Source organism: Oryza brachyantha, chromosome 5 (genome assembly GCF_000231095.2).
Source record: "Oryza brachyantha chromosome 5, ObraRS2, whole genome shotgun sequence".
Classification (NCBI taxonomy): Eukaryota; Viridiplantae; Streptophyta; class Magnoliopsida; order Poales; family Poaceae; genus Oryza; species Oryza brachyantha.
In genome coordinates this window covers 8,584,798-8,650,771 of record NC_023167.2, presented here as the reverse complement: position 1 = coordinate 8,650,771, position 65,974 = coordinate 8,584,798, and the positions used below count along the sequence as shown (strand labels likewise).

At 38.0% G+C, this 65,974-nt stretch overlaps 4 protein-coding genes across 7 annotated transcripts; 1 reads left to right on the top strand and 3 right to left on the bottom strand.

Annotated features, from left to right (window-relative positions):
• Positions 1-12,107: 12,107 nt before the first annotated feature.
• On the bottom strand, positions 12,108-18,572 carry LOC102706192. Of its 2 annotated transcripts, XR_005811898.1 has the most exons (9): positions 18,470-18,572; positions 16,947-17,783; positions 16,088-16,143; positions 15,246-15,355; positions 14,713-14,872; positions 14,535-14,627; positions 13,558-13,689; positions 12,616-12,868; positions 12,108-12,486 (listed from the first exon to the last, which is right to left on the bottom strand). XR_005811898.1 is itself a non-coding variant. In XM_040524479.1 (8 exons), the coding sequence occupies exons 2-8, from the start codon at positions 17,686-17,688 to the stop codon at positions 12,851-12,853; spliced, it is 1,311 nt and encodes a 436-aa protein (XP_040380413.1). In that variant the 5' UTR covers positions 17,689-17,783; positions 18,470-18,572; the 3' UTR covers positions 12,113-12,850. The 2 variants fall into 2 exon arrangements, 1 of the variants encoding a protein (XP_040380413.1); XM_040524479.1 differs by having other exon boundaries at positions 12,113-12,868.
• A 7,314-nt stretch (positions 18,573-25,886) lies between these two features.
• LOC102705531 (WD repeat-containing protein 91 homolog) lies at positions 25,887-33,228 on the bottom strand. 2 transcript variants are annotated; one of them, XM_006654177.3, is made up of 17 exons: positions 32,804-33,228; positions 32,364-32,401; positions 31,500-31,913; positions 31,294-31,416; positions 30,904-31,045; positions 29,952-30,163; positions 29,609-29,667; positions 29,440-29,534; positions 29,255-29,357; positions 29,042-29,136; positions 28,909-28,971; positions 28,587-28,662; positions 28,382-28,490; positions 27,864-27,976; positions 27,157-27,215; positions 26,120-26,228; positions 25,887-26,043 (listed from the first exon to the last, which is right to left on the bottom strand). In XM_006654177.3, exons 3-17 carry the CDS (start codon positions 31,888-31,890, stop codon positions 25,909-25,911), a joined length of 1,884 nt encoding a protein of 627 aa, XP_006654240.1. In that variant the 5' UTR covers positions 31,891-31,913; positions 32,364-32,401; positions 32,804-33,228; the 3' UTR covers positions 25,887-25,908. The 2 variants fall into 2 exon arrangements, with proteins under 2 accessions (XP_006654240.1, XP_006654241.1); XM_006654178.3 differs by having other exon boundaries at positions 32,816-33,228.
• Positions 33,229-44,846: 11,618 nt separating this feature from the next.
• On the top strand, positions 44,847-50,460 carry LOC102714098 (solute carrier family 35 member F1-like). 2 transcript variants are annotated; one of them, XM_040524720.1, is made up of 12 exons: positions 44,855-45,123; positions 46,085-46,179; positions 46,779-46,836; positions 46,999-47,193; positions 47,544-47,620; positions 47,903-47,985; positions 48,746-48,797; positions 48,913-48,981; positions 49,229-49,315; positions 49,395-49,456; positions 49,838-49,974; positions 50,117-50,460. In XM_040524720.1, exons 1-12 carry the CDS (start codon positions 44,997-44,999, stop codon positions 50,158-50,160), a joined length of 1,086 nt encoding a protein of 361 aa, XP_040380654.1. In that variant the 5' UTR covers positions 44,855-44,996; the 3' UTR covers positions 50,161-50,460. The 2 variants fall into 2 exon arrangements, with proteins under 2 accessions (XP_015692757.1, XP_040380654.1); XM_015837271.2 differs by having other exon boundaries at positions 44,847-45,123; positions 49,838-50,460.
• Positions 50,461-50,665: 205 nt separating this feature from the next.
• Positions 50,666-53,225, bottom strand: LOC102705252 (zinc finger AN1 domain-containing stress-associated protein 15). Its single transcript, XM_040524049.1, has 2 exons — positions 51,809-53,225; positions 50,666-51,165 (listed from the first exon to the last, which is right to left on the bottom strand). The coding sequence occupies exon 1, from the start codon at positions 52,311-52,313 to the stop codon at positions 51,810-51,812; it is 504 nt and encodes a 167-aa protein (XP_040379983.1). The 5' UTR covers positions 52,314-53,225; the 3' UTR covers positions 50,666-51,165; position 51,809.
• Positions 53,226-65,974: the final 12,749 nt, after the last annotated feature.

The window sequence follows — 65,974 nt, the reverse complement described above, 5'->3', positions numbered from 1 at the left end:
TTAGAAGCCAAAATGAGAGAGTCGATACTCTAGCAAGATTAGCGACCAACATGGCACTAAATGACGACAAAATGCAGGTTGTCCATGTAGAGGAGCGTATAGTGTTGCCAATACAGGAAATGAAAACAAAATTGCATCCATGATAATGGTAACAAATGTCTACTACTCTGTCCCCAAAAAAAGATGATTTCTAGGTTTTTTAGATCGAGCGTTTGACCATCCGTCTTATTTAAAAAATTAATTAAAAAATTGAAAAAAATAGTCACACATAAAATACTATTTATGTTTTATCATGTAGTAACAATAAAAATATTAATCATAAAAAATTTCAAATAAGACGAAGAGTCAAAAATTCTAAATAAAAACACAGAAATTCGTTTATTTTGGGACGAAGGTTGTATGCAATAGAGATAGAGGATTGGAGGACCCCACTCGTAGATTATTCTTGCATGGGTATCTTTCTTTAGAAGCATGTGAAAGGTCTAGAATATCCAGAAAAGAGTAACCCGGTATACATGTATAAATGATGCTTTATACCAGCGTGCATACGATGGGATGCTACTATGTTGCATCACCGGTAATGAAATTATAGATGCATTAAATGAAGTGCATGCTAGAGTATGTGGCCCACGTTAGTCTGGGCCTAAACTATACTATCAATTAAGTCATTTAGGCTATTATTGGCCAACAATGTTTGATGATTCAATGAAATTCTTGAAAAGATGTCACGAATGTTAGATACATGCTGATTTCATCTATTAACCTCACGAGCCACTACGTCCCACCAACATGGCTTGGCTATTTGAAATGTGGGGTATGGATGTAGTAAGGGCCAATACAACCATCATCGTCTAAAGGGCATAAATTTATTCTCGCTGCAACTGACTATTTTTCTAAAAGGGCAAAAGGCATATCATTTAAAAAAGTTAAAGCCAAGAATGTAGAATATTTTATAAGGATGCACCTTATACACCGTTTTGGCGTTCCTACCCGGATTATGTCTGATAACGGTTCCTCGCTTAAAAATACGTTACTTGAGAGACTATGTAGGAAGTTTAAAATTAAACACTTTTTTGCCGTGTATAACGCTACAGCCAATGGGCAAGCGGAGGCATTCAATAAAACCCTTTGCAAAGTTTTAAAGAAAGTGGTATTAGAAAATAAATGATAATGGCATGATAAGTTGCTCGAAACTTTATGCGCATGTAGGATAGCAACACGTACGCCAACCCGAATGATGTCTTATTTGTTAGTATTTGGAGGAGAGGTAATATTACCTTTGGAAGTCCAAATATCATCGCTAAGATCTGCTATTCATGAAAACATAGCAGAAGTTGAGCCCGCAAAACAACGCTTTGATGAGCTAGAAAAATTGGAAGAAAAACAACTACGTTCTTTACAAAATTTGGAAGCTTATCAAGCTAGAGCATCATGAGCCTCGAAAGGAGATCATTCAAGGAGCGAGATTTAGTTCTCGCAGTTATCCGCCCAATGAATACTACACACCGAATGCAAGGAAAATTTGAATCAAAATAGGAAGGGTCTTATGTCGTCAAAGAAGTATACTCTAGAAGCATATATGAATAATCTCACTAGACAGGCAATATTACCTGGCTCCAATAAATGGAAAATTCTTGAAGCGTTATTACACATAAAAAAAATGCTCCATTACATCATGAGCTTAAACTGTAAGCAACAGAAAAAAAGATATACTCCCTCCGTTCCATATTATAAGACTTTCTGGGTTTGGCTAGATTCATCCATGTATCAATGTATATGTTTTGTATATGTGTCTAGATTTAACAGCATATGTATCAATCTAGACATGGTCAGAAAGTCTTATAACGTGGAACGGGGGGAATATGTTCCAAAACCGCATGAGCCCAAACTGTGTGCCTCAATTAAACAGAATGACGAGGATGCTCCTAGTCTCATGAGTTTAAAGTGTGGTGAGTGCATATACATATAAAGCAACAACATGATGCTTAATCATTTCATGGACTAAAAATATATTAAAAATAAAGACGCCCAAAGCCATTGTAAAAAATAATCCCAAGGAAACTGCGCACACAAGAAAATCTATCCTGCATAAGTTTAAACATGGGTCATTGCGTGTATGCATGGAAAATAATAATAATAAGTTGTGACACCTTAGGGTAAATAATTTGCATGTGTGCAAATAATAGTAAGCAATAATAAACTTCTCAAATTTGCCCAGTAGTCTAGCTAGGTAACACTGAAGAACATGCAAAGTGTTGGTTCACGAAATATACCTCAAAGTTGAGCGAATAAGAGTGGAATAAAAGTCTAAATATGCTTGAATATAAATGGTTTGGAGATAAACATCTAACAATTAAAAAATCAAATACATGTTCTAAGCTGAATTAAGCAAAGTCTGTAAATAAAATTTTCTCAAATAAACATGAAACTATCCCAAACAACAAGAACCCTTAGTTGGAGTCAGAGTGGCACTTGTCTAAAATTGCAAACAACTGCTCGGCTTCCTAGGCCAAATCTGTTGTCTTTTCCTAGAGATCAACGACTCTCTTGCTTGCCTTCCCTTCAGCATCACATACTTCACTGTCCAATTTCTTCACCTTCGTATCTTGAGCAGACCATGCCTACGAAAGTTGATCTTTCTTTTGCTCCACATCCTACAATACCATGTTAAGCTTAGCAATTTCAACCAGGTCTCGGGCCTCTTGCCCATAATTATCAGCAAATCCAGAATGCACTAGGTCTCATTGCTCAGAAATAAAGATCAACCTATCTAGCATGGTCTTGATCTTTGCAATACTAGAAAACTATCCAAGAATGCTAGATGAAGCCAGTCATAAAGTAGACAGTCGGCTTGTATCCCTCAACATGGTGACATCTAGTCTATTAAGGACCTCTGCCAACACTTTGTCGGTAGTCTCCAAGAAAGCATGCTCAATAATAGCGTCCATGCTCGAGGTTCCTTCTGAAACCAATATTGCTTCACTATGGGATGGGTTCTCATTACGCGGTCGGTAATCTAAATGAAGACAATAACAAACATGTTAAATTAGCGTGTAATAAATAAATGAGACATGGATGATGTGCATGGGAGGAAATTTCTTAATGATTTTTTTTAAAAAGGAAAACTACCATTAATAAAAGAATCTATATTGACTAACTCCATAGTAGGAATAAAATCCGGGTTAGGTCGTATGTTGACTCTGAAAATCCCCACTCAACTCTGTTGTACCAATATAATTATCAATGAATGGTAGGGGTTGCAAAGTTCCTTGCACTCATAGTATGCCAAAATCTACGGGGGTTGCATCAGCATCGTCTTCTACAAGTGGAATGTTGGTGAACGCTCGACTAAAGTCTTCATTATGCATTGCAGTGACAATGATAGGAATGATCACATGGTCACAATCCACAAAGACCTCAGTAAAGACAAGCTTCTTCCTAGCTGAAAGGTCCCCCTGATCACTAGAAGAGATGACATCAGAAGATAGTCACTTCCTGTTACTTCGAGGGGGCATGCTAGCCCGATCATATATCGGATCTTCTCGCATTGGTAGATTGTCAACAAGTACTGGTTGAGATGAAAAGCATGTTATGGGATGCATGCAGAGATTATGCTCTTGCTGTAAAAAGAAAGCGACAAGTCAATATAGGTTAAAAAATGATACACACACATATATATATTCTGGTGAAAATCATAGCTAGTTCGGTAGGACTGACTGGGTGACCACCTTGTTTAGAAAATCATACAATATCCTCCTCCAACGGGCATTAGCTTGCCCTACTGGATACAACATATTGAGCTTGTTGCGACACAGACACAACTTATACTATACAATAATCATTAGAGGAAAGCCGGTGGGCAACAATGACTCTGTCTACTGCTTGTTGTAGTCTGTCTCCACAAGACACATTAACATGAGCATTACCATGGCTAAGACTATCGAGAATTGAATTAAAAGTTTCAAAAAAATTCTTATACCATTTGATCCAATACATTGAACTACTACTAATATGGGTCTTGGTGGGAAGGAAGCTTTGATCTTGTTGCACTAGATGTAAAAGATGTGCCCAATAAGCATACGTAGTCCCAAAGTCTTCTTTAGTGTACAAGCTCATGACTGGAGGATATGGAACAATTTGATCAAGTCTAAACTCTTGAGCCACCTGATCTAGATGATATGGATCCATGATGCATAAGTCAACATGCCTAAAAAGGAGCATGCAACGATGAGTAGATAAGCAAAAAGTTTGATTGACCCAGGTTGAAGGCAGTGCGATTGATCAATTTGCAGGAGCTAGCTTGGGGAACCAAAGGATATTGGCATCTTTGCATAAGAATTTAAATGCTTCTTTAGGACTAAAACGGTTGGGGGTTTTTACCATCATGTTTGCCATCAAGGGCTTCCTTGAATGGTGTCTATAATAAGATAGAGGAAGCTGCCTCACTTTATCACCAAAGATATTTTTCAGATACACTCTCATCCAACCAATAATATAGTGAACAGGTTAGCATTGTTTCATATAAGAAGGACCAACAGGGTGTGTTCTGATCAATCGTAGAGAATAGTATAATGAACATAGAGCAAGTTATGCTAAAGCATATCAATGCTCCATTGCCATCCAGGATGCCATTACTAATGATCCAGGACGAATGTGTGGTTCTCCCCCAATGACAATAAAGCTACACAACCAAAGAGATAGGAATGCCGCTTTATAAATAAGGGAAGATTCAATATCATTATGATTAGGAGGAACATCTGGTCGATTATAGAAGTAGTCACACCACTCTTGGAGCGATACCTTGCTTCCCACTTGCAACTCTTTCCATACCTTCAGAAGCTAGGCTAAGCATTTTGGATACAATAGCATAGAAGGATCTTGTTCATGATGGGGAAGGATAAATTCCTCATAAAATTCTCCATCTAATGGCAAACCCACAATCTGATGCATACCTAACAGTGTTATAGTATGGTCACCACACTGGAATAAGAAAATGTTTGTAGCTAGGTTCTATCTCTCCAATAAACATTTCAACAAAGAGGCCAGGATGGAGTAGCGTACTAACGAACAATAAATAGCTCCATAAACATAATTAGTGCCTTCACCATCTCTCCTCAAATTTAAAGAGTGATGCGCTAGCATTATAGCACCGCATTCTGCGTATCCTGATGGAATTGTTGTATACTCAATATCATAGTTTTCTTAACCTAGACCTTTGTATGTCATAAGATTGCCTAAGGTAAATGCTTTACTGGATTGAGACTTGGAGCTAGAGGATAAAAACAACGGTTAGAAATAGTTGATACTAATTTCCACCCCCATGCACTGTTATCTCTCTCCTTAGTTTGTTCAACGATTACAAGGTTAGCCTCCTCACTAGTGGCTGGTTCATACATCTGCATTTGAGCCACACAAGAAAGTGAAATTCTTCTAGGTGGTGAAGGTGTTTTGTTTTCCCCATCTACATCAAAATATAGTGTCTATACAGTGATGCATGTAAAAAAGGTGTGTAGCTAACCGCATAAAATTTTAACTAGTGATAATCGAGTGTCAGTATGTGAAATCACAAGGGATGGTGTCAAAATTATTGAAAATGTAACCATGCAGAGAAATTTGTTGTTCTGAACAGTTAATTCAAAGAAAAAACTGGAAATTAGTACATCCAATGAAATACGTACATTACGTTCAATGAAGTGATGAAAGCAAAATAACCAGCGATAATTCGCTTACACCAGCATCCATCTAATAATAGGAATGGGAGGAATACATTATTAATCGTATAAATAAACATGGCTTAGAAAAGATGAGACCACAGGGATTAACTTAGTAGAACTATGTCATCATCGGTGTTAGCTACCCTCTAGAGGGTTGTGGAAAAAGAGAAGAGAGATTGATTAGACAAGGATAACATGAAGAAGAGAGAGATTGATTAGCCAAGGATAACATGAATTCTTGTCTATGGATGAAAGGCAAACACACTATGTTGGTTTGAGAAAATAGTGAACAAAAATTAAATAACCACCGAGAAGCTTCCTTATTTTTTCTTAACAAAAATTTAAACAATATATGTGCCAACCACACTGTCAACAATGACAAAAGAAAACCGTGACGTACATATACCCCACGCTAAGTATACATACATACATACATGCAATACGTACATACGTATGTACATACATACACACATATAGATACACACATATACATACATACACAAATACATACATACATACATACATACATACATACATACATACATACATACATATACGCCACGCTGAGTATACATACATACGTGCAATACGTACGTGCGTATGTACATACATACACACATACATACATACATACACACATACATACATGTACGTACGTACGTACACATACATACATACATATATACATACATACACGTACACACGCAATACATACATACACGCATACATACATACATACATACATACATACATACATACATACATACATACATACATACATACATACAAGTACGTACGTACACATATATACATGCATACATACATACATACATACATACATACACATACATACATACATACATACATACATATATGTACACATACATACATACATACATACATACATATATAATGCAAATATTGTCAGATGGATAGAAAAAAAATCAAACAATATTTGGAGCTATCGATAAAAAATCATTTGCATCTGCATCTCGAGGGGGCATGTGTTGACATGAAAGTTGGCTTGCGTTTAAATATGAATCAATATATACTTCACGCTTGGGTTTGATCATCACGAATACCTGTCATGAGTCGTAATGAAAAGAAAGAACACAAAAAATTATGTTAAATAATATAACAAAATATATGATCACCATACTCCGCGCATGGGTTCGATCGTCATGAATACCTGCCATGAGTCGTAATAAAAAGAAAAGAACACCAAAAATCATGTTAAAATAATATAAAAAATATATAATCGCCATACTCCCTGCACATGTTCGATCATTACGAATACCTACCATGAGTCTTAGCGAGAGAAAAAACACACCAAAAACATGTTAAAATAATATAACAAAATATATCTTCGCCGCACTCCGCACATGGGTTCAATCATCATGAATTCATGCAATGAGTTGCGAAAGAGCATTTATAAATTGTGCTTAATTTTATAATAAGAATAGAGTGATAAATAAGATTAGTCAAGTCGAGCATTTGTCGCCCTATATAAGAAATAAAACTATATACACAACATAAATAAATTTACATTGGCATTTGTATATTTTATCATCCACCTATTTGGAGGGTTAGATTGGCAACCATGCATACTATAACAAAAAGAGAGAGATATATATATTATAAATTTACAACAATGTCATGATAATCGAATATAATAATAAATGAAAATCTATTTTGCTTATGCGTCACGACATCGTGGCGTGTTGGTAATAATACATGCAATAAATAACTATTCCAATTATTTTATATGTGTAGGCCCTATGTCGTGTCTTGATTACCCCACCGCCAAAATAAGCTTGTGCCTATAACTTAAAGAAAATATATATTAAACTAGTCATGCCATCCATAGGTGCCGCCTGCGTAGAACCTAAAAAAAATATATACTATGTATACGTATGCATGCTTTGTTCAATGACATTAGGAACTCTATGATAAATTTTCCTTTTTAGCTTTATAGCATCCTTGTAATTTTTTTATTTCTTTATGTTGGAATTCTTAATCATGGGTTTTCTCCTTGAGATGTAATCAATAGGATTTCTATATAAATGTATGAATTCTGGAAGTGATGGACTCACATTTTTTTATTTATTTCTCACATTTAGATTAAATTGAATTGTCTCAAACGATTGGCGAAAAATAGACCCTACCATAGGACTGTCCCGATTTTCATGTCATCAGGTAGCACCAAAACTTTTAAGTCCAAAAGTCATAACCACACACATCTTGGATTGGGCCGATCATCTTCATGATCAGATCGTCTTTGTGTTGATTGATAAGATTGATCATCATTACACTTAGGGGACGATTGATGATAATACCATTCCTTGGTCCCAACAATACTGAAAAAAATGGTCGTTCCCAATGTGATCTATATTTAATCTCCCTCAGATATGACGATGCATGCCTTCATGAACCCTCTTCCTCTTATATTTCCGAGTCAATCTAGACAAAGTTTTGATATTACATATTTCATCCCTCCTTGATATCCATTGTCATCAAGCCGTTTAGGCCTTGCAGTATGCACCATATTAATAGGCAAAGGTTGTCCATATGTCTTCATCAATGTCTTTGCATCATCAAACTTAATCCTTCCATGCTCCATAGTTGATTCAATTTGTTGACGAAAGATTATGCTCTTATTCGTATGATGAGATCCATAATTATGGCACTTGTAGTATTTTATTTTCAACTCTTCAACCGATGGAATCATGTGGTTTGGAGGCAACCAAATTTATTTTTCCTTCAATGAGAGATCAAATGTTTTATCCGCTTTATTTATATCAAAGCCGTAACTTTCTTCTTTTTTAGCACTCTTGACCCATGGGCATGATATAACATTCTTATTCTTGCTCCACTCTACCAAGACGATCTCAATATTTGAGTCTTGATTGGTATCAGACGAATACTCCTATACATGAGTTATCATTTTCTGCATCTTCTCTTTTCTGTCTTCATGGAATCGACTATCATGAGTCGATACCTTTTGCACAAGGTGTGCATCTCAAATTTCTGTAATGAAAACATTTCCTTGATAGGAGACAGTAGTCTTTGGAGAGCCAACACTACCCAGGTGTGCATTGCTCATGGTATCACAAAATCTCTTAATACTTCAGGACCAATTCATTTGATTTTTGTCAGACTGATGTCAAATCTATCAACCTCATCTCATGAATTCCAACAAAGATGTATTTATGGAATTTTTTTCAGATCAAGCCAACCTCTAATAGGATTTGGTGGCAAAGGTGCAAACCAAGTGAAAGTCGATTCAATAGAGGGGAATAGTCTAACTCTCAAAGTTTCATCAGTCGATGCCTCGCCACACCAAACTAGAAATCAGTTAACATGCTCTATTATCGATGTATTATCTTTTTCAAAAATCTTAAAAATATCAGGTACCTTGTATCAGCGAGGCAACAACACTATCAAACAATTTGGGATTTGGTCTCTAATACATGAAAATTTATTCCTTAGGCTTCAAACCAGACTGCTTCCTTGTAATTTCAGTTATCTTATTTGCCCACTCATCTTCTCATATATTTTCTAAGGGATAATTTTGAATGAGCTGATTTTTGACAAGCTAAGACTCCCTTGACTATTCCATTTCAGGTTCCCTTTTTGGTCGATTCCATTCAAGCTAATTATCCCAATAATAAGTTTTGTGATGATACCTAGGAGGTATTATATTGGACACTATATCTCTTTCCACTCCGGTCGTGTTCTAATGGAATGGTTTTGGGGTAAGTTATCCGAGGCAGAAAACATAATAATAGATTAGTATATGATTACTTAATTATTAATTATAAAAAAAGATTAATATGGTATTTTAAAGCAACTTTCCTATAAAAATATTGCATTAGCAGTTCAGGAAACATGCATGCGGAAAACAGAGGGAATCTGGATAGGTAATGGAAACAGCCGAACGCGGCTTCCATAAGTAACTTGAGGTACTTCTGTTGTATTCTTGTTTGGGAAATATTGGCTCCCCTACTCAGTATATTGGCAATTGTCCCATCCATCATATTTTTGATCAGATTTTGCAGTGTTGACCAAAACCTCATACTGGTTGATTAATGCATGATGAACAAATCTCATTGACTGTTTCTTCAAACATCATTTGACGCCTAGAAGATGGAGCTGGTGGTTGACTTGGCTGACCAATTTCTCCAAAGGATGCTTTTGGCAAGTGTGTCATCTGAACAATACCAAATGACTTCAGACATAGCCTCTGATAATCTCTAATGCTCTGTTCAACCATTTGTTTCTAGGCATTAGTTAATTTGTCAAGCTCTATTGGGATCAAGTTTTCAGTAGTGACGCACTTATCTACTCTAGACATTGTGAGCTGTTGCAAATTGGTCCCACCATGTGTGCCAAAAAGCATGTTGACACAAAATTCGTATGGAGATATGATAATTGGCCTAGAAGATCTTCTTAACTTCAGTGATGGTGCTAAATTCTTGGGTTCAAGGTATACCAGATAATTTGACCCTATAATTAAAAAGGAATGAACAAAGTTTAAGTTAGTTCAACCAGTCGATTGACCTTTGGGTTGATAGTTGTTGTTGTAGTTGGTCGATCCAATCTAAGAACACAGTAATATTGGCTGGTGTAAAAAGTAATGAACATATAACATATAATGAAATTAGTTGGGTACAACAAATTAATAATTAACTTAAATCTACCAAATATCTAATTTAACTTATTAGGAATAATCCTATGGAAACTGATTCTACCTCCAATTTGGAAACCATCAATATTCTTATGGAAAACTTCTCATGAACTCATCAGCTTTGAAATTCTATCTGCATCTTATCTTTCCCACAATGGCTAATTCACTAATGGCTAGAAGAATATTAGCATTAACAGGTCAGAAGTTGTAGTTTGGGAGAGAAGTCGTTGATCCGACTATAACCATACGAGACGTTGTTGTGTTGCGCCTTAGCAATTGATACACCTCTATGTGGCGTGTTGATCTTACCAGTGCATATCAACTTTATTCCTGTAAGCAAATAAAAAAAGCAAAGATAAGATAAAATAATTTGAATTGCAAAATATGAATTAAACCTTAGTGTTTCAAAGATAAATAACTAGGTTTTCTAGTAGACACACAAAAATACTTATAAAGTAAGAACATCTAATTGATCTAAACAAAACCCTCGAAACCCTAAAGGGTACCTAAAGAGGTGTGAGGAGGCCTATGGGGTGCTAAGGTTATCTCCATGTGGTCAGGATCACACATAACATGCTCCTACTTGGGCCAGGGTCCTAGACGAATTAATAAACCCATAGGATCAAGATAGGTGGTGCAACATCTTGTTTGTTCAATTCTGGCCTACTCGGATGGAATTTGGAGATGAGAGTGTTTCCATTAGAACTCATAGAGTTTTTCATCAAGTGCTCATGGGCCCAAAAGGGAGCTCATATGCAAATTTAGTAGTTGTTTGAAGTCAACGGTATCTCTTCCAGAACTTCAGGGATTTGATCTATCGGTCTTCCTATTGACATATGATGTGAGTATGACTTGTATCCACACAAGCCATGTTCACATTAGGAGGGTTGCCATGGTCATTGACAGAAGCAAGGTGACAAATTTCCATAGCCACGGAGAGGAGAAATCTTAAGCGAATTCTTCCTTGGTACTAGGAAGACCTCTTTGGTGACAAGAGAGCCAATGAGATGGTGTCGCTACTACTGAGGATGACTACATGGCCATATCATCTGCCCTCAAAGATGAACATCAGAGACATGGGATAAGGAAGATGACAAAGCCAATTTGGTTCAAAAATTTTAGAAATGCATTGAAGGGGTAACTAGAGAAATATATTGAATAATTGTAAAATCATAATCGCATAACTCTAAATAGGTCAATACTAAAGATTATTTTCCCAATACATCGATTTTGTAACGCCACGATCCAGTTACTATAATAGTTCCAGAAATATAAGCATGGCATTGGATATGGATACGAGTGAGAACCTGCTAGCCCCATCATTTATGGGTCATATTTAAGTAAGGTAAATCTATTAATCCCTTAAATAGGCTATTAGTGGGTTGGCTTGCCGAACCGTACATCTGATATCTGATATTGGAGAACCTTCTTTAATATTTACTCCTAAATAAGCATGAAACGCATGCTCACATAATTATTCCTAGGATTGCCTGTTCTGCCATGATCAATTTTCCTGTCACTTCTCTATCGTTAGCGATCCATGTCCAAGTTCTGGCGTTATTTTTTCCTCACACTAACGACCATGGACATGCAACTTCTACAACGGCGTCGAGCTCAACAAGCCGTGCTCGTTAAACACGGCGGCGAAGCATCTTAAAAGTTGCTAGTAGCATTTGAGATAGCTATCAGTAGCACTACCGATGAACTCCACAACAAAAAAAAGGACACGCTAAAACCGAACAGGAGTTGTACGGCAGCAAAAAATATGTTAATCTTCATAGAACAATGTCGTGTGTTCTTCTCAAGAGTGGCCCAGTGTTTCTGTTTGTTCCTAATTACATCCGTGCAGAACGTCACATCCGGTCCTTCGTCAAAAGTGCAGGTCGTGTAGCTATCCGGCCATGGCATACTGGATCTCAATCTTTTAACTTTCAAAGACAACGGCAGACACCAATAGAGAGACATGTCCAGTGTACTATCAGACACTTATGATAGCTCACACCAGCATCAAACTGTTTGCCCTTCTGCAGAACCAGCACTGCAAATCTACAACTCACGCCAAAAAATGTTGTCTCCACCAAGAAGCTGCTCAATGTAGCAACGTTGCATCCTGTCACTAGGTATATATATTTATGTATGATCTCATAAATACAACTATGTAAGCTAACGTTGTACCAAAATTAGGTGCGACAAAGAACAAAAGGCTGTCGATACCATTCTTGGGGTCGATGTATTCCCTTTGGAAATGATCCAGTGGTTTACTTTGCTCCTGTACCAGCAACATGCCAGCATATCATGTCCTCGGTAATCTAGAGACCAGAAGATACCAAAATCATACCCCACCAATCTTTTGTTGGCTTTAAGCCTTCAAATATCTTGAGGGGTGGCAATTAGAGGTTGGAACTAGAAAATTATGGACAGAATGAATCCTCCAGCTGCATTTGCATTCTCATTGATCTGGTATGCTCTGCAGGAAAATACAAAGACCAGATAAATAGCTCTTTTATAAAATAGAAAAACATGTTCAAGGTAAACAACAGGAGCAGAATTTCTGTCATAAAAGGCTAGGATTGCTTCCAGAGCAGAGTAAGGCCGCGTTCAGCTTATGTAGTTTTGGGGTAAGTTATCCAGCGCGAAAAGCGTAGTAATAGATTAGTACATGATTAATTAATTATTAATACAAAAAATTTTAAAATAAATTAATATGATATTTTAAAGCAACTTTCCTATAGAAAATTTTCGCAAAAAAACACACCGTTTAGCAGTTTGAGAAGCGAGCGCACAGAGAAAGAGGGGAATCTGGGTTCTTACCAGCACTGCCGAACGCAGCCTAAGTCACAACTACTATTTATTCTAGAGCACATGTAACCCAGTTGAAGAGTTTTTCCTTTAAAAATATTGGTGTTATTTTCTTTTTACAATAAATGCTGTAGGAGAGGCTCATACAGCTAAATGTGTAATGTATTCATCTGCTTAGCAATGTGTAGATGTCACTAATATTGGAGAAATAGTTATCAGGGATCTCTAATTTTCCCTAAATAGACAAACAAAAGCACTTCATACTTGGTTGCTCAAAAATTTCACCGTATGGAGCTATAACATAGTGCACATAAGTTGTCTTGCTCCAAAATATCATGGGTCATGGCAACTACTTACCAGGCCAAGAGCCTCTGCAGCAGTTCTGTGATTACCAGAAGTACAGATGCTCCTATATAGAGACAAGAGATGAACCCTTTCTGCAACTTGTAAATTCTTTTTAAGTCCACCAGCGACCATTTCCATCTCCGCCTGTAGGGATCAAAGAAACAAAACGTGCATGAATTATTTTTCTACTAACAGGGCAATACACAGAAATAATATTCAAAATTGCTAAAAATATAAAGCTTTTTTTTTTGTTATAAGGTTGTTTGCATGCATATGCATACATAACAGAAAAATGAGCATATTCACACGACAAAGGGTCAAGACATGTTCAGATTCTGACCAATGACAATTAATCAGCATCATATGTCTTTCTGAAATCTAGTACACAAATATGCTCAGGTAGATAGATATGACTGAGAAAAATAGCACCACACATGATTGATCATGAAACTAGCATAAGAAGCACTTCATGCTTGACACATGTAAGCAGCAAGAACAAAAAAAAAAAATCACGCAACACCCCAGGGTCGAAACAGTGATACAGCTTACCAAGACATGCAAATCTCTAAGCTATTCAGTAATGGGAACAAAGCTACTGGTACTATGCCTCAAGGACGGAACAGGCTAAAGTATACACCCAGACTCCAGCAGGATAAATCATAGAAAACAACAATAGCGAATCGTTTCGGCCTTATCTGTTTACTTTTCCAAAAAAAGAAGGGTAATTTGGCCTTGGTGTTAATACTTGGCTACCTTGGATGTATATCAATAAGCTGCCCGAATATAAGCATCACAATATATAATTTTGATCACATTGACATGCACTATGTTTTGATAACAAAAAAAAACCAGGGTAAATGCATCATAAAAATCGACTATTCATAAGAAAGGTTAAATGGCTAAGGGGATATATATGTAAAAGATTGTAAGAAGAAAATAGTAGTGCTCAAAAGCATGTTTACAAGCACAAAGGCAAATGCACCACATACAGAATTTTCTTCTGGAGGAAATATGTTATGAATTCTACAAATCTTCAAGAGCTCATCTAGAGCCTCTGATCGTTTTCCTTGAATCTCTAGTGCCTGCAAGTGGTGAACACATGACATCAACATGACTGAGGGGTGGGTAAACGCACAATCAAGTTTGAAAATTGAGGTAAATTTGTACCCAACATTGCAAGAAACAAGCGCGTGTGCGAGCAGCAACTGATGCACACACCAGTGTGACAGCACGGAACTTGTCCAATCCAATATTACTAGCAAGACCAGCAAGAAAAATCCTTGGACTCTCACCATTGATTTGTGTTGCTCCAATGTCTTGTGCTGCTCTTTATTAAGCACTTATTCTCAGCAAAGTGCAGATCAGTAGAGTAGAGATGATAAAACCAAAAGTAAAACAAATGGAGGCAATAAGACTGTTCTTTCTTTATAAAAGATGAAGGATGAAAGAATTTCTGATTTTTATGATAACTATTTAATAGTATAAACGATGAAATTAACTACTACAAAGTTGAAAATCTATTTTAGAAAGGTGAGATGATGATCTTTTATATAGAATCTTTTTTTCAAAAAAAAGACCACATCATTTAGTAGTTCGAAAATCGTGCGTGCAAAAGCCAAGGAAAAAGCCGAGAATAAGCTGGCTTGAAGAACGCATCCTAAGAGCAACAGAAGTTAATGCAGAAACAAACAAAAAAGCACCTGCTGCAATCATCCAGGACAAAGTTTATTGCTGCCCTATAGAAAGAATCACGAGCATTCTCTGTGTCAAAAGAGACCTTTACACCTGATATCTTGCATAATTGCCTTAGCTACATTCAAAAGAAAGATATAATTAGGCACAGGACGGATATTTCCTAGGACAACCTGTAGAACTATTCCAATAACATCGCCAATGTACCTAAGACTAGGGTATTTAGTTTGGAGTGTTTCTGCCCAAAACATCTTAAAATCATTTGAGTAACAGCATTTAAAACAAAATAGTGAAGAATCCTAACATCATGCCTAGAAGCATATTACTGAAACCTTGAGGGTTCATTTATGTAACAAACAACTGCAATGCCTAACACTAGCATCATTCCATTAATTAACTCATACACTGCAGCAGGATTGTGATGCTTTGTCCAAAGCTCGAAAATTATTTAAGTGAAGAGTATACAACAAGACTAAACCATTCTGAAATTGCAGTCCCTCCATCCCTCCTTCATTATCTTTACACAAACAATCTACTTACAGTCAGTATAAAGTTGATGACCTAGATATGTGTTTTCAGAGTATCGGAATAATCAGGATAAGTTCAATAACTTATGTTGCAGTTAACTGAAAAACAACAGAGGAACAAAGATTTGACCAACAAGAGACACTTTGTTCTGCAATTAACATCTGCCACAAAGTAGAGGTTAATGGCATGATGCCAAGTACGGTTCCAAATCCATAACACAGTATGAAGAAGATGACAATGCCTCTTAAATACAAGCATAGGAACTATACTAACATGAATAAATGTAGCACCATATCCTTTATAAAAGTAAAAAAGAACTAACTTGAATTGCATCATCATATCTGTAATCCCTCCCCGTGATTCTATTATCAATGATTGCTGGCACAAGGAAAGATTGAAAGATTTGAGAAATGAAGCTTCAAGTTCTCATGAATATAATGAAAGATGGTTTACAATACCTGCCAACATAAAAATGGTAAGGTTATTAGGTATTCAGTTTTTTTTCTTTTTTTTTTTGTATCACACAGAAACATTTAGTAAAAATACAGGGGCAAGAAAAGTACTATGATAGATGATTCAATTGCTCATAACTCATAAGCAACATTAATGCTGCATATGGTATTTGGACCATCATAGTAAACATACAAAAAGTGTGTGTCCTTATTTTATAAATGCCAAGAAACTAAAATTAGCACTAAGCTAGTAGTTGCAAGCAACCAATTACCACACCTCACATATGGCAATGCAATAGAAGATTTTGTAATTGACACTTCCATTTTGATAGAAATATTAGAATCAGCTCAATGGCATAAAGATAGGAAAGGATTGAATTTCAAAAATTACAACATTGTTTGGTCTTGGATCACTATTGGAAAACAACTATTTCTGACAATCCGGACATCATATTCCTACAAATGAGAAATTAAATAGAACCCAAAAGAAAATCCTTTGACATTGTTATCAACCAATTGGTAACTTCGCAAGCATATGAATGATGATCATAACAAATAAAATTGTGTCAGTACCATCCTCAGCATCCCAAATGCATAAATGATTAGCAAGTATTCTCAGTTTCCACTTCAATACGCACGTTCAATCAAGCAAGATGAATCCAATGGTGAAGTAAATACTCTATATACATTAGAAAAATTAGCTGAGTATAAGAAATAACAAGGATTCACCTCGGACCAATCTATTAGCCAATCTCGCAAACTTTTCCATCCCTGGCCCCTGGTCCACCACCTCCTCTCCCAATTCCGGCCACCATTCCGGAACCCTCGCCTTTGGCTCCCTCCTCCTGGCCTCTCTCGCTGGCTCCGGCACACGGCTCACTGGAGCCGCCACCGGGGACGAGACGGCGACCACCACCTCCTTGCCACCCAGGCTGCGGTCCCTCCTCCGCACCACAGCCGCGCCGTCCACTCCGCTCCACCAGCTCCTCCCCAGGCCCCACCGCTGCCAAGCACGAAAGGCCCAACCCAGCAGCGCCCACGCCGCGGCGGAGAGCGCGAGCGACCAGAGGAGCGCGGCGGCGGCGAAGCGCAGGGACGAGCGGCGGAAGGTGAGGACCACGCGGTCCCCGCCGACGACGCGGACGGCGGAGCGGAGGTCGCGGTAGGCCTCGTCGGCCTCATCGGCGAGCCGGTGGAGGCGCAGCTCCGCCAGCCGCTGGAGGCGCCACAGCTCCGCCTCGAGGGCGCCGACGCCGCCGTCGTCGCGGGCGGGAGCCGGGCCCGGGGTGGAGGCGTGCTTCACGCGGGAGCGGTTGTGGCTAGGGTTTATGCCGCGGAAGCGGCGCGCGGCGAGCGCTACGGTGGTGTTGGCCCGGTGCACGCGTGGGAGTCGGTGGTGGAGACGAAATGGGAGAGACGGCGAGAAGGCGGCCACCGAGTTCGCCGGCCCGGCGGCGGCGGCGGCTGCCATCGCATGAGAGCTTGCGAAAGCAGGGGCCAGGATAATCTGTATTGAGATGACGTGGCACAGGTACTGGTAGCACTATCTAAGCTAGACCGATTCTCCTGCAATACATTTATGTCGTATTTAGTTCCTAAAAACATCACATTAAATCTTTTGACATCTAAATAAAGCATTAAATATATATAAATATTAAAACTAATAGCACAGTTATGAGTGGAATCATGAGATAAATCTTTTGAACATAATTACGACATGATTAGTCATAAGTGCTACAGTACCAAAATGTGCTAATAACGAATTAATTAGAATCAAAAGATTCGTTTTGCGGTTTCCAGATGAAATCTGAAATTTATTTTTTATTCATATTCAAAAACCTTTTTCGACATCCAATCAAACGTTCGACGTGATTTTTTTACCAAAAGTTTTTGCTAACTAAACAAGGGGCACAGGCCAACACAAAACTTCTCGTACAAAAACTTATGTCCAAAAATATTTTTATTTTTTATATGTATCAATTAAATAATAGAAAAGATAATACCCTTTAACTTCTTCTGTCACAAGTGCACCAACTTGTTTTATTAATTTTATATTATTTATTCATCGTTCTTTAAAATCTCCAATACACGAAATCTAGACAAATCTAATGGCCAAAACGCGTCCACGTGTCCCTACTGATCTCTCATGGAATGTATGGGTGTCTCCTCATCTTCCCGTAAAAAAGAAAAAAAATTACGCATCCTGCCCGAGGAATGAACGGTGAGAGACGGAAAAGGAAGCACGCACGCACCGTCGCCGGAGAGAGAGCGTGAAGACGTCGGGCACCACGTCGCCACCGCCGCCGTGTCGCGCCGGCGCGGCCCGTCCACGCCGCTTCCTCCGCCGCGCCACGACCGCCACCTGCCTCGTCGCAGCCCCCGCCGCGTCGCCGCCTCCGTCACTCGCAGCGCTACCGCCGCCGTCCGTCACGCTGCCGCCCCTCCGCGCCGTGAGCAGGGAGAGAGGGACCAGAGAGGTAGAGTGTGAGACTGAGGTGGGGTTCGGATGGGTAAAAGTTGGTTAAGTCTCATGTCACATCAGATAAATTGAACACGTATTATAAATATTAAACGTAAGTTATATTTATCTTTAATCTTGGACTAATTCACGAGACGAATCTATTAGGCCTAATTAATTCATAATTAGCATATGTGATACTACACTAAACATGTGCTAAGTATGGATTAATTAGGCTAAAAAATTGTCTCGCGAACTCGCTCTCATTTATGTAATTAGTTTTATAAGTAGTGTATGTTTAAAATTTTTAATAAGTGTCAAAACATCCGATGTGACGTGGACTAAAAAGTTTTAGTCCCATCTAAACACCCCTTCATTCTCTCTAGTAAATAAGTCAAATTATCTTTTTTTTCGCGCATACTTTTTGCGAAAAAATTTTATAGGAAAGTTGCTTTAAAAAATTATATTAATTATGTGATAATCTATTATTATATTTTTCGTATTGGCTAACTATATAACTGCTGAATGCGGCATAAGAGACACAGGGAAAGAGAGGGTACGGTTTCTTGACAAAAAAAATCATAGGAATCAACACCAAAATACGATAAAAGTTCTATGTTCATACAAACGTAGTATTTATTACATTATCTAGAGTGATTTACCTTACATGGAGAAAAATTAGAACTTTCATTTTTAAACAAATATAATATAAAAGTTTACTATTATAAAAGGTCACATATAAAATATCACATTACATATATTGGTAACAGCACTAAATACACACTCATAATTCTAATAACTAAACAAATAAACTGACCTATCTACAAGCGCTCGCCATGCCCCGCCGGGTGTAAAAAAAAAAACTACCTTGTCCCGCCCCACCCGTTGGGTTGAAAAAGGCATTTGGCCTTTGGCTCATATTTCATTTATTTTACAGTTAATGTCCCTATATTGAAAACACTTTTATTGAATTCTTTAAATATATTCATTTTGAAACAATTTTAAGATAAACAAACAATGTAAAAACATGCATAGGTAAAATTTCAGTGGGTCGTAAAGTAATCGTAATGAATGTGTATTTAGTGTTCGTACTAATATATGTAATTAAGTAATTTAATATTGAATTTTAAAAAATATAGATATGATGTTATTTATTATTCCACCTAATAGTTAAAATTATGTATTTATAATTTTAACTACACATTCATTACGATTACTTTACGACCCACTGAAATTTTAAAAAATATAGATATGATGTTATTTATTATTCCACCTAATAGTTAAAATTATGTATTTATAATTAGTCACCGTAAAAACTAAACTAGCCCATCTTTAGCTACGCGTAGCAAATGCCACGCGATATTTCTAGTTGATGGCTAAAATCCTGTTCGTAAAATCGAATGTCTAGGATATACTCTGCCTCTACTTATGTAGACTTTTCATATATCAAAGACTTTTTAAATTAGAAATTATATTATCAATTATAGAGTTTCCATGTTACATATTATCTTATCAATTAGAAACAAGAGACACTTTCACTCTCATTTGTATGTTTCTTCTAATGTTTATATGACAAAATTTGATTTTTAAATCTTAACTTAGAGCTGATTTTTGATTTTTTGGTCGCTAAGAATACTTATATAAAAAATATTTGAAGCGACCCACGTATTCCACTTCCGAGGTAGAATACCAGTCTATGACACATTACTCGATAAACTCCATTTATCAAGAAATATGTCCATCAGAGTAGTATAGCAGAACATTATAATGGATCCGGTTATTACAGTACCCTAAAAGCTTAGCTTAAGACAGGACTCGAGGAACGACAACAAAGATACAAACCAGAAGCTAGAAATATAAACAACAAAAGCACTCCAACTCATCTAATACTACTGCTAGTATTTAAAATACTAACGTTTTACTGCTACTACCCATGCTATGACAACACATCAAACACTACTCCCCATCGACCTCGACGTCATCATAGAGACCTTTAGGGTTCTCATCGATCGTCTGCTTTTCTTCCGCTCCTTCAGTATAATCTTCTTCTTCATTTGTATCTAATGGTTCAACATCTATATCCAAGGAATTAACATAGAGGATGAGTACAAAAGGTACTCAACAAGACCATCAATAACAATGAAGTGTTTGAATGCAATAATATAGTATCCAAGATCCTTCAAGGAATCCTATTAATTTTGGCAATTCTTTCTTTCAAAAACTCCTATTTCAATTTGAAAATCTACTGCACATGAGGTACCACAGGATAGAACCTCCGATAGGTTCCTTTCCTGCCGCGTGCGCAGTTTCTACCCGAAACAGGGAGTGACATATCACAATTCAATACACTCTGCAGAGGTGTGTCGCTGTACCCACAGACGTCTTAAACCTTTTAATGCCCACGCCCGTCGGCGCTTTAAACACACTACACGTTGTGTGCCGGCAAGGTTAAGATCATAAGCTTTTCATCGATCCTATCTGTCAGTTATCTCTGCGGGTGATCCCCACAACAACAGCAGATCAATCATCGGATCCCGCAACAACGGCAATCCATATCATTTAGTCGGATCCTGCAACAACAGCAATCCTCATCGCTAGCCCATGCTCACGGGGTTCACGGAAGTCCTTAGCCCACAGGATAAAGCCATTAAGAAAGTATTACTAAGCCAGCCCGTCCCATTCCAGGTCATGTGGTCAACACGATCGCTACGGCGCTTGTATACCAGATGGCAGTTGTTAGTTAACCTTATGATATACTCCACAACACATAAGTATCAGTTGCCATCAAATAAGATCATCAAGGAACTGATCCACATATATATCCATGCACATAATTAACATTTAAAAGTAAACTTCTGGTTTTTTTATGCAATGGTGAGGGTTATATAGGTTGCAAATACTTAAAATAACTATCAATATGATCAAGAGATGGACTTGCCTGGATAGAAAACACCAAGAGTGCCTCCGGATTCAGTCGAAATGATTGACTCCTCGGGAACTCGAACTTCTAAAAGACAATACAAAAGTCTGAATAAAACGTATTCCGATCGTATGATATATATACGCATGCAAAGCATATGCATAGTGTCTTATGAATATTAACCTCAATACATTTTATTTAATTTAACCTTGGTTCCGATGTTAATTTAAAATGTATACTTCAAGATATTTAAATCACGACACTTAAGTGATTTATTGAATATTCCTTGAAAATATACTTTATTTAATCAAGAATATGATGAAATTAAGAGTTTAAATAATTGAATGGTACAGTATATAAATTTACCATAAATAGTTTGGAAAAGAAATGAATTAATTCATTTGCTCAAGTTTTATTACTCTAATATATGGAATCAATTATTTAGCAAACCACTAAAATAACTCAATAGTGAATGCTCATTCCACCCCCTCACCTACTGTTCTCCTCTTATTATCTTCTTTCTCCTGCCTGCTCTCTCTCTCACACGCACATACATACACTCTCACCTTGCTGCTGCTATTGCAGCTCCATTTCTTCACTGCTGCTGTTGTTGTGCTCTACCTCTAGTGACTCCTTTGCTGCTGCTAATCGAAGTTCCAAGCTTGCTTCATGCCAAGCCCCTCACTCTCTACTGCTCTCTACCTTTCTCTCTCTCTTTCTCTCTCACCTAGATCTGGATATATGCAGCCCCCTTGGCCGTCGGCACCCAGCTCCAATGGTGGCCGCCGTGAAGAAGGTCGGTTGCAGTTCTGTCAACTCCGGTGACCCCAACATTCACAAGTAATTTCACTAACTCTAGGATCCCCTTTTCCCCCTTTTCTCCTGCTATACAGTACACACACATATATCTCCTCGTCTAAAGTTCTTCACTGTGATTGCATATATAGCTGGGATGTATATACTACTACTACAATCTAACACTTTAGTTTCTATAGCTTTTATATATTGGTTCAGAGTGGTTGCTAGGTTCAGAATAATTTTCCTCTAATGCAGTGTTCTGAAATAATGTCTAACTTTAAACTTCTAAAGGTAATTATATTTCAGAGATGATAATTATGACTAAATACTTATAAGGTTGATATCCATACTAATAAAATAAACTGAACACTCTAACTATGTCATATTCTTATGCATGCTCTATTTCTCACTAATTGTTTCATGAATTAAATATTTATTTTTACAAAACTATAATAGCACACAGACCAACTATGATTGTCCAGTTAAAAAAATATGCAATACTTTTCTCTCAACCTAAACTCCAGATTGATGTGAATTTATATCCATCTAAAATACGAATGCTACTGATTAGTATGCAGTATCCTCTCTCCTCCTTTGTTTTTAAAGTTTTGGTTACCTTTTTGTTGCTTCTATTCTGATACTGAAGGATGTGTGGTAAAACTCCTCTTGTGCTTCTACTGCCACTCTCTGGATCAGAATAATTTTGCTATAACAATCTTCTTCTCCTTGAACTGGGGTACCTGCTCCTTCTGGAGCTGGAGCCCCTGCTCCACCTGAGCTTGCTGGTCTTGCCCTCTTCTTGCTCAGATTTTCCTCTCTCTAACTCTCCTTTGGTTGTACTGAGTTTTACGGCTGTGCTGTGTGAATTGATTTGGAATGGCTTACTGGTGAGACTCTGGTTACAGTGAATTTGAGAGATTTTATTACTGTGTACAGTGTTTTTCTAGGCGACTCACCTGCAAAGAACTTGCTGGCAGCAGAGCTTGACAACTCACATTTGCTTGCTCGTTGGAAAATTTTGAGAATTTTACTGATTTCCAGAAAAATGGAAATTTTGGCAAAATGTAGATATTTGATACCTTTTTCATTCCAGCCCCTAAAATTTTCAAGATTTAGGAGGTAACTCTGAGTTTAGGGACTGATTTGTAATTGCCCAACAACTTAGGGTTTTCTAAAATTGAATATTCATGGAAATTTGTAGAGATAGTTCATGCTACTAATTTTGCGTCCCTATATGGTTTGGTTGCAAAATATATGACAGGAATAACTCACAATATTTCTATGGTGTCTAAAATATAAATTCGTATCCTCCTAAATTAATTTGGTGTGACAGTAAACACCACATTTTTTTAACTACTGTACTATTCACAATGACAGACACTGATGTATACTTAAAATATGAAAAAGAATGTAATATGCATATGTAAACGAAATAAATGATTTTATTTGTCTTATTCTGTTTTTCTATTGTGATGATATGCATGCGAATCAGTCGTCGAACGCGAAAAACCAAACCACAACGCGGCAATTAAATGAATAAAAAAAATATGTCATTCGGTTTTTCCGTGAAAAGCCAAATAATCACCCTATAAACATGCCATTATACTTTTAGAATCACAATATTGCGGTGACATGTGCAATAATATAAGTCGGGACAAAACAATATTAGAATATTACCAACGATACCAAAACTATAAAGTTTTGTTCAACACCATATCACAATCGTGCTAAGAATAATATTAGAAATAATATATGGTATATAAGAATGAGTATTTTGGATTCTAAAAATATTTTCATAGCAAAATATGTGAAATAAGTAAATTACTTGATTTGTTAGATAATGCATCGCTGCAGAGTATTTTTTAATCATTAAAAGATATGTGCACCTTCTGATAATAATGAACAGGAAACACAACCAATGAAAACATTATTAGTAATTTTACTTTGTTAAAAACTTTCATATATTTTACATTGATAAGAACTTGTGTGATAAATATTTGCTAAGTATTATATGATCATTTAATATTTGATTTAAATATATTTTTATGTAATATAAGAATACACAACGATTTTTTTAAATTCATAACAAATTTAGACTGAATTACGTATTATTTAAGAATTACACCATTGTTTTGTCATTTCACATATTCAAACATCAATAATTTTTTATTTATTATAAGAAGGGATGTTTGTATTGGATACAAAACATGTTTGTTTAAATTTAGCTTTATTGTGTTGATATTAGATAATGTAAGTAAATTATTTAATTAAAATTATCCTAGCAACATATGAATTTGACCTTGTAGTAATTAATGTGTTAACTTATTGTTGCAATGTTTATGAAATTAGTGTATAAACTTGACCAACGCAAGTTCTGAAATTACTATCCAACCTTGAAAAAATATAATTACAATGTGCCAACCTATAATTAAATATACAAAACTAAAAGTCATATTAACAAATAATAATCATATTAAAAAATGCTTGATAGACAATCAATTTCGAATGTTTGGTTTGTATAATTACATTTGAAAGAGTTTTTGATATCTTATTTGCATTACTATATTGAGCCATCATGTTAGCACCGGCATAATACTAGTTTTATCAAATCTCAATTCAATTTCCTTCATTTTTCACAGATTCGGGTGCAATAATTGCTTAAAAAATAAACGAGCAAAAATGATCTTATTTCCAAACGATCATGGGCTAGGGTCATCTTCTTTTATGACCAGGCTCTTAGTTTTATAAGCATTTCTACCAACCGAATTTACTTAGGACGAAGCAAGAATTACAATGCTCGACATATTTATTGATGCCTCGCAATGTATGTCTGTTTGGTTTGCTCCATAGCACAATCAATTCTAATAATGTTTGGCAATCAAGTTCAGTTTCAATCTGAAACAAGCCACAAAAGGAACAAAGGATAGCAGCATTACCGTTCCAATAGGCGACTCTGCTTTTATGATTTATTTCGACAGAACTTAGCATGTTAGATATATCCGATAACCATTTGCCCCACATGGAAACTTCATGAATTGATGTATATAAACTCTCGTAATGTTATACACAACAAAAGCAGCAGGGAAGAATAAAACACATGTTTAGAGAAGCCACAGTTGCCATTAACAAATGGCTGACACCACAAAGATTACAAAACTATTTGCTTTAGGACGAAACCTGCTGCATATTACAATTTTAATTCCCAAACCCTGTTGTAAAGATTGCATAACTTAATGCTCGTTTTACAGCAAAAAGCTTACAGAAGCTCACCAACGCTGGGTACCTTCCACGCAAAAAAAATGTATCCTGGACCAAAGGCCACTGATCTGGACATGACAGCTGAGTCAGCATATGGTAGGCAAAGAGGCACACGCTGGGGATTTGAAATCCAGAGGCCCATTTAGGAGGACGGATCATCATTTGGAGCACCACCATATGATCACTTCATGGAATGGAAGATGTGGTTGCATCGAGGAATCAACAAGGCCTCGAAAGCAATCTGCCAGTCGCAGATATCATAGAATGGATGTGACCCTGACAGAATTGTCTGCAGACCCAGTAATGTACATTGGCAGCGTCGGGTGCCAATCCACGCTTGTAATAGATGCACTATGAGCAAGCGTCCTCAGGCCACTTTCATGGCCTTGTACCTGACAAAAAAGTATAGATGATTGCACTGGTGTCACCTTTGCAAAATGAACCTGGAAGTTGGGTGGTTGTAGAAACCTGATATATAGGAGCCCGGACAAGACCTGATGTAACCAACAGCCTCTTGCCGTCGGAATCCAATGCTATCTCATGCATATGTTTGTTAAAGCTCTCTGGGCTGCAAAACCTGGTGATAGAACCACAATTAGGCGAAATGAACAAATGGTCTGATACGTTCACTTTTCAAAATATACCGTATACTGCATAGTGTCTTCAATCAGGTATAAAATACAAAAGGCTAGCCAGCTTCAGCACATACAAATCCAACTCTCCGGACTGATGAAATGCAGTTCAAAACAATGTTTCTTTCCATATAAAAAATGTATACTACGCAGCAGGCTAAATATACTGTCTTCATTCTTCAACCACATAAAACATATTATTCCTAGTACCTTCTGTGCAGACAAATGGAACTTCCAAATTTTAACCCAGTATGGCAGTATCAAGAAATATACTTATCAGATATAGATCTTTGTATTCACACGCTGTATCTAACTACATCTAAAATTACCCATATGCTGTATTCTAAACTATATCTAAATTATTCCCCAGTATTTGAAAGTCACACTACGTTCTTTTGTTAGATGAGGATAAAAGATGAAAGATTATCTGATTTCTATGACAGCTATTTCATGGTATAAACAATGAAATTAATTATACAAAGTTGAAAATCTACTTTACAAATATGAGATGATCAACTTCTATATAGAAACTTTTTGCAAAAAGTATACCGTTTAGCAGTTCGAGAAGCGCACCTGCAAAAACAAGGAATAATCTATCTAGAAAGAACGCGTGGATTGACAAAATGGTGTGATGTCCATGTGCCAAGCAAGTACTATGCCATAATGGGTTCTTGCCAGGATTTTAGAGTGGTTACAGTAACGATTTTATCTGCTATGCAAAAATAACAATTCAACCCCCCACAACTATGTAAATCAAATGAAGTTTGAATAATATTTGTACCGGTTTCAAAAAGCCCCTAACTGAGTAGACATGATAACATTGCTTGCCATTTGAGATTCAGTAATGTTTCACTACGTGCCACATATTCTTACCTACTGCAGTCTCTTGACCAAGGAATCTGACCTTGATTGTGCAGGCTCCACTCAAAAATCTAAAACCACATAGTTAACATAAGATAAAATCACAAGGACTATGAAAAATTACAAAAGAAATAATTGTACGAGTAAAAATAATGAATTCATGGACTTAAGGCGTCAACACCAACCTATAACAAATGCTACTGCAGTTAAATTTCTAATACTGATTAAGTATTGGAAAAATAAAATCACAAGGGCTATGAAAAATTACAAAAGAAAATAATTGCACAAGTAAAAATAATGAATTCATGGATTTAAGGCGTCAACACCAACCTATAACAAATGCTACAGCAGTTAAATTTCTAATACTGATTAAGGCCGCGTTCGCCCCTCCCCCTAAGTTATCTAAACCCCCTCGTTTTTCCCACACACGCTTCCCGAACTGCTAAACGGTGTATCTTTTACAAAAAAATTTTATAGGAAAGTTGTTTTAAAAAATCATATTAATCTATTTTATATTTTTTAATAATTAATAATTAATTAATCATGTACTAATTTATTACTACGTTTTTCGCACCGGATACCTAACCCACCCCACCCCCACTCCCGAACGTGGCCTAAGTATTGGAAAAATAAAATCAAAGGGTCCAGTCATACATAAGAACACACTATAGTGCTATACCGTGTTAGCATAAACATGGTTGCTAAAGGGGGCTACATACCTTTCCATCTGAGCCCAAACTAAATATGCTAGTTTCAGCAGGCCCAAAAAGAACAGAACTGACAGGAGAATCATGGGCAGGCCATCCAGTGATTTGAAGACCAGCAGACATGTCTATGTGCAGTCAAGTAAATTATTGATATGGCATCTCATACAAACAATGCAACGAGCCTTAGCTGCCTAAAGCAATAAGTGATACCAGATTCCAGATCAAAAGGAAATAACTTAATACTCCCTCCGTTCCAAAATATAAGTATTTCTAATATTCAAAATTTGCACCACAATGTAAGCATTCCTGCACTGATTCCCATAATTTCAATCATTCTAATGATTCCAGAATCAATCAGGTGCTTTGATAGGGAATCTAATTAATTCAAAATTCAAAATTTGACCACTGGAGTGACTAAAAGGGCATCTTTCAACATCACCTTAGTATTTGCTGAACAACCTACATATGCTTATATTTTAGAATGGAGTTAGTTTATATGATGCTAAATTACAATTGAAATAAAAGGATACCAAACATGTGAATCATTCCATCTGTTGCAGAAGCTGCCAAGATCTTTCCATTGTGATTGAAGCAAACTGAAGTAATAGCAGGTGGGTCCTCACCAAGTGGTAGGACTGTCTTCATAATAGAAGAACACAATGTTATCGTGAAGAGCTAACTAGCCAATAATTGACACATAGATCTAAGATAAGGAAATAAAAGCAATAGAAATACCACAGGCTTCCATGTTTTCATATGCCATACAGTCAAGGAAGCAAATCCTGTTCTGTCAAATATAGTTGATCCAGGCCTGAAAAGCAATTTGATGCTCAAAAAATAAGCAAATACCACCTAGATTATAATCACAAAGTGGTGTAAGAAATCTAGAAGGTGCATCATGATACAAGTACTTTTATAAACTTAAACGGTATGCAAAGTGACCAAAGTTTCCATCACAAAACAGAAATGCACTGGTCCCTGATCTGTAAGAAAACGAAGCTCCCATTTGAAATAACTGGCAATGGATTTCTTATGAAAAATAAGATTAAAAAAATACCGTCTCGATGCAGCTGCAGAGACAAACACAGGTTCTATAGGGCTACACTTCAAATCTAATACACTGCAAAAAAAATCAAGAAGCTCCATTAGCACAAACTTAAGTGATAAGGAAGAAAGTAAACAGTTATAACCTGGGAAAGTCTCTTGATGTACTGAGGTCGCAAACAACTCTCTTTGCATCAGCATTCCAAGCTTTAATACCTCCATTAGCTGTGCCTATGAGCAGCTATTGTCAAGAGAAATGGGTGATAAAATAAAAGTCTTAAAATATGTTTTTCAAAGGTCAAATGATGCAAAATATTTGATATAACACAAAAAGAAACTCCAACGTAGACATCACATACCAAGCGGTCAGATCTGCATTCCCAAGAAAGAGCACTGACTTCAGACCCACAGTATATAGTGGCATTTTTGGATGATGGTGTTGATGAATCATATGTCCAGATTCTTTTAACAGTTGTAAAACCAACGGATCAAAATCTATAAACTTCAGTTAGGCCACTGAGGAAAATTAATACAGCACAATTACCTCACTGTACCATCAACGGAAGAACTGGCAATATTTGATCCAGATGCAGAAAATCGACAGCAACTAATTGAACTGTTATGGCCTAAAAATGTTTCCTGTTAGCAGGTTTGATTAGTTATATAGGGAATTAAAGTGGATGATATAACACTAAAGGATAGATTATGATTACCTGAAAATCCACTTTCACTTCTGGAAAGTCGTCCTCTGTCACCAAAATATGCTCGTTCTCTACAACAAAATAAACATGTAGTGCTTCAGTGTGGTCACATATAAGAACAAATTTAGTATTGTAAAGACAAATATAGGCATCCAAAGCATTGAAGAATAGGACAATATGATAATATTTTTGGATAATGCATATAAAAATCCAAACCAAGGGGGCATCAGAAAAGATTATGGAAAAGGAAGAGTAATTTTTGTTGGAAGTGAAATAACAACAAAATATTGCTCACTTCACATAACAAATGGTAAAGAGATTCTATGTGTCACTGAAAGAATATCTACGAGCTAACCTGCATTGTTTATCTGAGAAGATTTGTGCAATTTCTCATCTCTTGTAGAAGATTTCACTGAGCTCGAAGACTGTGAATCAGAACCCTGTGCAGTGCTACCTGAAGCTGAGGATTCTTCAGAGACTCCTGGAATATTGTGTCCTTCAAGAGATGAGTCAGCTACACTAGCGTTGCGAACATTCATGTTCCCCAAATCAACACCAGTACCATTCCTGTATTTATCAATTGAGACGTAAATTCCTATGGGCAGAAGGTATCATAATCTTGGCATTTATGTGAACTCTAAGAAATGATTTTGATGTGCTATGAATCTAAATGCTTGAAATTTAAATATCGAGTTTGAATTGTTCAGTCACAGCAAAACTAACTTGATAAGAGCAATCTCAATGCAAGAAACTAGCCATGATTTCTATATCCTCAATATTATAAAGAAACTAGTACTGTGCACAACACTTAGAATGCAAACACTACTAATTCACATTTAAATTTAATGTTGCTCGTCTCTCATTATGTCTCATTATGTCTTGAGTATTGTGTAGAAACCATATCTCATGCAAGGCATGGTTTCCTTCTCTTTCTTCATTTACTCACTTGTTATATTATCTTCTATCCTATGTGGCAAATCATTTAATTCTACGGACACCATCCTAGTCGTTGCATTGTGAATGCCATAAGACAATTAGGGGCATTAAAACAAACGAAGTAAGTATTTTTCTAGTTTCTGTTTGTGAGGCTGTATATGTTTGTGGGTGGAGGTCAGAAGTCATATTTTACTTCATCCTTTACATTAACAGGATGTTGAACATAATAAGAAATGAATGTACTGACCTACTGTTAGATTAGATAGTGAATATAATTTTCCTAGATTCATCCAATCTCGACAAAAGTTATGCAAGCATCTGCAGGAAGATTAGTTATGTTGCAGTCTAAAGTATAAAGAGCATAGCTTTACCTTCTCAACTGAGATATTTCAGCCTCCTTCATCTCTAACAATGCTTGTAGCTCCGATAATTTGTTATTTAATTGCTTCATGTCATTCTTGAGGCATTTAATGGTATTCTTTTCAGTGCTAATCTTTAGAAGGGCTGGAATTCGTGGAAAAATTAAGGATAAAGCACTGTTGAGCAAACCATAATGTGTTTGTTAAATCTATAATAATCACATTAACAAACACACAATACAATTGAGTAATTGACTACATTGATGATCAACTAGAAGTAGGATAAAGGTGTTACGTTATATCCCATTAGGGGGTTCTTGCATATTATAGAAAGAAAACATATTACTACCAACTTGACGAAGAGTATAAGAATAAATCAAATAACATGTTGTCAAAGGATATGAAGACCATTGAATATCCCACTCAAAAAATTTCTAAATGAAAGAATCAAAGTGTCCAACCATTCTTTGGAGAAATATACACGGAACTGTGGATCCAAGCTTGGGCTCGTGATATATGGCATAGCTGCATATCATAATTAAGACAACAAGATGAGAATGAAGTTGACAATTGATAGAATGTAGGCAGAAGAAACTAAGAACACACACCAAACCATGGCTGCCAATCATCACGCTTCTGCAGCAGATAATTTCCATTAGCACCAAAGAACTCAACTACTTTGTCTTGTCTTCCTGATTTCAAAGCATTGACAACATAATACCGTAACACCGACATCTCCAATTTAGCAAGGGCTGAGAAAAGCTCTGCGTCCGCAGGCGAAGTGAAGCACTGCTTAAGAAAGGTAAACAGGCCTTGCAGCCTATCCAATTGGTACTTTGGTATATACACTGAGAACACCAAATCGAGGATCTTATCTACTTGAAAGTTCCTTCCGATCTCAGTCGACAATTCTGACTCGTATGATTGCAGAGTACTTGTGAAGCCTCTGAACAGAAGAAACTCCTTCACAAGTTCTTCTGCATACTGCATGTTCTCCATTGTTGACTTGTTGTCCAGTTTCACTGAAAAACAGTACAAAGAGTAAAAAGGCGAAATGAAGCTAATGCAACCAACACTGAGCCATGTTGGTTTGGTATGCAATTCACTATAGTGAGAATGCAAGTAGAAACTATGGGCCTGTTTGTTTGCCCGTATCCCTCTAGCATGGCTCATCTCTCTTATCCAGGCTGAGTTTGGCCTGTCTCTAGACATATAGATGCACTTGTTTGGTTGCATGTATTGAATGAGACCAGATATGGTTAGATGGTGTTTGGTTGCCTGCAGCAAAAGATTGCATGGAGGAGATGCTGTTTGGTTGGATTAGACACACCCTAAGTATAAATACATTCTATTGTGAGTGGTGAGGTTACCCCCAAAAACTTGTATATTGAAATTTATCTTAACTCCTAATTCTTATGCACTGCAATGACATGGCTATCTGATGGGATTGTGCAACTGGAACTCTAGCTTACCTGTGGTTCAATGTTCGGCTCACCTGTTCCATCGCATTCTGCAGGAGGAAGGAAAGATCGTCAGTAATCACAAGCAGCTCATTTCTCAGTAGATTACAAATGTTTTACATTCTGCACCTAGCTGAATTGCAGTAGAAGCAGTTTTTTTATACTCAGTAAAGATAATTATGTTTTCGTAAGCAAAATGAAAGTAAATCCCTGCCTTCATAACTATCATTTTGTATTTAAAAGTATTGTGTAGAAATAACCAACTACAAATGTAGGAGATCAACGGAGCAAGTCTTGAACATTTTAATCCACACAAATCAACCCAGAAAATGCAAACTTTTAATAGATCTAGAAGAATTATTATGGGTAAGTGCTCTAGACTGCTCACATGACAGTAAATGAAGAGGAGAAAAAATTGAGGGGAAAAGAGGAAGAGGAAGAAACTTGTTCACCTTCGCACTAACCGGAAGAGCGGATGAAGGCTGGCTGTGTGGCAGGAGCTGAACAGCGACCTGGCCGGACGGACAGCGACCGGCGGGATAGACGGAGATCGACGGGCGGAGGAGGGCGACGGGCGGACGAGGGGGTGGCGGAGGATGCCAAGCGGCGGATGAGGGCGCAGCAGAGGACGGCCGGCCGGAGGAGGGCGACGCGCAGTCAAGGGCGCGGCAGAGGACGGCAGGCCAGAGGAGGGCGACGGCCGGAGGAGGGCGCGGCGGAGGATGGCGTGCAGCGAAGGACGACGCGCCGGAGGACGACCCAAGCGCAGTGAGGCCCCCAAAACCCTAGCTTCCGAGGGGGAGAGAAATGAGGACAGATTCAGAGGAGGAGGTGACCCCTGCTCCTGGGCGAGAAAATTGCATATAAACGAGCGAATTCGCTGAAATACCATTAAGAATAGAATGGCCTTCGCTCAAATGCATCTAAAAGCTTGCGAGTTGCGAGTGAATTGTTATTCTCTCTGTTTTAATACGTTTTTATTCCTAATTTGCCCCTCCATCTCATTTTCTTTATCTCATCGTCCATCTCTGCCACACGTAGAACCGACACCGGAACCACAAAGGGAGGCGACGATGCTGGAGCCGATGCCGAGGTTGCTGGCTGTTGCGTGAGGGGAGGGAGGCGGAGAGGCGGAAGTTAGGGGAGGGAAGGGACGCAGCCTCCTAGGCTCGACGTCGGCGAGGGGGGCGCCGCCATCGCCTCGCCAAGAACAGCCAAAGGCCCTCTGCTGCGGGAGGGAGGAAGGCGGGGAGGAGGAAGCTGTGGGAGGGGAGGCAGTCGGTCGGCCTCCTGCTGCTCGATGTCGACGCTGCCGGCACTGGCCAGGGGCGTCGCTTGACGTCGACGAGGGAACGTCGCCGTCACTTCTCCTTTCTCCCCTGTGTGACCGAACTCTCTCTCCCATGTGTGCTACCGAAAGAACGAACCGATAAAACGAAAAAGAAAAGAGGAAGAGATAGAATACATGCAGGGCATATTTGGAAAAAAAATTGTAAAATGGATAAAATAATTTTTCAATCGTCCTAAATAACGAAAATGGCAAAGTAGCAAATTGTGCAACCTTTTGGATGGCATTTGGGTGAAGCCCATTTCATTAATGCCATTTGAGCGAATCCCCTCGTCTACGGGAGATTTTTCATCTTTTAGCACTCAATTCGCATGCCTTTCATCTTTTACCATCTAATTCGCGTGCCTTTCACAATATACCACAGGGAGTGTGAATTTCTTTATTCCACACCACTTTCTCATCTTTTCTTCTATTTCATTTTTTCCTTTCCATTTTATCTTTTATTTTCAGCTGGATGGACTGTTTTGCCCCTAGGTCTACCTGCCAAGATATCTGTATGTGACCTGCCAGGAGATAGTACCGGGAAGGCAAAACGACGATATCTGCATGCGGCATGCCAGGTACGAGATCCCTCAAGCACGAGAGGATAATCGAGTCTCCTTCTCTGATCCGATCGATCTTAGTTTTTCAGTATTTGTATTCTGGCAGGTGGATCTAGGGGCAAAACAGTCCACCCAGCTGAAAAGAAAAGAAAAAATGAGAAAGAAAAAAGGAATAGAAGAAAAGATAAGAAAGTGGTGTGGAATAAAGAAATTCGCACTCCCTATGGTACGTTGTGAAAGGCGTGCGAATTAGATGGTAAAAGATGGAAGGCATGAGAATTGAGTGGTAAAAGATGAAAAATCTCTGTTTACAGTGGTAAATATGCTATTTTCTCCTCCTGGGCTGCACGGGTGAGTGCGCTAGTGTAGGTGTGGGTGCAGCGAGAGCGCATGAGGAGGGTAGGCCGACGAGAGAAGGTCGATTTCTCCGTTTATCCTGAGTCTGGCTACGGAGTGCAGTAAACCAAACAGGCATCTCCCTGCATGGCAAATGTGAGCCAGGTCTGGTACAGGCAATCACATAGTCCCTATGTGTCTATAAGAAGTGCAACCGAATTGGCAGGGGCTTCCAGATCTAGAAGAGAATCTAGGGCTAAGGCAAATCCGAGAAGTGTGTTGCATACAGGGAGAGACAAAAAAGAGGATCGGAAGGAGGCTCATGCTCACAGCGAGCAAGGATGCGGCAGAAGTAGTAGACGCCAACCGCTGCTCCTCTCGCGGGATGGGGGATCGACGCAGGCGAGGGGTGGCGGGCGAACTCGCGAGAAGGCGGAAGCAATAGACGCACAGATGGTTTTTGACGACGTCGTGACACAACGCTGGGAATGCGAATTAGGGTTTCTGGGTTGAGGGAAGGGAAGGACGGCGCTGGGAGGGGAGGAGGGATGATCAACCAGATTGGGGCATTGATTGGGAGAAGACGTGGGTAGGCGATGACAAATTTCACTGCGAAGAACAAAAGAAAAATCTAGAAACTCCGCGCTACCATGGTCATAATTCATAACATGTGCATTGTGTTGTTTTCCACTAAGGCCGCATTTGGTATATGTAAAATGAGGGTTAGATATCTGGCGTGAAAAAGTAGATATAGATTAGTACATGATTAATTAATTATTAACTATAAAAATATAAAATAGATTAATATGATTTTTAAAGTATTTTTCCTATCGAAAATTTTCGTAAAAATACACTGTTTATCAGTTCAGAAAACGTGCACGCGAAAAATGAGGGAATCTGGGGTTAATTGTGGCGGAGCCAACCGCGGCCTAAGCCCTATTATGTTCTTGATCCAAAACTATAGTTATACTTAGAGCAACCATCAGTCCTTTCATCCTTTGAACCTAAATCATACTATAGTTAAACTAGACCTGGTACCCATCTAATATCGCGGTCACCACTAAATACATTAGCTATCACATCACTAGATATTATCGTGCCATCAACATCTTTTTTCTTCTTGTTCTCCCCTTAGCATACCCTGTCATATCATAGTCCATAACACTTCCACCATTTTCCTCACTAGTCTAAACTTTTGTGAAAAGTAAACTAGGATTGGACTCCTCACTGCTCGTGTGAATCAATAGACTAACATGGCAGTTTGAAGAAATAGAGGTGCATGAGGTGATTCAAAGTGATGAATTGAATAAATGTTAGACCCTTTATTGCTTTGGGGGTTGAGAAACCTCATTGATCATTATCTCAAGAAGGTTACAAATTGTGATGCTACACAAATCTCAAGTTCACTAGAGCAATATATCTTGTACTAGCTCACGACCAACTTAGTGTAGCGTAATTCTTGACCTAAGGTCATTTATTGTGCACCATATTTGTGGCCCGTACCCCAAACCTCCACCTAAGAAAAAGTACATGAAGGCACTCACAAAACTACGATCTATCCAATGCAAAAGAGGCAACATTTGTTTGTAATGGTAAGTAACCTAGATTCACTTGTTTTTCAAGCACACGCTTCCCGAACGGCTAAATAGTGCATTTTTTAAAAAAAAATCTATAAAAAAGTTGCTCAAAATCATATCAGTCTATTTTTAAAGTGTTTATAGATAATTATTAATTAATCATATGCTAATCCACTACAACGTTTTCCGTGCCGGTTCCTAACCCAACTAAAGAACATGGCCTAAGTCCTGAAGGGCCCAACATAATATTTTTGTTTCAGCACTTGTTTATTTGCAATTGAGCCCCTTAAGTTAATTTTATTTACATTTTTGTTCAAAATTATGCAAGAAACACCCTAAATAGGAAAAGAATATAAAATTCCCCCTCACACCTATCGTCACCATTCCCCTCCACCGGCCAACTCCAATCCTCTCCACGGTGCAGCTCTCCTCCATCGGCATTGCTCCTCCCTTTCTTAGGCCGATAGTGCTCTCTCCTTTCCCTCCCCCTGTTGACGTCGCCTTCTTCTCCCCCTCCACAGGTGACGCCGCCTTCCTCTCCCCTTACATAGGAGACACTACCTCTTATCCTCCCCTCATCCACTAGTGTCGGTGTATGCTTCCTATCCTCCTTCCCGAAGTAGATCAAGCACTAACACCTCTTCTCCTCCCCATTACATGGTGCCTCTCCTAGTTGCGCAAAGACACAGTGATGGCCACTCTAGATCTAGCTCGGTCTTATTGGATCTACCTTGAGCTCACCCGATCTCAGGAAGACAATGGGGGCATGAGGAGGCAGCTCGATGATGATAGTGGCACTAGAGCTTGGGGAGGCATCGAGAGTACAAGGTGGCGGGGCTGCGACCTCCCCACACAGTTTCAACTCAGCGCCCTACCTATCGCGCGGTCACACCCTAACAAAGCCTAACAAGGTTCGCGTGCCCTCGCAAAGGGACGAGCGGCCTTGCTAGGCACGACTGTCGCTGACGTGAACATGAATCTCCGAGTCGGTGAGGTGAGACCACCCGCTACCTCAGTGCACTTTGAATGGCCTAACCAGCCAGAGCGCTAACTCGAGGCTCTCTGGTCTCCTTGTAAGTTGTCATATTCATTCTAGTACAAGAAGAACTGTAGAAGTGATGGTACTTTTTTAGAAAAAAAATCACAGCAAGACTAGCTTTTCACCTGAATATTTTCATTCAATAAAGAAATGAGTGTTGCAAGATCACATAGAGGTTAGGGCACACCCAACCAAAGTGGTCTCAGCTTGCCATATATGCTACGTCCATGAGGCCATGTAACAGCCACACCACCCACAATGGAGGCCACAACAAATTACTTTTTGTGGTTTAGCTCCTCATTATTTTTGTGCCAACCCTCATAATATTTAATATGATTGAATCATTTGGAACTTTTATATTTTATACCCTGGAATAAAGAAAAAGATTAAAGGACCCACCCATCAGTATCCTTCCTCAGTATTTCCCCATCATCCATCCACCTCCCTCATCTGCCCACCAGGCATCTCTCTCCCCTGCCATTAGCAACATGGTGTGGAGGAGGTTGGCCACGACAACAAGGTATAGAGGAGGGAGATCGTGGCATCGAGGTGCTAACATGGTGGCTATGTGTGGAGGAGGAAAACTACGACAACAAGGTACTGAGCAGGGCGACTATAGTGGCAAGGTGCGGAGGAGGGCAACCACAATATCTAGGCAAGGAAGAGATTGGCAGCGGGCAAAGCAGCAGAGTCTTGTCATGGCGGCTAGTTGCGGAGGATATCAGTGGCGTGTAAGAGCCCTATGGTGGGCATAGTTGCAGAGAAGCCTAGTGGTGCTAGTGTCGACGGAGAGGAGCTAGCTAACGGCATATTATTTGGGTCGTTGTCTGGTAGCTAGGCCGACTCTCTCTTCCTCCATCATTTTTCTTCCTTCCTCTCTCCTCCTCCACTGAACTCAACTAGAAAACCGTCGTGGGGTAGCGACATTAACCAATGTGTAGCCTGCCTAAGTTCTATGAGCTCAACAGGTCACGCATGACCTTATGAGACCACAATCCCAACTAGCATGGCGACGTGCCTCTAACGTAGATGCTTGAGATCACTACCCATGGCAGAGCGTTGAGCATGACCTTAGATGGTTGAGTTAAGGATATGTGTTTTAGAGCGTTTAATTTAGGGACAGCTCAGATGGAGTGATCTCATAAAGGAATGTTCCTTTATATTTCTGTTAGTTCCATCCTAAAAAATGGCAAACTATCCATCCCACCTCCTATTTATCGATGACATGTGGAACACACCCTCCTATCTATCTCAAGAAAAGGACTATTTCATCTCTAGTAGCAAACAAATAAATAAAACCAACACATCTATTAACCTACCCAACCTCACCCTCAAACCAAATGGAACTTAAAGGAACATGCACACATGCAAATTAGCTTTTATTTAGTAATACCGCTTATATGAATTTCTATACTATCTCCCCGTTCCATATTAATTGTATTTTTAAGAATCTTATGAAAAGTTAGAGTTAAAAGAATATTTATTATTTTCAATATTTATTTTTATATGATGTTGGTTACATCACACTCCCTTCGCTTTTTATACGATGTCGTTAACTTTTGGATCTACGTTTGACCATTTGTATTATTCAAAATTTATATTCAAATATACAAAATTATAAGTCACACTTAAAGTTCCTATAATAATAAATCAAATTATAACAAAATAATCATATAACTTTTTAAATAAGATGAATGGTCAAGATGAATCTAAAAGTCAACGGTGTCATATAAAAAATAACAAAAGGAATAATAAAAAAGAAGAAGAAACGAATGAAGTAGTAAACAACCGCAACCTGTCTGAGGTTGGGGGCTTGGTAGAGCGGCGGAGGCGGAGGTGACAGCCCTCAGCCCGACTGCCTGTATGTGCGTCGGCTCCGATTCCCCTCTTCCCCGTCCTCCGTCTCCTCCTCCCTCAGCCGCAGCCGCAAGCTCGCGCCAGCCGCGAGGAGTTCGTCGACCCCCTTTCCCCTTTGACTCTGGCGGCTTCGGTTGCCGTCGGCGGGAGGGGGTCCCCAGGTAGTCAGGTAGATCCCGTAGTAGGGTAAATCTTTTTGCTTTGTTTGTGTTTTTCCTTTCTCTGTGCAGCTCAAGAGGTCATCGGTGTCACGCCCTCTTATCTTGGTGCAAAACTATGGTTGTTAATCTCCCGTGGTGGCATCTCCGAGTTTTCCCATGACGTCTTCAACTGGATATGTTGCGGGTTTGCGTTTCAGCGGGCTGTGCCAGCCTTCACATTCATCTTCGGCGATCCATCCGCAAGAACGTCGACCTACTTCGTCAACGCAGGCGGATCTTTAGCGAGTGGCTGAACTTTCTTGTTGCACTTAATGAAGCCTCAACCTCCATCGGAGGCCCCTTTTGGGTTTGCTTCTTGGCGTTCATCTATAGGTGCTTGTGGTCTTCAAATCACTGTCATCATCATCATAGGTGTCTTAGTCAAGACGGACAAGCAACGAAGAGTCTAATTGCTTTTTTTAGATCTTCGAAAATCCTTTGTTGCAAAAGTCCTGAGCTTAAGTTGATTTGACCATCTTCAAAGACCTTCTTTACAAAACTGCAGTTCAATTTTTGATATCAAGGACTACTCATGATATGTGTACTCTTCTTTACCAAATAAAGTGCACGAGTTCAAGAAAAAAAACCTGTCTGAGGTTTTGAGCATCAGCTCACCCGGAGAAAAGAAACAGAGACAAGAAAAAGAAGAGACACATAGAAGGCCACAGGGAGGTTGGCCACATGGTTGATCTGGTCAGCGCCGCTACTCGTCCGACGCGATGCCTCTCCTTTATTACGGCGTTCAGCGCGTGGGGCCCACTGCGCGAACGGACGACATTGTTCGGGGGCTTTATTCCCTCACGGCAGCCGTTGATTCCCCCCGACCGCATCATTTTTCCAGTTTTCCACCAACGAAAAAACGTCAAAAAAAGAACGGGACTACTGTACTACCCCACCCACTCACCGGCGCAAAATACATCACCTTTCGGCCATCAAATTTTATACCAAAATACTATTCTCTTGGCTTTTTGGCACGTATATAATTATACGTTCTGTTTAAAAATTTACATAATTATATATAAATATATTCGCTGTCTTAAATAAACAAATCTAGTATTTAGTATTGGACGTGACATATCTTATTACTATAAATCTAAATAGTCTTGTTTATTTAGTAATAAATCTAATCACGAGAAAATAAATAATTTTAACTATTTTAATAAAATGAATAGTCAAATGTATGCTAAAAAAATCAATGATGTTATCTATTAAAATATATATGAGGGAGTACATATATGCTCTTCAATTACACCATTCAATTTCTATAGAAAATTTCTTTTATTAACTAATCACGACCTCTCCTATTTAATTTTACCTATCTTATTAACATGTGTTTAGCTTTATTTTTTTATATTTAAGACAAAAGTATTAATTACAAGTATCATAGAGCGGTCTATTAAATTTCTAATAAAGAATGCTCTACTAATATTCTAAGAGCAAGTATAATATCAAGCGATAAGCCAGCTAAATTTTGAGGTGAAGGAGAAATGGAAGGAGAAAAAGAAGACGGACGATAAGCTTACAGTCGGTTCGGGCACAAGAACCCAGAAACTCTATAAGAAAGACGGATGGATCATGTATTAATGATAAAAAGCTATTACCTCCATTTCATAATGTAACATGTTTGACTTTTTTGTTGCAGCGTTTGACCTCTCGTCTTATTCAAAAATTTAGTACAAATATAAAAAATAAGTCGTGCTTAAAGTTCTTTTGATAATAAAGTAAGTCATAAGCAAAATAAATGATATTTTCATGATTTTTTAAATAAGATAAATGATCAAACATTACAAGCAAAAAAGTCAAACGTCTTACGTTATGAAACGGAGGGAATAACTGCTAACTGAGAGGAGGCTACAAAGAGTCTTATAACTGGCTTGCTGGCTATATTATTAGCCATGCTCCATGTGTAGGATATTTTTGCCTTATATCGAAACGGCCAAAATTAATCAGAACTTACAACTATTCATGAGCACTAATGGAGTTTCTATTTTAGAACCAAGAACAAAAGGAGGATCAGGTTCTTCTGAAAACCGTCTTGTCATGGAAAATGAGAAATCCCAGAACGGTGAACTGGAGTTATGAGGTAACCGTCTTCACGCAGGTCAGCATGCGTGCGTATACAGAGCACTTGCGTTTACACAATTGCACGGTGTGTTTTAGAAAAAAAATAAAAAGGAAAATAATAGCATCTCCAACAAGTCCCTAATATCAGCCCCTAAAGAAAATTTTTGGGAATTTAATCAAAAAATAAGCTCCAAGAGATTCCTAAAATCCCTCCTAACTTTTAGGCATGCCCAATTCAAGCATTGTCCTGACTTAAATTTTAGGAGAGTCTCTGCACTCCCAATCATGTAATATCGTGTCAGTTTTTTCTGCACGTGCAATTTCGTGCGAACCTCAAGTTAAATTGTAGTAAATTATCATATTCGGTTAAACAATATTTCATGTATATGAAATTTTGCAGAATGATAAAAAACATGTTTGGGATCTTAAATTTAAATGTTTCCATGCCTCTTCATATAGAAACGTGTACTTTAGAATTGGAATTAAATTACAGTGTTGAAAGCATAGTGCTATAGCATCATATAGAAATCATTTGCTCTTTAACCATGGTCTAGCATCGAACATCACTAGTGGAAAACGATCAGTACAGTGAACATGTATAACAAAATTCAGGGAACCAAACAAAATTTTGGGATGCAGTTTTCAGAGAACTTGGAGATGAGAAAGATCTTTTGGCCTAATATCTTTTGGGATGGTCCTAATCCAAAAATATTGGAGGCTAATTTTTGGGTATTTGTTGGAGATGCTCTAAGCACATTCGGTACGGTAAAATGCAGCTATGAGGTGTTTGAACTTATGTAAGGAAGAAGCACCTATTAAGGCTGCGTTATTTTGGACTTGAATATTTCTTGGTTTTTATGTACGTCTCCAAACCTACTATGACCTATTGTTCATAAACCTGCTAATGGATTTTAGTCTAATCCAAATCTACTCACATCCATCTCGTTACTAATTAGTCTACCAAACCAAACTAAACCACACTAATTATTTTTCATTAGGATTCAATCCAACTTCAATTTTAGTCCAACCCGCACCAAATCATTTGATTAAAATGGATCCAATCCACTCTAGCGGAATGGATGTGCTCATTTGGTATGTATAAACTCGGACCTAAAATTTTAAAACTCGCATTCACACTATAAAATTTATCAAATTTGACTGAAATTTGGTGAGATGATTTATTATATATAAGAGCAACTTTGTGCAAATTTTAATCAATTTCTACATGTGAGTCTCATGTATGTGTATTCTGCTATCCATTAGCTACTCAATTAAAGATCCATTTGTCCTCCACAGATCAAATCCATTTAAAACCTAAAATTACCTAATCAAATTCAGTCTATACGAATCCATTTGTCTCTATAACAATCCAATCCAAAACACTTGAAGTAACAATCCAGTTGCACCCAACAAAAAACTATCTAAATTAAAGCTCAACCCATTTAATCTATTTTCATCTAATCCATTAGCAGGCCTAATTGTTCATAGATAGAGATTGCTATGACCTATTGTTTGATTCACATCAATAACAAGACGTCATTTTATAATGTTACGTGCAAATGTAGAGTTATGTATAGTTTCTTCATTAATACAACAAAATAATTTTTTATTATACTATTTTCCTTTTTATCCATCACCACACAATAAATTATTTTTTAATGAACGTTAAGCCTCAACTCTAAACCGTTGTCATGCGTAACAGCAGCTTTTCTATCTCATTTTCTCTCTTTCCTCCACGTCAGCTAATAAATGTCTTTGTACGTGCCCTAAACGATGTACTTTTTTTTAAAAAATTCTATATACAAGTTCTCATCTTATTTTTATAGAGTATATTTTTAATTCTATAATATTTAATATCATTGTTTGTACTATTAAATATTTTAAAAAATTCAGATAATTTTTATTCTTTTATCAACCAAAAAGAATATATCCTAAGTACATGCTTGTGTGTCTCAAGATGAATTTAATGAAGTTAACGTATATTCACACCTATATTTCTGGGGCTTTTCTTATGCAGTACCATTTTAGGATTTATGCACTTGTGCATAATCCATACAATGTGGATGAGCTTAGGAGCGATCTGATAACGACAAATGAGCTCCATCCATACATTTTAGCATTCTCTATTTCAAATGATTACCTCTCACATTGGGAATAAAAACGGGAACTTGGACTATTTGCCATCATCTTCAATGGCCTGTTCGTAAATGCAAAGACTTTGATTTTAGTTATTTTTTTCTCGTTATTCTTGGCTACCAACTTAGCAAACTGAATAGAAAATGACCTTACTTTCATTGTTTTCTTTCCTTCTCTCATGAGTCATGACTTCCCCACAATGAGCAGAGAGGTCTAAGGGAGATCGGCCGAAGATGATGTGCACATGAAAGCTACTCCCTCCGTCCCTAAATGTTTGACTCCGTTAATCTTTTTATACACGTTTGACCATTCGTATTATTAAAAAAATTAAATAATTATTAATTATTCTTATATCATTTCATTCATCGTTAAATATACTTTTATGCATATATATCATTACATATTTTATAAAAAAATTGAATAAGACGAATGGTCAAGCATGTATAAAAAAGTCAACGACGTCAAACATTTAGGAATAGTACAACCATCGTCATTATAACTAAGACAACAAGTTGTTTGTTTTTTGACACCATGACCATATATCACCTCTCTTTCTCGGGTCGGTTATCAATGTACATAACAATGGCCATGGTGGTGAGAGCAATGACCTGAGATTGTAGAGTAGAAGGGTACCACAATGTGAAGGAGTCTAGAGGTCAAGATCTAGGTGTAAATGGCTCTTGCTGGCCATTACTAACACCGTTTCTCTTAATGATGATAACATCAACTTCTGTTAAGTTTTTAGAGCTCATGTTACGGTTGACAAAACAGATAGAGATAGTCGATTATACCATGTCTCGGTCTACATGGTCAATGAGGTGCACCATCTCTACAATTAGGCCAACACCTGCATTAGCTGCCTTGAGGGCTCGAGCGGCAGTAGGTTGCGGTTGTTATGTACTTCATATCATGTTTGATCATCGGTGCTAGCGTGTGAAGGGGACATCATTGGTATGATGTGGTAGTCAGGTGTACTATGAATAGAAAAAAAGTCAAAACCTTTCAAAAACTGTATTTTGGAATGCAATTTAAAAGGATAGGATGGACAAACTTAATAAATCTTCTTTGGTTAAAAGGAAAAAAGTTACACGATCATCCATGTGAAAAGTATGAAAACAAGAACATCTCTCATAGATGTCTAAAATTAATCACTAAAATTGAAAAAATATCTTCGTGCTGTCACTAGGGCATTTAACTTTTACGACTATTACGAATGTTTCTAACCTATTTGCCACTCGATACATGTATCATAGACTCGTATGGGGTATTTAACTTTTTGCGACTATTACGAATGTTTCTAACAGATTTGTCACTGGATACATGTGTCAACTCGTAAGAATTATATGTTATAGACCACGAGTAACAAATATGTTTTGATGACAAATAATTAAATTTGCCGCTATCCCTACGATTGACCGATGGCTACAAATTGTAACTCCCCGGAGAAAGAGGGGCGAGTGGACGCTTCCACTCTTCCCGTCCTCTTCCTCGCCTTCGCCTCCCTGCGGAAACCGAGCCACTCTGCTCGCGTCGCGGCGGCGGAGCAATGGCGCGGCTGCCTGGCGGTGGCGGGTGTCCGCCCCGCAAGACCATGGTCGGGCTCGGGCTGGGACAGCTCGTCTCCCTCCTCGTCACCGGCACCGGCTTCGCCTCCTCCGAGCTCTCCCGCCGAGGCAAGCCCGCTCGTCCGCCCGCCTCCTCCTCCGGACTGGCCGCCGCCGCCTCCTCCGCCTCGCCTCGTCCCCAGTTTCTTTTATCTCTGCTCGGATTCCTGCCGCGATTCTTTGTTCTTCCGTCTTCCTGGCTCAACCGTCGTATCTTCTTCCGAATTTCTCTGCTTCCTTCTCTCTCTCTCTCTTTTGCAGAGGCGTGTGTTCTGAGATCCTTTTCAGACTTCTCTGTAGTTCATTTTCATTTTCTTTTTTTTTTATTCGCTTTTCCCTTGCCCATTTCGTTCAATTTTCCATTCGGTCATGCATTTTTTCCCTTCCTTACCTGCTTTTTTGCTTCTTGTTTTTTCCCCCTTTAATCAGTTTCTTGTCGGGACTTCTCTCTTCTATTGCTAATCAGTCAATGTACATGTTGATCTTGCGTGTCGTTCACAAGCTTTCCTTGCTGTGTTATATTATATCTCTGGGAGCAGAGATGGCAACGGACCCGAGACCTGGTGGATATTTAAGTAATTGGGCAAAAACTTTTACCCGATGGGTATACGGGTATGAAAACGTTCGTATGATCCCCATACCCATTTATCCATGGGTAATAAATACCCGCAAAGTTTAAATGCATGTCATGGCCTAATATCAAGTTAGTATAGCCTAATTAACCAAAATCATAGGTATTTAAACCATCCATACCTTTTTCACCATATTATATGAATGTGTGATGTCATAAGAATCTAGCGTCTATGCATTTTGAACTTTTGCGGGTATATGGGTAACCCGACGGGTAAGGTTTACCCGAGCGGGTATGGATATGGGGAGGTTTTCTTATCCGTGACAGGGTATAAGTATTTTAATGATACGAAATTTTACTACTGGTATAGGTATGGGATATACCCATTGCCATCGCTGGCTGGGAGAAATTAACCCAATTAATAATGTAACGACGGTACTACTGATTTTACAACTGCAGGAATCAACGTGCCAACGTCACAGTCGCTGCTCAACTACCTGTTCCTTGGAATCGTGTACGGGAGCATTCTGCTATACAGAAGGAAGCCTCTGCAGGTTCGGTCGTATCCTCATCTTTATACCAGTTTCGTAATTTCTACGTTAGATTGCCTAATCTTTGGAGTATGGCAATCAAAGAAAATTGGGTTAGCCAATTGTTTGGGTGCCACATAGTCAATGGCCTTGCCTAACAATCATGAGTGCGGTATATGTATCTTTGTGCATCAGAAATTCAACTTCTTTTAGTTCACTGTCAGTCCCTCATTTAAATTTATTCCCATCTTACACTCAATCACCCTTCCATTCGTAAAAATCTCTCATTTAGTAAATGATATGTTGGCCATTTTTCTCCATTCATAATTTTTCTCTTTTCTAAAGTAGCCAATTATTTTGGGACGGGGGGAGTATCTCTTAATCTCTTATAGCCTCAAGCACAGGTGCTTTAGTGGTTACTTTCTATTTGCATCTAACAACAATTTGCTTTGTTTGAAAAAATGCATGTAGTTGATACACAAACTGTTCTCACAATTTTAAATAAGTAATTACATTTATCTTCTGAACCGTAATATGCATATCCTTGTCTCCTACTGATGTTGTATTATCTGGACGTGTTATTTTACTGTGGAACTGATTTATGCATGAACTGACTCTTGCAGATGAAATGGTACTACTATTTAATACTAGGCTTAGTCGATGTAGAGGCAAATTATCTAGGTATGTGCAAAATTTTGCCAGTCAATTGTTGGCTCATTGAATAGCACGCTGCACAGAGTCGTTAATTTCCTGGTCATCTCTACTGAAATAACGAGGTCCTTCCTGCCTGCTGAATAGACAAATGTTCTTGCAATGTCATACTTAATTCTTTTTTGTGTACAGTTGTCAAGGCTTACCAGTACACATCTCTGACAAGCGTTATGCTTCTTGATTGCTGGTCTATTCCGGCTGTGATATTCCTTACATGGATGTTTTTGAAGACCAAGTACAGATTCAGAAAATATAGTGGTGTGGCTATTTGTGTCGCAGGGCTTGTGCTAGTTGTATTTTCTGATGTCCATGCTGGTGATAGAGCAGGTAATTGTTCTGTGAAAGCCATTTCTCATTTCCTTACCACAAAAAAGTGCAAAGAAACCTTTTAGATTTCAGATCATTTTAAAACTATGCTGACAAAATATGCCCTGAATTCACATTTACAAGAATAGTTGTTCCATTTTCCTGAAGTAAGGATTAAAGGCTGTTGCACAGTTTGATATGCTGCTTGATGTAATGGAATTTAAAAATTGCAGCAGTCCAGTGATATTTGAATGGAGGATAACTAAATCTTATGGGTGGAATTTTAGAACTTATCTTTTGTGACTAGTCTTCAAATCCTGAATCGAAGTACAACTAATGCGATGAAATCATGGGTGTATTGTTCTCTGCAGGAGGTGCAAGCCCGGTTAAAGGAGATATACTTGTAATTGCTGGCGCCACCCTTTATGCAATCAGTAATGTTAGTGAGGTAAAGTATTGATCTCAACCTTCAAGAGAAATGACCTTTTTCTATTATTATTTTCAATACCTGTTAGAAAAACGTTATTATTGTTTTATACGAAAATATATTCTATTCACTTCTTTATTGAAAAAAATCTCAAAATCTAGCGGGAAGATGAAAATGATTCTCTCGTAGCACCTTTACCATATGGTTCTCATTTCCTGTGCTTAATTAATGCAAACTTGTGGTCTAGGTTCACTAGAGACCAGAATGCCAGATCCCTCAATATCATCATCTTTTGCATTGCAGGAGTTCCTCGTAAAAGTCGGTGATCGGGTTGAGTTGATGGGGATGTTAGGACTATTTGGAGCTATTATCAGTGCTTGTCAAATGTATCATGTTCCTATCTTTTGACTATGTTTTACCATTTTTGCTTTTATATCCCTATACTGGTTTTATGAGTGGTTTGCTCGCATGGATATAGCGGCATGCTGATGTATGTGGTTAAATATTCCCTCCGTTTCAAAATATAAATATTTCTAGGATTTTTAGCTGGGGTTAAGGTTAAGAAAAAAAATCTCTTTTGCCCCTCAAGAATATAGATGAATGGAGGTGTGATGGTAGATGGGGCAAGATGGTAATAAGTTTAAATGAAAAGTGATTGGTGTGACTAGTAGTATTATGAATATTGCTACAAAAAATGCTTATATTGTGAACAAGATTTGAATTCTAGGAATATTTATATTTTGGAACAGAGAGAGTATATTTTTCAATAAAGGGAGAGAATGGAAAAGAAGCACATTAATTAGAAATAAGTGGTTCCCAGGATCTCCCATTGGAGAGAGAAAAAGGAGTGGTTGGGTCAGCTCGGGTAAAATGCTCTAATATGTGACGAAAGGTGCTGTACGGTTGGCTTGGGATGCCCTTATGTGCCTGCAGCTATCTGTACCAGCCTTCACGCATTGTGGTCAAATACCTGGTTTCATACGTGAGGGGATTAAGTAGATGAACCAAAGTACTTTAGGCAGTTTAGTGGACCTTTTCTTGTTTATAGAAAAGTTTGTCATTAGTTTGTTGAATTCAAACTGTAGCTTTTCTTATTCGTTCAAACAGTTCATTGAGCTATTTTTTTTTCTTTGTTTGCTTGTGCAGAAGCATATTTGAACGCAATGAGATAGAATCTATACAGTGGAGTGTTGGTGCTGTAAGTCCTCCCTCTTTTATTGTCCCTATAAACATCCCCTCATGTTGATCCTGGATTTTTATTTATTTTTGTGACACCAAAGACACCTAATATTACTTTCTTTTCTACTTGCCAGGTGGTACCATTTATTGGATTTGCAGTAGCAATGTTCATGTTTTACTCTCTAGTTCCAATTTTACTAAAGGTATATTAGCAAACAATGTTTCTTTTGTGCAACTCTATGCCTACTAATTTGCTTGCTCATGACTTATGTCAGTTCTCACATCCCAAGTTTACTGTTCCTTGCCCATCTCCTTCTGGGAACAGTAGAGCTCCCATCTGACCTAAAAAATGGGATCTTGCTGTACTATGAGATGGCACTAGCCATATAAAGCACTCGACTTTTGCTCTTTAAGTTTCTCATATAGTCATATCCATGTTGCCTCATGCAGATCAGTGGTTCAACAATGCTAAACCTTTCATTACTAACCTCAGACATGTGGGCTATTCTCATCCGTGTGTTTGCCTACCATGAAAAGGTCTGATCATCCGGTCCCTCAATCTGCATACTGCAGTTTTATTGTCTTACATGTAATCAAATGCACTTTCACTTTCCAGGTAGACTGGATGTACTATGTGGCATTTGGTGCAGTTGCAATTGGGCTGGTTATTTACTCGGGGTACTCCCCTCTTTTTGTTTACTGTTATACTTTTCTGTAAGGCTAATTTCAATACATAGTTTCATGATAGTTAACAAGACTGTAAACTAGGTAACCGAGCCAGATGAGTTTTATGGGGATGAAACTCCTCTTTTATCTCATGAAACTCCTTTATTTAATGACCTTGTCAAGTCAGCAATTTTGATGATGTGACACCCTATTTAATATGCATGACACCCCATAAAACATGCATTGATACTGGCCTAACAACACCAAATACTCTCATCTCACTAGTTGGCATAAGAAACTTTAATACTGTTAACGTAAAAGATGTACACCATCTTCTGAACTAGACAAACACAGCTGTTGCTTCTGCTCACTAATGGTGACATGTTGATGCAGCGATTCGAACAGCGATGACAAAAGGGGGCAAGTTGCTGAGTCCACTGATGCTGAGGGAAGGCTGCCTGATGAGGAGGCTGCTGTTGATCCAAAATGTCAGGGTGCTGCATCATCTGGCATCAGACAATCAGATGATGGTAAAACTCCTCCCACTGTTATCATACCTAAAGAGCCACTTGATCAAACTTGTTAGTAACAATGGACACTACAGAACAATAGAGGATGCAAACATCCAAAGAGAGATTTTGTTAACGGGATTAATTATGTTTTATGTTGAAGGAAATGGCCTCTATCATGCCCTCAGCAACGAGGAGCTGAGCTGAGTTTCTCGGGAGTTACTAGGAATTAGGATTGTAGAATCATCGGGTTGAATTGAAATACACATGTACTCCAGACTCCTCCAGTAGGCCAGCATATTTCATGCAGTTTGCTGTAATGTAATTTTGGAATGTATTTTTATCTTTTCTTTGGCACTTCTAAAGGAAGTTCCAGTTAGCCAGAAAGTATTGAGTGCAGACAGTTGTATTGGGGAAATTTTCTCCATGTAAGAGCACTGAAGGTTTGATGTGCCGGTGGTAAACAAGCAGTGTTATGCTATTATCCTCTTTTTCATGTCTTCATACTAGAAGCCTTAAAGCATATATAGAGTAATTTGTGTTTCATTAACTGCCATAATATTTGAGGGTTGTGTAACCCAAAAACCTACATAGGGTTGAGAAAAGCCCTCATGATATACCAGGTCACAGACACATATATATTTTGAAAAGAAATGAACATAATAGTGGCCTTTATAGATTGCAGCAAGAGCTAATTAGGGATTTCTCAATCTTCCACAGAAACATCATGTAAATATTTTGTGGCATGACAAATTAATTATTTGCCAGCCAGACAGATCGCAATAGCAACAGGGTAGGAGGTGATTATCTCCACCATGAACTGAAATTTCAAACATCACACATGCTTTCAGTAACACACAATTGTGTTGAACGAAAACCGAACAGGACTCAAAAGAAAAAGATTACAATATACTACAATAAATTGTTGGATCCAATAAAATTATGACTGGACAGTACACTTGCTATCATCCGTGTGCTATAAGAAGAAGACGGACGATGAACAAGAGTGAAGCATTCTCCCACAACAGCCGACCCATAGATTTTTTTTTTTTCGGTTGATGTAGACTTCTATGCTACTATGACGTCGGCTGTATGGGAGTTACTTCACAAATATGCAGATATCATGCTCTTGGATAGCCCATGTAATTACAGCATGATTCACTTGCAACATCTCCAGGTTTAGTCTTCCATATAGTTCATAGATCATACAACCTACAAGGTCACATGGAAAAATCTGAGGTCAATTAATGTATAATAAACAAAGAGGCTGCAATTCAGGAACCAAGAAAAACAAAATGCGGCATTGCGCAAATGCTGAAATAGAACCAGCAACAAGAAACTTGAGTTCCATGTTAAGTTGATAGAAGCAGGCCAGCAGCCACATGGCCCTGGCTTCGCCAAAGCAAGATACCATGCATGCGGCGAATATAATCTCACGAAAGCCAAACCAACAGTCCCAACACACCGGACTAACAGTTTGAAATGCAAATAAGAATATTATCAATTAGCAACTTAGAAAAGAAAAAAGGCATTTCAACACATATATCAGGAGAATTACTATAAATTGATTTAAGAAACAAATATCACATCGGAATGTATAACTATGGAAAGGACAGTTCTTATCTACCAAAAATGATATCTTTGAGTAGAATCATATTTATATATGAACGACAGAACAAGAACAGCTGAACAAAAATTGCAATTAGAAGCAATGCTCTAATGCAAATTGTAGTATGTCATTTTATCTTAAATGATACTAGGAACCATAACAACAAACCACAATTAAATGATGCACGATCATGGATGCGAGCAACATGACTACGATGAGTAAACAAACCGAAACAAATGTTTATACCTCAGATCTTAATGATCTTGGCAGCCCTGATCACAGGATTTGCTCGGGCAATCTCCTCCCTGCCGGCAGTTTTATAATCAAACGAGCATTCATGGGTCTCAGAATGCCGGTGGCGAGGGCAGAAGAGCTCCCCGCAGCGGCACCGGAAGCCGGTCAAACCAACCCTCTTGCGGCACACGTTGCACCGATTAACAAACAGCACCGGAGACAATGGCTCGGCCACCACCACCACCGCGGCCGCAGCATCGGTGGCGGCGGCTTCGGCGAGCTTCCTCTTCTTGGAAGCCTCTATGTGAATGCCTTCACAGGTCTTGGGCAAGAACTGAGGAGCTGCCGCCGCTGCAGGTGGTGCCGGTGGCGTCGATTGTGGAGGTGGCGGCTCCGGCATTTGTGCTGTTGGTGGCGACGGGGAGGCCGTGGTCGGGGAAGGAGAAGGCGACGACGACGACGACGGCTTCAAGATCTCAGCCTCGTCCTTGTTGAGATCACAGCTCTCCTGCGCCATCGGATTCAATGCCGGCGAACAAATCAAGGAAGCAGAGGCGAATCCCAAGGTTGAACAACCAGATCAGGACGAATTGGGCGTAGGAACAGCGAGAAATGATGTTTCTTGCTGTAAATATTCGGCTCAGAAATGGGAAATCAACGGCTTTTTTTTGTTCTTGCTCTCTCTCTCTCTCTCTCTGGAATCGGTGCAGGCTGTAGACCCGAAATCAAAGAAGAAAACGAGATCTAGACAAGGACAAATCGCAGAACAATTTTGGGGGAACAAAGAAGAGTAAATACTCTAGCTTTCCTGCACCAAATCGACGTGGAAATAGACAGAAACAGGAATTCCCCTCTGACTAAAACGCAAGAGCAAATCAGAAAACAAAAATCACAAGAAGCAATCGAGGCAGGGGAAGAGAGCACACGCAGATCAGGGAGGGCACCCTGAAGAACCTAGACCAGAAAAAAAAAGCGACGACCTTTTCAGCTCACACAGCCGCACCTACCGAACCACGGAATTCCAAAATCGGCCGGAGAACGCGCCCAAACCGCGGAGGAAGGATCCCGCCGCGCCGGCGTGCCGGCGCTCGGGGCTCGAATTTCCCAAGAAACCCCAAGAAACCAGAACCAGGCAGAAAGATTTGGGGAAGAAGAAGAAAGAACAGCAAGAAGAAAAAGCTCTGAAACAAAAATCGCCGGGGGCTCCCCCTGCGGCCGCGTGGAATCGACACCGAATCCGTGCAGATTCGATCGATCGCGCCGCGGGAGAGCACCGAATTGAGGTGAGGGGGGGATGAAGCTGGCCGGAGGAGGAGGAGGCGCAGGAGGAGAAGGGAAGGGAAAGGTGGGGGCTTTTGGGTGGAGAGGAGAGGGGAGAGGGACGAGCTGCTGCTGCCCTCTCTTGAGGTCCCGAAAGGACAAAGGGAAGGGAGATAGTGGAGAAAAGTGTTTATTTACTCCTCCTAAGCTTATAAATAAATATATATGTATATATATAATAGTAGTACTAATAATAATCTCATGATTTGTTATTCCTTTTATTACTTTATCATTTCATTTTTATGTGTGGATTTTGGGTGTCACACGACGCCATTTTTTGTTTTTGTTTCTTATGGCTCACCTGTTGTTTGATTGTTTCTCCCTAGTTTCTTAACGACCACATGTGTTTTACAAACGAGAATGGAATGGAGGAGGGATGAGCAGGTGTAGGTGCTCTAGTAGTCTATTTTAGCTGTATCTTTCGTTCTTTGCTGGAGAAAGTTTTATGGTCAGGCCGCAGGAATTTTATCCTTAAAAGGAAGGAACTGGGGCTGGTTCGGTTGGGAGGAATTGAAATGTTTGATGTGAAAATCTGGTAAATTTTCTATGATATAAAGAAGCACCTGTTCAGGGGATGACATTCAATTAAAACGCTGGATATTCATTCCCTAAGAAAAACCCTTCAAAATTACAAGCATTAAGTCGAACACTTATCGTATGAAAATGGTTGCCAAATCCTTGTGTTTCAAATGATCTTTTTTAATTTCACTCTTCTTTATTTATTTTGAATATGTTGTCTTTTTAACGAAGATAAGAAATACGGGACCTATTGAATTTATTCTTTTCGAAACTGAAGTATTGCACACACATTGAAATCATTTTGTTCTTTATCGCTAGCTTTCTGTTGTCTATAATGTCACTATGTATGTACCGTCATACATGATATCTATCTTTATATATTAATATCTCTTGTTGTGTTTTACTAGCAGGATTTTTAGGGGAAAGGAACAGACTGTGAAATAAACACTTTGGCTCGTCATTTACTCACACAAAATATTCTAAATAACCATGACCTTTTTATGGTAATGTGTTTTAGGATCTGGTAGCCCGTGATAATCCAGAGAGGCTTGGATTTTCTAGCCTCTGGCTACTGTCACTGATACATGCCTATTCGGTTTGAATGAATTGCATTATAACTTAAAGGAATCGAACTGTTTTGTGAGAAAAGCCTATGAAACTTATGCGTTCCTACAGCCCAATTTCACAATATGTTAGGAGAACTTGGATTGTTTAGGAGGTGTTTGGTTGGGTGTACGCCAGCGGAGACAGGCCCAACTAATGCAGGTTTGGTTTGTTTGGTTAACTGTAGTCCTGTTGTATCGTGGCTGGTTGAATTCACGAGGCAGTGCTTTATCTAGCTCAGCACAAACGAGGATGAGTTCCGTTTGCAGTGATCTAGGCCCAAGTAAGAGGATTAATGGTATAGTTATAAGGTCATTAGTATTGTTTAACCAATATTAGTGTAAGCTAGGCTATATTAATGATTAATATGGTAAAAAAATATATTAAGTATTTGTAAAGCTTTGTTTGTATTTTTTTTCACATTAAAACTACTCATGCAACAACTCCAATGCAATTAATCAAACAACATCCTAGCAAATACGGACTCATGATATCAAGCAACCAAACACCCGACCGTTGTATTCTCATATCCTAGCTCAACCTAGAATACATGTAATTGGTTAGCCTGGTTACAAACACCATGGCAACCAAACACACCCTTCAAGAATGTGGATATTCTAGCCCCTTAGGAGTAGTCTGATGGTTAGAAATACCTCCAACGGGCCATAGGATGCGTTCTTTTCAGGGTTTAGATGAGATTTTCGATGGCACGTAAATGAAGTTATTAGTGCATAATTAATCAATATTGATTATTGCAAACTTGATAAATAAATTTATTTGATTTTTTAAAGAAACTCATATATCAAAAGCCTTTGCATGAAACATACCCTTTACCGGTCCAGGAAAAGTGCTCATGAAGAAAAAGTGTCCATGAAAAAGGAGGAAAAATCTCAGCCAAATAGTTGAAAAGAACATAACCTTAATTTGGTGACCATCATTGTAATCATTTCCAATAACATCCTCTCTTAAGGATTTTGTATAGAATGTTTTCATATCCATATATACTAAGATTGATTACCGAAGAGGTCTATGTATATCTTTAAGAAATGCACTTGATCAAGATTTTTTTCCATCATAATATAACTTACGACTCCACATTTTCATTGTTTTGAGGTAAAACTATAATATGACAAGTAATTTCAATTTCATATTATGATCATACCAAATCATAATTCAAGAATCATGATCGTCCTATAGGCTAGAGAAAGTTTAAAGTTGCCTATGTAACATAACAATAAAAATAACAGAGCAGGTTAGTTACCATGCTTGCCTCTATTTCAGCGCTCCACTTGTAAGGGTTCGTTTTGATGAGCATGGATGAGAGATGGTTATCATCTTTCTTTTAATATCTAGTTTGGAGACGATATCTCAGCCAATCTTGCCCTCAAACCAAGACCCTAAAATCATTCGTAATAAGTGCTTCCACCGGATCATACTCCTATGCATTTGGTAGTCAAGGCCAGTGGACCAGAATTTCGTCGCCAATATCCAATAGTTACTGCCACTGACACATGGGTACATATACCTCTAGACCCATATGTCCACGGTACTAACTGTTGTACAATAACCATAATGTATTTTTGTCTAACGGTGATATATAGTCCTATTAATCTTCTTAATATAGTCATTATATATAAAATTGAAGGATATTTTAAGGAGATTCTAGGCATAATGATATTTACAAGTTACTAAGTTACAATTTATAAGAGAACGCTGAATTTTTTAAACCCATCTCTCCACTGAATTTTGAGATGTCTCAGGCCGCGTTCGGCATGGGGGGTGTAAGTTAACTTACCCTGGCACGAAAAACGTTGTAAAAGATTAGTACATGATTAATTAATTTTTAATTATTATAAAAATATAAAATAGATTAGTATGATTTTTTAAAACAACTTTCCTATATAATTTTTTTGCAAAATATATATTGTTTATCAGTTCGTGTTAGGAATAATAGATCAAGACACAGGATTAAACGTGGAAAAACCCCTCTAAAATAGAGAGAAAAAAAACCATGGGAGACAAATCCACTAATAAAGGTACATGATTACATGTACAAGGGTGGTCTATATTTATAGGCATTGAATAAGACTAGCACTAGGACTAGACTAGTACTACGACTAGGATTAGGACTAGTACTAGTACTAGGATTAGGATTATATTATTTGAGTCATAACCCAACAAACCTCCCCTTGAATCAAAATCCCTATAAACATGAACTAGAAGAAAAATGTCTCCAAAACCCCGAATGGTAGCTAAGCACCATGAACACCTACTAAGTTCAGGCAATGCTTGAACTTAGTATTGGAAAGTGACTTCGTGAGCATATCTGCAGGATTGCTTTCAGTGTGTATCTTTCCCACAGTAACTTGCCCTTGAGCAACAATATCACGAATAAAGTGGTGCTTAATATCAATGTGCTTGGTCTTGGCATGAAACGTGTCTTTCTTCGTCAAACAAATAGCACTCTGGCTATCACAATAAACAACATTAGTACCCTGTCGAATACCAAGTTCAGAAACCAGACCTCGCAACCAAATAGCCTCCTTGACACCTTCAGTAGCTGAAATATATTCTGCTTCAGTGGTAGAAAGAGCAGTAACAGACTGAAGTGAAGCTTTCCAACTGACAGCTGAACCACACAAAGAAAAGATATATCTAGAAATAGACCTTCGTTTATCAAGATCTCCAGCATAATCAGAATCAACAAACCCAACAACATCATTTGTCTTCACTCTGTTCTTATCAAACATCAAGCCAAAATGAGAAATACCTTTCAAATAACGAAGAATCCACTTTACAAAATTCCAATGTTCTTTGCCAGGATTATGCATGAATCTGCTAACCACACTAACATATCAGGAAGTTTTTTCTCTGTTCAACCTATCATATTTTTGATCTGCAAATTCTTCTCGAAGTCTTTCCTCAAATTAGACATTGAGAAGTTTGATGGCAAGATCAGTTTCAGCATATGACAGATTCAGATGAAAGCTATTTTCACCCAAGTTGGTGTTCGGAAGACATTGGGGGCTAGACTAGATGGTTTGACTGATGATAAGTGGGAGGATTTAGATCAAAAGGCATTGTCTGCCATACAGCTCAGTTTGTCTACAAATGTTTTGTGCGAAGTTATTAACGAGACGTCTGCGTTCTCTTTGTGGAAGAAACTGGAGGCGCTTTATATGAAAAAGAGTCTCGCAAACAAATTACACTTGAAAGAACGTCTGTACACAATTCGCATGGCAGAAGGTACCTCTGTTCGATCTCATCTTAATGAGTTTAATTCTCTGATCATTGATCTTGAGAAATTGGATGTGAAAATTGATGATGAGGATAAAGCTATTTTACTCGTTGTCTCGTTACCTGCTACCTTTAAACATTTCAAAGAGATTATGCTTTATGGTAATCATGATACCCTTAGTTTTGAGGATGTTAAGTCAAATTTGTTGTTCAAGGAAAAATTTGACAGTGATCCTTGTTCTGAAGTTAAAGCTGAGGGGTTAATTGTTAGAGGTAGATCTTCTCAAAAGGGTGATTCTTCTAGATCAAAGTCCAGATCTAAATCAAGAGATAGTAAGTCTAGATTATTTTGTCGCTATTGCAAGCAAAATAGTCATGATATCTCTGAATGCCCTAAATTGAAAAGGAAGGAAGAGAAGAAGAGTAAAATTCAAGAGAAACCAGCTCAGGCTAGTTTTGTTACCAGTGATTCTGATGGGGAGGTTCTAATCAGTACGACTAGTATTGAGAATCAAACTGCTTGGATTATTGATTCGGCTTGCACCTTTCATATATGCCAATATAAGGAGTGGTTTTCTACTTATGATTCTGTTGATACTGGTGAAGTTGTGATTGGTGATGGTTCTCCTCTTGAAATTGCTGGTATTGGTTCTATGCAAATTAAAACCCATGATGGCATCGTTAGGACCCTCTCAAATGTTCGCCATGTTCCTAGAATGAAAAGGAATCTTATTTCTTTGGGCACTTTGGAGTCGTTGGGATATAAATATGTCGGCGACGGCCTGGTGTATTCCCCTGCTATTGTAATCATTATCTCATAATGAATATTGCCAGTTGATGCCCGTGGTTTTTCCCAGTAAGGGTTTCCACGTTAAATCTGCTTCTCGGTTATGCCTCAATTTCCCTAACAGTACGAGAAAACGAGGGAGATAAGTTAACTTATGAGTGCCGAACGCGGCCTCAGTTGTCCGTCTTGCCAAAATTTGCTTAACGGTAGTTCAAATAACTTAGAGAGAGTACTATTTAGATGACAATATTGGTGACATCATAAAAATATGAAACAACAGTTCCTGCTGCCATTTCTGGTGGGGGTTTTATCCGTAGGGGGCCTACTAGACTAGAAGTGATTATACCGTGTATCTGGCTCTCAGGAAAATGCTTTCAAGTAGATAACCCACCAGCTAAATGTGTAGTACTCCGTATAATAAAGTTCTCTATACTTTTTTATACATTAAAAGTAGGGACACCATGTGGCATGCACACCGATAGAAAGGCGACAGGTGGTAGGATTATAAACAAGTATTTCCGTCCCAATGTAAATGTATTTTTAGCACCGTTGAGTCAAATTAGTTTCAAGAAGATTAACTCAAATATACATCATTAAATAAGAATTTTATATGATGTGAGGGGTAGATATGAGTAAAATAGATAGACATTTGAATATGAGGTGATTGTTAAGACAACAAATACTTTATAAATGTATTTTTTTTTGAATAAATTTGAATTTTAGAACAAAGATAATATTCGCTCGTACAATTGGATATCACTAGTCGGAAATTTTAGTAAAATATGGAAATTATTTTAACTAATACAACAAGATTGAAACGGCAGTACCTTTGCATTTTTCGTATATTTCAAATTTTTACAAGGGGAGCATTGGCAAAATTAAAGGTTTTGAAATATTTTTTTCCTAAATTTTCGAATTTTCACTCAAAACTATTTTTTTTCAAATGTGTAATAATTAATGTTTAATTACTAAAAGGCTAATTACTTTTCTCCTCCTCCTGCAGTCTATAACCTTAAGCCATACCATGTGCCGACCAAGGTCTAAAATTGTCTGCATAAAAAACAAGGTCGAAAATTGATTTTATAGTGTATATAGCCAACACAGTTGGAACTACTCCTATTTGATTCCGGTGATGGTGTGTTTGTCCTGAACAAACGAGAAGGCTGTCGACAGCAACAACAAAGCTTCATGAGAGGCAGGGAGAAAATGGTCAAATCGTCCAAAGATGTTTGAGAAAAAAAAATAGAGCAAAATAGGAGTATATTATATGAAAATATGTTTGACCGGTTTTTGTTAGCTAGCTGGTGATCAGGGAGAAGATAGTGTTGTGATATCTTACAATATTATTTTTATTTATCTTAATTTGTCACCTCGAATTGTGGCATCCTGTGATTTGACCTATGTTTAATTTACTTCGTCCACATCTAATATGTCATCTACCGAGTTAGAACCTCCGCATTAACAAGGCAGGGGCATCCACTTCCTCTGTGCTAGGATTATAGGATTTTTTTTATGGAAATTAAGAAAGCACGTGAAGATAAATAAGATATAGTTATGGTTGGTTGAGATAAGAAAATAAATTAAAATAGTTTGTTTAATGAATTTCAATAAAAATAAACATAATGTACACATTCCTCTGTAGACATTTTTTAGATAATAAAAACTTTATTAAACTTAATCAATTACATTAAGGTGATAAAACATACTGAGCATACCCTAGTCTTTGCATAAATAAGATGAAAAACAAACACACATTCTAATACTTAAAAAAACAGAAACATAGAACTCAACAAATATCAATCCAAACAATAGATAACCACTCATACTCTGGGCAAAACAGTTCCATACCACTATGGCCGCGTTCGGTGACACAGTAAGTTATCTTACCTCCATCGTTTTCCACGCGCACAGTCCCAAACTACTGAACGGTATATTTTTTATAAAACTTTTCTATAGGAAAGTTGTTTTAAAAAATCATATTAATATATTTTATATTTTTAATAATTAATAATTAATTAATTATGTATTAATCTATTATTACGTTTTCCGCGCCAGGTAAGTTAACTTATAGTCACCTCCACGGAACGCAGCCTATGTTCAATTACTAACATGCTGCTACAATGGCAGTTCATAACCCCTATAAATGAAGAATGGCCTAGGAATTATCCACACATAGCCCAAGAGCTAACATGTTGTTGACGCAAGATCACAGTCATGTGAAAATCACGCTGACGCATAAAGGCTTGAGATCTGCTTAAACTCTAGTGTAGGTCATATCAACTCGGGTTCAGGACAAGTCAGCAGTTAGTTTGATCATACAACTAAGAAGATAAGAGCAATCGGACTGGTCGGCTAAGAGGCCAATTATCGACAATACAACTAGCCAATATTGATCGGAGCTAGATAAGCCGATAAAGATATTCATCCGCTATGTACGTAGGCTTAATTATCAGTAAATCACTCTTTATTAAAGACAATTTTAATAGATTGATCGAACAACCAAGTCAGTATATATAAGATTGAAACTAACGAAGATAGATCTATCGGATAGCTAAGTAGAACTTATCAATGAGCAAATACATTATGAACATGATAACTAATCGGCTAGAACTCCGATGAACATTGCATAAAATTGATCGGCTTACTAAATCTAAACCTACTAGTAACAATCTAATAGATCAGACCTAAGTAAGACAATATGAGATTGAAGATAATAAGAGAAACCAATTAAGCCGATAGATCTACACAAGCGTGATGGATTTGATCGGACCAAGAGGTCGAAGGGATGTAGTCTTAGCCAACTTGATATATCATATATCCGATTATTAAGAAATTAGAATATCGGACTTAACCGAGAAAGTTCTAATTCCAATAAAAGGGTTGATGGCACTCACTTTGTTGCTAGAGGTCAGACATAACCGATGCAACACTAATTGAATATAAAAACTTGTCGGGTGATGAGATCAAATTCACTCATCGGAGGTCATCCCTAACCGATGTAGCCCAACAAAGGGCCCAAGTCGTCGAAAGCTATAAATAAGGGTGGCAATACAACAAAATATTGTTTTGGTATGTGGAGATAGGATACAAAGGCCCCGTGCTGTACACATTTATATCTTGAGGTAGTTACAAGTCTATATCGGACACGAGATAATACTTTCCTAACAAAAGGAAGAAAATAACTAATCATGGTTAATTACAAGAGATATTTTAAGAAATTATAAAACTGTCTTGTCACGGTCTTCATGATTCCTTCCTGAACTCGATCTTTCCATATATCAATCGATTTCTTTCATTCTTTAGTTGAATCCACTAAAGAATCATACAAAATTTTGGTTTTAACACATGGCCCCCAATTTTGGAGTATGAAAACTCATACTTCAAAATTATCTTCCTTCTAGCCTTTATGACTATGAATTTTTTTTCCCTCTTTCGTCTCTTTCAATTGGCTTTCATGAACTGATATTTTCTCTATTCGATGAGCCAAACATTCAAACTCTTGGGATTAAATTCTTTCTTTGATAGGATTCAATAATCTTTGAAACACCAATTTCGCCAACTGACTATACTAAAACTTAAACTGTACCATCGACTATGAATATCACGAAATCTTTGAATATACTCCAATATTAATTCATTTATCTATTGGTTAACCATTTTCGAATCCATAAGCTTCATCTCATTGAGTCCAACAAATAAATACTTATGGAATTGCTTTTTTAGAGTGGCCCATCCTCTTGGAGGTAATGTAAACCATGTGAAAGCCCATCCAAATAATGACAACAGAAAATACCTAACCTTTAGAGCTTCTTCAGCCGATGCTTTTCCATACTAAGCTAGAAATCGACTAATATGCTCAACTATCGATATGTTATCTTGCCCTAAAAACTTGGAGAAATACGAGACTCTCTATCGGCTTGGTAATGGCATTCTACCAAACCACTCTAGATACGGTCGCCGATACATGTAAGTGTGTTCCTTTGTCTTGAGTCCGAACGTTTCCTCATGACTTATACAATCTTATCAGCCAACCGATTGTTCCTATTATCCCCAACTTGAAGGGATGGCCCCCTTGCGTGTATTGATTATCATGGTATTGGTAGTGAAATCCTTCTGCTTGTTGATACCGGTGAGGTAATTCCATCTGATACTGGTTGGCTCAAGCCAATATTGTTGTTATCCTCCATGTTGAAACTGTTGTTGTTGCCCTCCCCCCCCCCCATAGTTAGTAACCCTATGATATCCAGGTGGAGGAGTAAACATGTTTGGAGGGGGTGTGCTGATAGGAAAATGGATGCAACCTCTGAGTAACTCTTGCACAATGAATCCATCTACTATCTTCTTCTTGATCAAGGCTGATAATGTGATCACCAAATCCAAGATTGATTTATCAAAGCATGACGCATGACTTCATTGATTGTTTCTTAAAACATCTTACGAGGACTACCGTGTTGAAGTTGGTTTGATTGGCCTGACTCAAATGCTAATGGTTTTGATAGTTTACTCTTTTGAATCAGCCATTATCATGTCATGTTGAATGATTCCAAACATAACCTCTAATAGTCTTTGACACTTTGGTGAACTAGATGTTTTTGTTCGTCTGTAATTTTCTCAAAATCCGCATGAATTATTCTATTAGAATGAACATTTTTCCCTTCTGCACTTGACATTGTAACTTGTATTAGTAGTTTGTTGTATCCGGTGTGCCAAATCTATCTTGAAGCAAAATTAACAATATAGTCATGTGAAAATCATGCTGACTCATGAAGGACTAGGAGGTTTTCTTAACTATAGTGTAGTCTCAACAATAGCATGTATTATATCCCGGTCTAAGACCTGCCTGGGTACACACTATGACATTTGAATAGCAATAGTCATCGTCTTACAAAACAATTAAAATAACAAAATCTTACAAATGCAGTGGAACTAAGGCATCCTTGAGTGAAGAAAAGACCTTAACCTTCCAAAGGGACATCGTCAAATTCTTAGCCATCTATTACGGAAAGGGGAACATGCAAGATTGAGTACAATCACCGTACTCAATAGGTCACACTGACGAATGCAATATAGATTCATAGGAGTACAATGGAATGTCTTAGGGTTATTTTACAAAACAACATTTTCAAAATGTTTTGTTAGCAAAGGCAAAACATTGATAATTGTTATTCAATATTCGACCCATCGCTGGACATCGTTATACCACATGCATCAGGCCCAACCATAAACTATTAACGTGCTGAACCACATAGCACTAACTTCATCCATCTATACTAACAAATTATTAACCATATCAATTAATAAGAGCTGCATAGTTAATATTTTTAAACCTTAGCCTTTAATCCTAGTAGCAATATTTTTTATCACATAGGCTGCATTCTTTTGTTAATGAAAGATTTTGGATGAAAGATAATCTTATTTTTGATAGCTATTTAATTATATAAATGATGAAATTAATCACTTAAAAGTTGAAACATTACTCTAGAAAGATAAGATGATGAACTTTTATATATAATTTTTTTAAAAAAACACATCGGTTAGCAGTTTAGAAAGCGTGTACACAGAAGTCGAGAAAAAACATGAGAAAATTCTAGTATTAGATGATGGAACATAGTGATATATCTTTATTTTTTTTTGGTGAACTTTAAGCTTTAGATGTTTAGGTTAGGTCAGTGGGTTGAACGGGTTAAACGTTTTGTGTTTCTGAACAAGAATCAAGACCAGCAAACAAGAAGTAGATGACCGTGGTTTTTCTTATAAGCTCGATACAAATGAGCTAGAAAACTCCAAATCTAGCACTGGTAGGTAAAGGAAGATAATCTCTCTCATCAATAGTAGTTGAACACTAGGTACATAATTTGAACTTGCTTTTGAATAATATTGATAGGCTCCCGTAACGAATATGAGCTTAATGAGTGAGCAAGACGTGAATAGAGCTCAACTGTAAATGTCACTATGAGAGTAGTTCCATATGCGCGATATCCACATCTAGCTCCTTGAGAATGCTAGATGGAAACCACTTTGATCATAAGATGTATTTCCTACTTCATACAAAACATACTACAAAAATACCATAAGAATACGTGATAGGGAATATTTTTAAACCGAAAGCGAATTAGAAGGTACGGTGTTTTATCAAATAAATTTATAGAGGATGTCCTTAAACTCCAAGTACTAAGCCCTATTTAGTTTCCAAAAATTTCCAAAAAAACATCACATCGAATCTTTAGACATCTAAATAGAGTATTAAACATAGATGAAACGAAAAACTAATTGCACAGTTATGTAAGAAATCGTCAGACGAATCTTTTGACTCTAATTAGTTTATGATTAGCCATAAGTACCACAGTAACCCGCATGTGCTAATGACAGATTAATTAGGTTTAAAACATTCGTCTTGTGTTTCTAGACGAGCTGTGAAATTTGTTTTTTCATTCGTGTCCAAAAACCTCTCCCTCACGATATCCAGTCAAATATATGATGTGACACCCAAAAATTTCATTTCATCGTCCAAAACACCCCCTAATATTTAGGGCGTCTTTTCGCATTTCTTTTATAAAAAAAAACTGAGGATGCCGAGGAACGGCCGGGAAATAAAAACCGCACGTGCTGCTACAGGCCAGGCCAGGCCAGGCCAGGCAGCGCCGCCTGTCGCCCGGTACAGTGTATCGGTAGGGAGAAAAGGAGGAGAAAAAAAAGCGCAGTCGCCGAGAGACAGGACGGGACCGACGAAAATTGAAAAGGTTGTGCTCGATAAGAAGAAGAAGAAGAAAAAAAAAAAAGCTCCCGTGTCGTCGTCCTTCCCCCGCAGCCGCAGCCTTTGGCGGGCAAGGGACCACCACGCACAAAGCGGAACAGAAGAAGCAGCCGCTCGCTCGCTCGCGCCGCTGGCCAGACGGACCTACCGAACCTGGCCCTAACCGAACAGGCAAAAAGCGGACAACGTTTTCATCCGTGCCACTGACGAGGCCTTCAGAAACCTTTGTTTTAAATTTTTGCGTATTTATGTTAGGAAGGCTTTATTTTTTAGAACAGATATTGTATTGAAGTTCGGTGAATGTAAGATAAATATGTTAGAAATTTAAAAGTATAATAAAAAATACGATGTGATTTGAAAAGGCGAGAGATATTTTAGTTTTTATCACTTTATATTGATCTATGAAATATATATAAATAAAGTCATTTTAGAAACAGCTACGATACTTTACTTATAACACCCTAGCCTCTAATCCCATATACCCCACTGTATATGTCGAGTGAACCCACGTTCATACTCGTTTACCTAAAAGGTTTGATCTGAGTAAACTAGCATATAAGCTAGTCTAAACATATCTAAACTTTTTACCATGGACTAATTTTACCGATCCAAAACTTAGACCTAATAAGCTCAACCGAAATGAGAGCACACACACAAATAAAACAAGAATGAAAATAAAGTATTACGGTACTAATTGGTGGTACCGTTAAGTGTCTGAGGAAGGCTAAGTGTGTGTGTGTTTTGTGTTGGGCTTATGTTGTTACAATAAAAACATGTGTGGTTTTTGCAGTACTAAATCTATAATACGATATATGAGCCTTATATGCTTATGGATCCATAAATCAAGGAGCACAACTGCATAACAACTGTATATGCAGATATAGTACTCTGTAGTACTGCAGTGGATCAGGTTCTCCATAAAACATCATCGGCTGTTCCTGTCATTTTTTTGAAGCTC

What these genes read in the sequence shown, in the direction of transcription:
- LOC102714098 (XM_015837271.2), top strand. Translation starts at nt 44,997, where the DNA reads ATGGCGCGGCTGCCTGGCGGTGGCGGGTGTCCGCCCCGCAAGACCATG. An exon ending in TACAGTGGAGTGTTGGTGCT is followed by an intron (nt 48,798 to 48,912) that starts GTAAGTCCTCCC and finishes TCTACTTGCCAG; the next exon opens with GTGGTACCATTTATTGGATT. An exon ending in TAGTTCCAATTTTACTAAAG is followed by an intron (nt 48,982 to 49,228) that starts GTATATTAGCAA and finishes TGCCTCATGCAG; the next exon opens with ATCAGTGGTTCAACAATGCT.
- LOC102705252 (XM_040524049.1), bottom strand. Translation starts at nt 52,313, where the DNA reads ATGGCGCAGGAGAGCTGTGATCTCAACAAGGACGAGGCTGAGATCTTG.
- LOC102706192 (XM_040524479.1), bottom strand. Translation starts at nt 17,688, where the DNA reads ATGGCAGCCGCCGCCGCCGCCGGGCCGGCGAACTCGGTGGCCGCCTTC. An exon ending in CTTGTTTCTTGCAATGTTGG is followed by an intron (nt 14,628 to 14,712) that starts GTACAAATTTAC and finishes CACCACTTGCAG; the next exon opens with GCACTAGAGATTCAAGGAAA. An exon ending in TTCCTCCAGAAGAAAATTCT is followed by an intron (nt 13,690 to 14,534) that starts GTATGTGGTGCA and finishes TGATCCCTACAG; the next exon opens with GCGGAGATGGAAATGGTCGC.
- LOC102705531 (XM_006654177.3), bottom strand. Translation starts at nt 31,890, where the DNA reads ATGGAGAACATGCAGTATGCAGAAGAACTTGTGAAGGAGTTTCTTCTG. An exon ending in TGGAATGATTCACATGTTTG is followed by an intron (nt 27,977 to 28,381) that starts GTATCCTTTTAT and finishes GACTGCACATAG; the next exon opens with ACATGTCTGCTGGTCTTCAA. An exon ending in GTTTGGGCTCAGATGGAAAG is followed by an intron (nt 27,216 to 27,863) that starts GTATGTAGCCCC and finishes ATGTGGTTTTAG; the next exon opens with ATTTTTGAGTGGAGCCTGCA.